This window comes from Apium graveolens, chromosome 1 (genome assembly GCF_009905375.1).
Source record: "Apium graveolens cultivar Ventura chromosome 1, ASM990537v1, whole genome shotgun sequence".
Classification (NCBI taxonomy): Eukaryota; Viridiplantae; Streptophyta; class Magnoliopsida; order Apiales; family Apiaceae; genus Apium; species Apium graveolens.
The window spans coordinates 5,301,950-5,374,038 of NC_133647.1; the positions used below are offsets into that span (position 1 = coordinate 5,301,950).

Sequence of the window (72,089 nt, forward strand, 5' to 3'; positions counted from 1 at the left end):
ATCCATATTCTGATGCTCACCTAAAATCTGATCTTTAGTATCTAGATGCAGAGAAGGTGTTGTAGGCAATTCTGGATTTAAATCAGCATCAGGAATTGGTGTTGTTGGTGGAGTGACTTGAGTTGGTGGAGCTTCTAGATACAAAACCTGAGGCACTTCCAAGTTATGAATGTCAATTTCATCACTTGGCCCCTGGGTATCAGCATTTACTGGAGATACTGGAGGTGTAGGAATGTGAGTAGTTTCTGGCTCATGTAGTGGAGAGTGATGAGTGGCATGAGAGTCTGGATCAGCACTAGGAGAATTGTGAGCTTCAACAGGGTCTTGTGAGATCAGAGATTCCTGATCCCCTTCCTTAGCTGCTGCTTCCATCCCTTTACCAGAATCTTCAGGCCTTTTTGCCAATGTTTGAATCTTTTAGATTTTAAGTGACTTTAGGAGTTGTATCATCAGAATTATGCTTTCTAAGCCTTTTTAGGGGCCTAGAACTCCCAATATCAACATCCTCCTGAGAAGAGACCTTCTCAGCTTCTCGAACAACAGGTTCTGATACAGGAACCTGTTCCTTAACATCTGATTCATCTCGCAGAATGAATCTTCTTTTCTTCTGTTGTGTCTGAGGTACTTTCTTAGTCCTTTTAAGTTTGGAAGATGAAGGCTGCACTGTAGGATCTGAAGGTTGAGGTTGAGAAGTTTGTGGTGGTTGAGTAGAGGTGGTAGGTGCTGATGGATGAGGTTCAGATGGTTGAACATCAGGATATAGTGCAGTGTACTTAACAGGATCATAGGTTATTAAGGTTTGTTTTATGAAAGATCTCTTCAACTGGCCCAGCTTTGCCAATGTCCTCTCATATCCCAGACTGGCCATCATGTTTTGAAGAACTGGATCTTCAATAGTAGAATAGACATAGTTCTCAGGTAGCTACAGTGCTTGTCGAACCATAGACAATGTCACAACATACTCATCCTCCCCTGATGAAAAAATAATACTTGGGACCCTTGAGCACCACCATCATCATATACACCGCTTCTCCAGAACTCCAGTACTTGAGTACCAGAGACTGCTTCGGGTTCAGTCAGAGCATACCCAATATCAGAACTAGCAAGAAAGTCCTGAATGAAGTGAAGTTCAGAGAGTGCTTCTGACTTGCTAAGAATAGCAGAGAAGTTATTAGGAACAAACGTAGCTCCATCAAAAATTATGTCCTTGGGTTCCATGAGAATTCGTGAGAAAGAAGATTGCCTGTAAGGTGTTTGAGAAAATGTCTGTATGGAAAATCGTCAGTAGATGAGAGAGAATAAAAGTAAAAAGACAGAGATAAAATATGAAAGTATATAAAAGATTTTACAATCATTTCTCTCTTTTACTTATACACGGTAGAAAAAGTAATCGTTGAGACACCTATCAGACATGCAGCAGTAAAAGATAATTAATGGGCACGGGTTTCAGTAATCATTACTTATCACATACAGTTTTTCAAGGAAAAACCGTTCCACTTACCAAGTAATCCCATTAATCAAGGTAGTTCAGTTTTATTTTAAATTTTAAAAACTGTTCCCACTTAATAAATTTTTTATTACGCCTTACCAATATTCTGTAAAATTATGACCAATGAGAAAATGACCATTAATAAACCAAGTAAACAAATACTGCCACATCAGAATCAGAACTTGATTTGTGTCAGAGCTAAAAAGATCATCAAAATATGGTTAGTATCAGGATTTAAAATGTTATCAGAATATCAAACGACTCAGAGACAAAATCTTGCATAAATATAAAATTTCATTAATATATTGAGCAAATACATTTCATGAAATTTAAATTACATTCTTAAAAGTACAAGATTGTCCTAAGCTACAAACCCTAACATCAACAGCTTTAGTCCTAAGCTAAGAAGCCAGACAAAGCTGACGGTGAAGAGAAACAGATAGCTGCAATTATTTCTTCTTCCTACTCTCAACAAAAAGAACAGCGAGACGAATGATTCGCTCCTGCTTTCGGAGAGCTTCTCTCCTTTCTTCTTCCAGACGCTCAAGATGGCGATGATAGTCCATATAGAAGAACAAGAGGTCTGTGAGGACCTCTTGGGGAACTGAGTCCCAGATTTCATCAGGAATGGCAGTGACATGCCATTCCTGCTGTCATTCAGTACACCGCAAATTGATAGTGAAAGTGTCATAGTTCAGAACTAAGTTGAAATGAACTATGTTTGTGATGAGAGAAAAGAATGAGTTTGAGAGAAAATGAGAGATGTGTTGGCTGGAATGAGGTGTTGGTTTATATAACCAATAGAATATGAAGAGATGCAAGGAAAATTGAATGGTTATAGGTAGAAATAATTATACCTCATCTCCCTAGACTGATAAGAATAATAACAGCCATTGGAAGTTTAAAACAGGATTTAATGTGCACACAAAACAAGTAAAAATTACTGTGCATAGACGAGTACCACTAACCCAAATTATGTTGACTGTTAATATCTTACCCAAACATATTCTGATTTTAAATAAGACTGTTTCATATTTTAACCACAAATAAGTCAAGTAAAGAATCAGAATTTAATATCAGAACTTAGTCTTATATCAGAACGTAACAGTCATCAGAACATGATTTCTTAACTCGAAAAGGGAATGCCTATTTCTGTAATTCTTCACACAAATTCTGATTTTGTTTCTTCAGAACTTAATCATTAGAACTTTCATCAGAACTTGTCCTCAGAATTTATGCAACTGACACTTAAACTGTTCATCTAAAAGAACATTTATCACCACAGTAATTTTTATCATTCATATGGAGTGTATGTGTGTGCAATAAGCTTAATATCAGATAAAGATTAAAGTCTGATTCACTTCAGTACATCTTAGTAATAAGGCATAACTAAGAACTTTGCTCAAAATCTGTCATGATTCTGAAGTCTACTTTAGAATGAGTTCATGCATGAGTTCACCTCAACTATTTTGTGCTCATTTTATGCATCTTTTGAAATTCCATTTTACAGTGGCTTCTCAGTGTAAGTGAGTCACGACTGCTTATCAGAATTTATGCTATTATCAGAGCATTTCTCCAGTAATCATAGATTGTGAAAAGTCACCAAGAAAATAATTATTTTGCTTTTCTGATGCATATTACTTAATACCAGCAATGCACTTGGGTCATTCCTTCCACATTTTTACTCTAGATCTCAAAGGAGTACCTGATTTTAATTTATTTTTCTTTTTCTTTTGATAAGTGAGGTTTATCAGCACTTAGTACATCCATCAGATTTACTAACATCAGAACTTAACAGATAAGAAGCACTATTCCAGTTTGTGACTTAGTAATGAGATACACAAAGTAAACTTCAACTAAGCTCAGTATCAGAATTTGCTTGTGTTAAGAGATTTCCACATAAATAATTACTTCAAACATGGGATCTTTAGTATATTAAAGACTACTAGTTCGGCATCTAGCATAGTTATCCTCATTGGATTGAATAATCACAGAAACATTCATATCACTATCAGAGTTTAGAAATTCACATCAGACAACAATCAGTACTTAAGCAATTTTCAATTAAGCACAGAATACACAAAGATAGTAATATCTGTAAATACTGATCATAAAGTCTGATGCATCAGAACAAAAACTAAGCAGATTTAGAGAAAGAACCTGAAACCATTCCAAGTTTATTTACCAATCTTGTAAAAGTAGCTTCACACAGTGGTTTTGTGAAGATATCTGCTAGTTGTTGATATATTGGAACAAAGTGCAATTCCACTGTACCTTCATCCACATGTTCCCTTATGAAATGGTACCTAATGCTGATGTGCTTTGTCATTGAATGTTGAACTGGATTTCCTGTCATAGCAATAGCACTTTGATTATCACAGTAAATAGGGATTTTAAAATATGTTAACCCATAATCCAGTAACTGATTCTTCATCCAAAGAATCTGTGCACAACAACTTCCTGCAGCAATGTACTCTGCTTCTGCAGTTGATGTGAAATTGACTTTTGTTTCTTGCTAAACCAAGAAACCAATCTGCCTCCAAGAAATTGGCAGCTTCCACTTGTGATTTTCCTGTCAATTTTGCAGCCTGCAAAATCTGCATATGAGTAACCTATTAGTTTAAAATTTGATTATATGGAATATCACAATCCCAGATCAGTTGTTCCCTTAAGATACTTGAAAATTCTTTTCACAGCTGTTAGGTAAGGTTCTCTTGGATCTGCTTGAAATCTTGCACAAAGACAGGTAGCATACATGATATCAGGTCTACTAGCAGTTAGATAGAGTAGTGAGCCAATCATACTTCTGTAATCAGTAACATCTACTGATATACCAGTATCCTTATCCAATTTTGTTGCAGTGGCCATGAGAGTGGATGCACTTGAACAATCTTGCATTCCAAATTTCTTCAGCAAATTTCTGGTATACTTGGATTGACAAATAAAAGTACCTTCTTCATTCTGCTTGACTTGAAGGCCCAGAAAATAGCTAAGTTCCCCCATCATACTCATTTGATATCTTGACTGCATCAGTTTGGCAAACTTCTTGCAAAGTTTGTCATTTGTAGAACCAAAAATGATATCATCAACATATATCTGTACCAAAAGTAATTCCTTTCCATGGTTGAGGTAGAACAGAGTTTTATCAATAGTTCCTCTGGTAAATCCACTTTCCAGAAGAAACTGAGCTAAAGTCTCATACCATGCTCTTGGAGCTTGCTTAAGGCCATAAAGTGCTTTATCAAGCCTGTAGACATGATTTGGAAATTTTGAATCTACAAAGCCTGGAGGTTGTTCAATATATACTTCCTCTTCCAATTCTCCATTGAGAAAAGCATTTTTCACATCCATTTGAAAGACAGTAAACTTCTTGTGAGCAGCATAAGCCAAAAATATCCTTATGGCTTCCAATCTAGCAACTAGTGCAAATGTTTCATCACAATCAATTCCCTTCTATTGAGAATATCCTTTTGCAACCAGCCTTGCTTTATTCCTTGTAATTATGCCATCACGATCAGTTTTGTTTCTGAACACCCACTTTGTACCAACAACATATTTGTTCTTTGGTCTTGGCACTAGGGTCTAGACTTTGTTTCTTTCAAATTCATTTAACTATTCCTGCATTGCTTGCACCCAATCAGCATCTTGAAGAGCTTCTTCCACTATCTTTGGTTCAGTCTGAGAAAGAAAAGACTATAGAGAGATTCACTTGAAGTAGTTGTTCTAGTTCTGACACCTACATCAGGAATTCCAATTATTAAATCAGGTGTATGTAATTTAGTCCACTTCCTTGCAGATGGAAGGTTTTCTCTAGAACTGGATGCTCCCCCATGATTCATGCTATCTTTATCAACATTTTCTGATGCTCCCCCTGAAATTATGCTCTCTGAGTTGGATCCTTCAGAATTTAAGTTATCAGAACTTGGCTTATCAGAACTTGATGAATCAGAACTTGAAGAGCCAGTTGTATGTTCTGATGCTTCTTGAGATGTGGTTGTATCTTCAGTATGCTCCCCCTGCACAGGTGCATCTTCCTTTGGCGTAGTCACCACAGTTTCAATAACATCAGAGTTTAATCCATCAGAGTTTGCAGTATCGGGATTTAGACTGTCAAGATTTTCAGTATCAGAATTTAAGCCTTCATTTTCAAATCTCAGCTGATCATGATCATTAAAATCTTCAAGTCCAGTAATCTTTTTATCATCAAAGGAGACATTGATAGATTCCATGACAACCCTTGTTCTTAAATTGTAGACTCTGAAGGCTTTTATGGAAAGTGGATATCCAACAAAAAATTCCTTCATCGGCTTTTAAATCAAATTTGGATAGCTGTTCAGGGTGAGTCTTAACAACAAAACACTTGCATCTAAATACATGAAAATACTTCAGATTTGGCTTCTTTTTCTTCACCATCTCATATGGTGTCTTTCCATGCTTGTTAATGAGTGTTGCATTCTGAGTAAAACAAGCAGTCTGCATAGCTTCAACCCAAAATTAGGTTGGTAGTTTTGCTTCATCAAGCATAGTTCGTGCAACTTCAATAAGAGTTATATTCTTTCTTTCAACAACTCCATTTTGCTGTGGAGTTCTAGGAGCAGAAAATTCCTGCTTGATTCCATGGTCTTTGCAGAACTCTTTCATGATCAAATTCTTGAACTCAGTGCCATTATCACTTCTTATGATCTTCACAGAATCTTTGACCAATTTATCCAGTTGCTTGACATGATCAATCAAGATAGATGCAGTTTCACTTTTTCTGTGCAAGAAATACACCCATGTGTATCTGGTGAACTCATCCACTATGACCATAACATATTTCTTCTTTGCAATAGACATGACATTCACTGGACCAAATAGATCTACATGTAGTAGGTGATAAGGCTCAAGAATTGATGATTCAGTCTTGCTCTTGAATGAAGATTTTCTTTGTTTTGCCTTCTCACATGAATCACAAAGGTAATCAGGAGCAAATACTGAGTTTGGCAGTCCTCACACAAGATCTTTCTTGACTAGTTCATTTATATTGTTGAAATTTAAATGAGAGAGTTTCTTGTGCCAATCCCAGCTTTCTTCAATTAATTCTCTACTCAACAGACAGATTGCAGAACCATCAGTACTTGTTGAAAGCTTGCCTTCATAAATGTTACCATGCATGTATCCTTTCAGAACAACTTTGCATGTAGATTTGCTTACAACTTCACAGTGTTCTTCAAAGAAATCCACATGATAACCTTTGTCACAGATTTGACTAACACTCAGCAGATTGTGTTTAAGTCCTGAGACCAGAGCTACTTCTTTAATGATGACATTCCCAAGATTGATATTGCCATATCCCAGTATTTTTCCAATGTTGCCATCTCCATAAGAAACACTTGGGCCAGCTTTCTCCACAAAGTCTGATAGCAGGGCTTTATTTCCAGTCATATGTCCTGAACATCCACTGTCCAGAACTAGGATGTTTTTCCTATTGCCCTGCAATCACAAAGACCACTAATGATTAGTTTTAAGGACCCAAACTTGCTTGGATCCTTTGGCCTTATTAAGTTTGTTAACATTTGCAGTGGATTTAGCATCAGAGTTTTTGTTAACATTTTTCTTATCAGCATTTACACTATCAGACTTTGTATCAGAACTTACACTAGAAGGAACAATGCTAACTTTCTTTAAAAAGGTTTTATTTGATAATAATCATAGTACAAACTATGATATTCCTTACAAGTATAAATAGAATGCCATAAACTACCACAATGAAAACAAGGATTTTGTGGCCTATATCTAACAGACTGACTCTTAACTCCTGACTTTGAAGGTAAGGAGTTTATGTTCTTATTCTTCCTGCAAAAAGAAGCCAGATGGTTAGAACTTCCACAGTAATGACATGTTTTTCTAGGAGCATTAGGAACAGGCTTATAATCATTGCTTTTATTCACACCTTCCTTTTCATTCCTATTTTTCCTAGGTGACTTTACCTTGTTTACATTCTTAACATCTTTCAGCTTATGCTTAAGCTGCTTCTTTGTCATTAAGCCTACGTTTACTTCAGTTGTCTTTTCCTATTTTAGTTTGTTAGAAGTTAATTCCTCTTTAACTTCTGATTTCTCAGTATCAGACTTTACAGCTACAAACTTAACAGGTTTTAGCTTTGGCTTTTGTTTAACAACTATAGGCTTAATTTCTACAGTTCCTTTATCATTCTTATCATCTCCATAACCTAAGCCCTCTTTCCAGTTTCCACTACTTAACAAATTCTGAGTTGTTCTGCCAGAGTTAGTCCAAGTCCTGATAATCTCTCTTTCCTTTTCTAACTCAGTTTTTAGAGATTCATTCATTTTAAGTACTTCATCCCTAACATAGAAAGCATCATCTCTATCTTTTTTAGTTTGATGGAACATGACTAACTCTTTTTCTAAATAATCATTCCTCTTTTTACAAGCAAGATTTTCAGAAGTTAATCTTTCACATGTTAAAGTTGGATCTCTATAACTAATGAACATGGTTTTAAGATATCTTCTCAACTCATTAATGTCATCAGTTTGAAAGGCATAAGTAGTTTGAGGTACCTTTAACTCAGCAGCTTCAGAACTGCTATCAGCATTTGCCATCAAGGCATAGTTCACCTCACTTTCAGAATCTGAAGTGTCTGTCCAGCTTTTCTTCTTTGTGACAAGAGCCTTGCCTTTGTTATTCTTCACTTTCTTGCAATCAGGAGATATGTGGCCTTTCTCACCACAGTTGTAGCATTTGACATTTGTGTAATCTCCTCTGTCAGACTTCCCTCCTTTGCCTTCAGATTTTCTGAAACTCTTTTTATCAGAACTTGCACCTTTCCTGGAAAACTTCTTTCCCTTCCTGAATTTTCTGTATGCAATCCTTGTGATTCCTTTCACCATAAGAGCACACAGCTTCATCATCTCTTCATCAGCATCCATCTCAGGCAAGCTTTCAGTTTCTGAGTCATCATCACTATCAGAACTTGATGACTCAGTGTCAGACTTTGTGATGAGCGCTTTTCCCTTGCCTTTCCTTGAGGTAGCTGCTTTTGGGGATTCTTCCTCAGCCTTAAGAGCAACTGTCCTTGACTTTCCTCTTTTCCTCTTGCTTCTTTGTTCCATCTCAAGTTCATGAGTCTTGAGCATCCCATAAATTTTATCAAGAGTTGTTTCTTCAAGATTATAGTTGTCTCTTATAATTGTGGCCTTTAAATCCCAACTTTCAAGAAGGGCTAACAGGAATTTAAGGTTTGAATCTTCAAGATCATACTCCTTATCAACTAGTGACAAATCATTCAAGAGTTTGACAGATCTGTCATATAAATCAGTCAATGACTCATTAGGCTTTGAGTCCAAGTGTTCATACTCTTGAGTGAGTATAGTCTTCCTGTTCTTCTTAATCGAATCAGTTCACTGGCATCTTGTCTCCAAGGCATCCCATATCTCCTTTGCAGTCTTCCAGTTAATTACCCTGTTTGACATTACGTTATCAATGGCACTATGCAGCAAGTGTCGTACCTTAGCATCCTTAGCAATTGATGCGATATCTTCAGCAGTGTAATCACTCTTCTCCTTTGGTACAGATTTTGCTGCTTCACCTGCAAATACAACAACGAGCTTTGTTGGCTTGTGAGGTCCTTCATTGATTCTATCAAGATATTCTGGATCTGCAGCTTCCAGAAACATAGTCATCCTCACCTTCCATATGGGATATTCAGATGGTTTCAGTATGGGAACTCTAATAGCCTCATATCGACTATGGATTTGAGTCTTTGGAGGTTCTTCAGTTTTGGTGGGCTTAGTTGGAGTTTCTGCTTCATACATGATTGTTTTTGGATCTTAAACTGTTTGTGTGTTAACAGATAGGCTCTGATACCACTTGTTAGGTCACACACACTGTAGAAGGGGGTTGAATACAGTGTATAGCACAATCAAATCGAATTTAAAGAACACAAGTAACAGAAAACAAACTTTATTAAACTCTGTTACAATGTAGAACTGTCCTCTCTCAGTGATGAACAAATATCACGAGAGTTGCTAGGGTTATAATGAATAATATTCTCGATAATGATAACACTTATAGTGTAAACCCTATGTCTTTGTTTATATATTACACAGTTACAAGATAATCGCTAATTGATATGGAATATAATTATGCTTCCTAAAATATATCAACCAGTTATATTTTCTTCCAAGTATTGTATTCTTCATAGAATTCCTTCTTCATGCATATCTCTTCTTGCGTTTGTCTTGATCTTCTTTCCTTTCAATCAGCTGCCTTCCTTATCTGAAAGTTTCCTTTAAGTCCTGATACTATCTCCTGATAAATATCTCCTGAACCTTAAGTACTGATAACTTAAGTTCTGACTTCAGTATAAGTGCTAATTTCCAGTTAAGTATTGATTTGTCCAGTTTAAGTAAGATCTGAAAACTAAACACAAATCATATTAGACATGACATTATCAAATATATCTAACAGGTCTCGACTTAAAAAAACATTCCAGTTATTCATATCACGAAGCCTGCTATTGAAAGATTGGTTCATGACATGGAAGTGTTGGCTCTTGATCAACATGATGACAAAACCAATGAAGACATGGATAGCTAGATTCGAACATACAAAGCTTACTTGCAAATTGGTGTTAAACCAAACAGCAACGATGAAGCTAGGATCCTTGGGATGAAAGCTTCAAGGTTTACACCATATGACGAGTTGTTTAAGAAATCTTCTACGGGGCTGCTTCAAAAATGCTTGAAAAAACATGAGGCTGACTTGGTATTAAGAGATGCACATGAAGGGAGTGTGGAAATCATACCAATGGAAGAAATATGTCATTTAAGATTCTACGCTTGGGTTATTAATGGTCGACGCTAAGACAGAATGCTCTAGATTACACAAAGAGATGTGACGCCTGCCAGAGACATGCACCTGTCATACACCAACCGTCTGAATACCTTAACATGTCTATTCCCTCTTGGCCTTTCATGAAATGGGGGGTGGACATTGTGGGGAAGATGTCACCTACACCCGGACAAAAGGTGTTCATGCTAGCCATGACAAATTACTTTTCAAAATGGATCGAGGCAGAAGCGTTCAAACAGGTCACGTTAAAAGAAGTGATATCGTTTATCAAGATAAACATTTTTTTGAAGTTTGGTGTTCCATCTGAAATTGTTTGTGACAATGGGTCACAATTCATAAGCAACAAGACAGAAGCATTTTGTAAATGTTGGAACATCAACTTGATTAAGTCGACACTAAGATATCCTCAAGCCAATGGACAGGCTGAATCAACCAACAAGATCATAATCAATAATCTTAAAAGGCGACTGATGTCATGCAAAGGGAAGTGGGCTGAAGAATTTCCTTAAGTGTTGTAGTCGGACAGGATGACTCATAAGACGTCAACAGGACAAACGCCATACAGCTTAGTCTATGGCACTGAAGCTATCTTATCAACAGAGATCATGATGCCAACAGCCAGATACAGACTATTGACGACTGACATGAACAATATAGAATTGGCACATGACCAGGATACTATGGACGAGCTTTGAGAGATTGCGAGGATTTGTATGGTTTCATACCAACAAAGGGTGGCCAACACATATAACAAACATGTCCATATGAGAACTTTCTGTGTTGGTGACTTGGTACTAAGGAAGACGTTCCAAAACACTATGGATGTGACGGCAGGCAAATTCGCTGACACTTGGGAAGGACCTTACTTTATTGACACAGTCATTGGACGTGGGGCTTATCAACTGTCAAGTTTAGACGGCACACAAGTACCGAGAAGTTGGAATGCTTTACACTTGAAGCTTTGTCATGTGTAAAGTTTTCTAACTCATCTTTTTAATTCAGTTTTTAAGGAATCTTTGATTAATAAGTCGTTAGGACATATTTAAATCTCGTTGTTTGTTTATGCTCGGTATGACGCTTTGTTTGATGAAATTTGATTCTATGTTTATGCTTCCAGTTCCTTATGTTTCACATCATAAATTACATTGTTATGCAAGTTGTTTCTATCAATTATGCTTACCTTTTAGATTCATTGATATTCTCGTAAGTTTACTTTACTAAAATCATTTTGACAATGTTAGTATATTCTATTACACGACAAATAGAACATATCAATTACGAATATCAGGGCTGATCACCCAACTACATTCATTATTCTAAGTAAGAATGCTATAAGCATCCAACAGTTGACATAAGAATTTTACTGAAGTTATCATAATGACGAATGATCTCTATACACCTCTACATTATACTAATAGTTGACATAATAATTGGTGAGTTTCAAGAGGGCTCTACGAGTGCATGCACCAACGTATATTGACGAATCCAACAAAACGGATTGACAACTATAATTACATATGAAACAAAAAGTAAATCACTACGATATAAGATGAGAATAAGGCAAAAGTAGGCTTTACGAAATCACGTAAGTGACCTATTTATCAATTAATTTGCCTAAACAATTTCACTTCATGGTAGTCATGATTCGAAAGTTCTTACATTAGGAGTAGAATGATTTTGCAAACACTTACAACAAAGTAAGAAGTGTTGCATATATGACATCTCGTAAAGACGATAATTACAAACAACATGATGGAAGGAAATCAGAATACATTCAAGATACATAAACAAAGGCGCAAAATATGATAATGACATGAATTTGATTCATAAGCGACAAACATTACGTCAAAAGTTCAACTTAAATACCAGCATAAACAAAACCATAACCCCCCGCTTAAAAGCAAAATAAGGGTTTAACGTAGCAAACCAAAGGCGAAGTACGAAATAAAAAACAAATTCACAACAAAAGCAAAAACAAACATAAAACTACTCTTCATCGGGGTTGTCGTCCTTAGCTGACTTTGTCTTATCCGAGACAAAATCCGATCCGCGATACCTGGATCACGCGAGGTCATGAAATCCGCTTTTTGCCGGTTTTATTCAATATCATTTCTCTTCTTTCTTTTTGCACCGGGGACACCAACTCATTACAGCCTTAAGTGTTGTTTCTTAAGTAGTACATATTTGCCTTCTCTTTCAAGTTTGTAATATTTTGAAAGCTATCTGCTATAATTAAGTCAAAAAGAGCTATAGATTAGCCTCTATCGTTCATATACCATTTCTTACGTAACCTATAAATGTATACTCACTCGCTTTGAGAGCATACCTCGTAAGAGTCTATAGTTATCTTATAGAGTAGTAGAACCTATATTGCTATATACTCAAGTAGCTATTCTTGTAAAGTAGCTATCTAGTATATATTCAAGTATAACTAGCAGCTCTATATAGCTTATATATGCAATCAGTTGGGGCATTGAACTCATCGAGATGGAAAGCGTCATCAGGAAACTCTTTGTTATAGATCTTCACGGTTTCCAACACATCCCAAGTCTTCCACTCTCCTCTGTAATATTCTATCATAGTGTCAAATCTGGTCCTCATGATCTGCTGATTAACAACCTTTTCTGCTTCGTCACGCATGTCCTTCTCTAGGGACTGGACTTTAGAAGCGAACTCTTCCAACTCGTTTTGGACATCCTTCATTGCTTTGAGGTTATTAAAATCCAACTCCTCAACAGCTTGAATCTTAGAGGCAAATTTCGTATGTTCATCTTCTAACTCATTGAGCTTCTTCATGTCATGATTGTACACCTCACGAGCAACCATGATGCTTTAAAGAGTCTTAAAAACAAAGAAATAAATATTATAAGTGGGAGAAAAACTAGTAGAACTACACATAAAGATTTTATGATAACACTTACGTGGAATGAGTACCCAGTAGCATCACTCATGATGGAATCAACAGACTTTGCAGAGAGACCCTCAATGGACTGGGGGAGTAACATATCACCTAGAATATGAGCAAATGTTGAAGGGTCGGCTTTGACATCATAATTTTGAATGGCCAGGGGGTAAACAATTCAGGCTTGATAGCTGAAGGGTCGACTCGCACTTTCTTCATAGCAGGGGTGCTAACAGGGCTAAAGGCAAGGGCGCTTTTGAAGACTCGGTCTCGAATGATTGCATTTTCATACTATTAAATTTTACATAAGTTGATTTCTCATCACGAGTCCTCTTAAATAAATCATGACACGAAACAAATAGAGGCTTAATGACAGGTGGCTTAAACTATACAATAATGAAGAAGGGTTCAATCCAAGTCAAAATAAAGGTTGAGAAGCAAAATGTGAAAAAGAAATACGCCAATAATGAGAAAGTTTGACGTATACCTTTTGCATAAAGATGACCAGTACTCATCTCATTTCCCTTGATACTTTTTGGACTATCTTCCAATTCAGACGACAAGCTTTGGACAGATTGGGAAGACCTCGCGACAGGTGTAACAATTTGTTTGCTCCTGGTACGACTAGCAGCAGCTTTGATAATTCCCTTTTCTAGAAATACCTTCATCACACTTTCCAAGATTCTTTTTCATCTTTGAAACAAAGTCGTCCACGTCAACCATCTCAGCGTTATGAATGGGGCGACCAAGAGAATTGGTCCAAATCCTTTCACCAGGGGTTAAAGCACGAATCTTCTCTAAAATAACTTTGGCTGAAGTGTCGCTTGGATCCGGTTCAAAATCCAGGTCTAAACAAAGTATATAACAATTAATGACAAATTAAACTACGCAGAAATGGGAATGTGATGCTAAGAGGATGATAGCAATTGAGGGGATTAAAGAATTGAGACTAACATAAAATTAGTACTTACAAGCGTGGCCTAAATGTCAGATTGTGTGCATAATAAGTAAAATACATGCGTCAACAGATAACAACAACATGCGAAGGTAGAAAGCAATAATAAAAGCAAGAAAAGAGGTAATTGTTATACATGAGTCGTTTCAACGGTCCAAGAGATAACCAGCATCTTTGCCAAGCGACTTATTCTCCACAAAAAAGTAATCCTTCTTCCAGTTACGATCGTTAACTATTCAGAATCAAAGGGTCATCAGTGCTCTTATTGCTAAAACTAATTTGACACCCACTAAATTTCTTTAAGCAATAACAATGCTTCACAACCTCGACATTCACTCCTTAATGATGCTTTGAATCGATAGACAAGCCAGGGTTTCCATGCAAAGGGCATTAGTTTCCCAGGTAATACATTAACGGTTTTTAAAACTTCAGACACAAAATTGGAAAAGGGAAACGTAAGACCGACATCAAAAGGATAGTAATAAAAGGATACCCATCATGTCTTGTAGAAATCAGCACAAACATAGGGGTCAAGAACAATGGCGACGATGTTAGAATGGAACAACATATTTGCCTCTTCAAACTTTTCGGGTTTCATGAAGCTTTAGAGGCTATCTTTGGAATCAAGCAGACTAGTGGCAATCTAATCGGTGGTTTCAGCCTGAGTGTCAGTAGGGGCAGAACTACGAGAATTAGAACTTTTGACGTTTTTCTTTACCATCGGAGGGTTTCAGGAGGAGGATTTGGAGGGTTGGCTGTGGAGATGATTTGGAGAGATTAGAATGCAAAGGGCTAGATTGGAGGAGTGTATATAGAGAACAGGAGAAGTTATTGATAAGTCTTGGGAAGAGTTTCTTGATAAGTGAACAGCCTATGCATGTATATCATAAAGATGTTCACACATCTATCAAGAGAAGTTGAATGATCAACTTATACACGCTTATACACGCTACAATAACATGTATCTACACAACCGATTAATGACGTGGATGAAGATTTTATTAATTGATAAAATCTGGGGCTATTGTTATATCCGAATTTTCAGACGTGACATGATGTGTTTAAGGCATGGACGAAAAGGAGTGCAAGTGACAGGTCGAGAAAGGAGAGATGAGGAAGCGTCCTGAACAACATCAAGCATAAGGGTGGGCAAACAGAATCAGGACTTGATCTATTGCATGCCGGATTTGTAGGAGTATCAGTTGAGCTCCATGACGTTATCTGCAACCACAATTCAAAGATTGAGAAAAAAAGGGGGGGAGTAGGAGTAAAGATAGGAACTAACGAGAGGATAAAGCACAAGGGGGTGAGGCAAAACAAAAGAGGACACTCTTCAACCAAAACACAACAAAAGCATACATCACAGGGGAAAGAACGTAGCTTGCTTCGTCCAAACACAACACCATTCGAGAACACAGCTACATAAACATCTCGAAGGCATTAGAAATAGGTTGTTGACAAGATAAGGTACTATGAAAGACTCTTTGTAATCTCATTTAAATTCATTTGTAATCTCATTCAAATTCATAGTGGATCATATTTATGTTGAGTAATCAATACCACCCGCGGTTTTTTCCCATTTACGGGTTTTCCGCATCACCAATTCTTCGTGTCATTTCTATTCATATTGTTCTTAGTTTAGATACATTACTTAATCATCATAATCAACTAACCTTAGCATTTAATCCACAAATTTTGGTAAAAATAATATGAAAACCAACCATTTACGAAGTCTGTAATGCGTGTGTACAAAGAAACTAATAAACGAAAAACCGTAAACAAAACATAAAAAAAATACGATAATAGTGCGGAAACTGAACTGAACTGTGTCCTAACATTAAAATAATTTGTAATTAAATGGAATTAATTTTCGTAAAATCAGTTTTTAATTAAAAAAATATATTAAAAAAATTAGTTCATAATTATTCGACTTAATTTTTATTTTGTTCGTTTTGTTCGTGTTCACGAATTCGCTCAAAGCTTGCAAAACCTCGAAATTACCCTCGAATCTTTGTCCGCGTACGGGAAGGAACAACACTTAAGTAACCTCCCCGACAAATAAAACAATGGATAACCTCCCAAGTTTAAATTATGAGTTGTTTTAGGTACCCCAATCAGTTTAGTTTCCGCAACTTGTCCGAATGACGTGTGATATTTGTTTTAATTTAATTTATGAATGCATATAAATGCACGTGTGGTCTTATTTCATTATACGAAAATTATCAAGTATAAGTCTCCCACATCAGTATTTGAAAATATTTTTTAAAACCGTTTTCGGAACTCTAGCATTTTTCTAAAATTATATAAGTGTGTTTTGTTATTAAGTTTTGAAACCCACTTCATCATTTAAATATTTCAAAGTGGGACTTAAGATTCACATGCAAAAATTCATGTTTGCTCTTAAGCCATATCTTTGGACAGCCATATACTTTAATCATTTAACTAAATAAACATGTCTTGAAAAATTATTGAGAAAACATTACAAGCATTACTCATTATAAACACACAATAAAATCTTTATATTCTTTAACACTATCCACCGATCATACGATACATTTCGTTATAATTGATAACGATAAATACAATCAATACTAATATCAAAAACAAATACTTAAATATAATTACCGGGAGTGGGAGGACTCGAACCCGAGTCCCTCCCTAAACTGAGTTTTAATACCATTAAAATTAATCAATCACACTAAAATCTGAAGATGATAGAGACCGAAAAGGATATTACACTTTTTAACATAAAATATGTCAAAAAATAATTTAACAATATGAGGCTAAAAACAAATTTCAATTTACGGGGATATAAATATGATTTCACTTGATCCTTTTAGGGAACCTCTTGGTTCATGATTTTTTTATAATATATATCGTTGGATGTAACAAATTCGACATTTTATTATGCACATCAATCGTAAAAATTATAATAAGCATCACCGGTACTAGTATATAATAAGCATACCTCAACGTGGGTGTGAGACATGAAGCTTCCTATTATATAATCTGTTTGTTTCGATAAAAAAAATTTAACACTATTCAATTTGAACAATTTATTTATACATTCTTAACGATTTCTAAAATATTATAGTTTCCTTTATTACCAATAATAGGTGACAACAATTTACACACACTTTCTTACCTTTTTCAAATATTTTCATTTCTTCATATCTAACAAAAATATTAAGAAAATATGGAAACGGGAAGTAACAGCGATAAAAATAATTTCAAGCCAAAAAAACTCAAAAATAAGTAACGGGAAATATGGGCCAAGAAAAAGTGAGGGAGAAAAGCAAAGAAAAAGATAGTAGTGTTATGTTGATGTTGAGTGTGGTGGACGGATGTGTTTATTGTCTAGCGTCTACGGATGTTTGTTTTGTTAATCGGGTGTTATATAAGCCTTATTTATTATATTATTTTAGAATTTTTAAATTTATATTTTAACGATTTTTTACTTTTAGCTTATAGGGTTTTTGCTTTTCACGGTTATTTTCCGCGAAAATTAAAAAAATATCAAAAAATACTAATTTTTCTAAAAATATTTGCAATTTTACTATATTCTGAATTTTTTTTGTAAAATTACGTAATCAACCAAAATTAAGCATTTATGCAACTAGTTAAATGGAGTTTTTTGGTTGCATCTGAAATTGTATCAAGTTGCATGTAATTGTAGAAACTCGTCAAATGTTGCGTCCAGTTGATTCCAGTTGCCAAAAACTGTATTTTTGTAAAATATATTAAAAAATACTCCCTCCGTCCCTCTCAAATGTTTACATTTGGGTTGGGGACGGAGTTTAAAAAAAATGATAAAATAGTGGAGAAAAGTTAAAAAAGTGAGTAAACTAGTGAGACCGATTAATATTATATGCATAAAGTGAGTATAGTGGAGAGAAGTGGTGGATGTAGTTATTTTAAAAATTATAAAAACTTTACAATATTTAAAAAAATTGAAATGTAAATAATTGGGAGGGACATCCCAAAAATAAAAGTGTAAACAAATGGGAGGCACAGAGGGAGTAGTATTTTTAAAAATTTAAAAAATATTTAGGCAAATTTTTTAAAGAAATGACGATATTTTAATAAAAATATTTTTAGATTTGGGTAATTTTTCAAAAAAGCTCTAAGAAAAACCTTGTCCATTAAGAAATATCAAAAAAAATGTTTGAATTTGAACCAGCTAAATGAAACTTGTGTGTGGTTTGTGTATGTATGTGAGTGCCACAAAAGTTCAAAGGTTGTCATCAACACACACTTTTTATTTTCACTTTTAAACCTTTAAAAGATGCTTAGCCACCAATGTATCCACCCTCTAATCCTCTTTAAGTTTGAGTCATTGTTTTTTTTGTTTTTCCCCTTTCGATTCAAATTTCTTTGTCAGCTTAGAAACAACGCTTTCTTCCCCACTCATAGATATACCAAAATTCCAAAAGTAAGCACTCATTCTTGTCAAAAGCTACTTGGTTGTAGGGTCCTCCTTTTAGACACACACAAAAACACAACCCCTATCTATTGGGTTTTCTTCCTTAGTTTCTTTACATGTCTTTCTAACATTTGGTTGGACAGATCTTCATCTTCATGTGTTCGGCTCTACAAGTTGGCTTCTTTTTTTCTTGTTTTTACCCAACTATTTGGTAATTCGCAGTAGTACTCCTTATTTTCAAGCACAAGGGTCAAGCATTTAAGAAAAACTTGTCTCTTTATATAGATCAATTTTGAATTATTTAAGAATGTGTAAATCGATTTTACCGATATTTATTTTAAAATATCGAAAAAATTAAGTCCATTTTATTCTGATAATTCATTAAAATGGGACAGAATAAGTAATTAAGTATGTGCCTCTCCTCGTAAAAATATTATTCATAGTTTTTTACGATTATACCATCACACATTTATTTTTTATTATCAGAAATTGGATGTATATATATATATATATGTATATTTTTGTGTGGGCGCGAGCGCGGGGTTTATCAACAACTTGATTGCATCCACTCGTAATTAATAAAAATTTTAAAAAAATATATTTATATATTTTAACTGAAAAATAAATTTGAAATATTTTATAATAATGCAGTTGACAAATTTTTGTTGTAGAAAATTGTTAGTGGCCCTTGCGGAAAATTTTGCACTATCAATATATGTCACAGTCCATAGTGGGTGACCTTAAGTAATGGTCACAACTCGCAACATGCAGATGTGAGGATAGAAATAAATAGACCGACCAAAAATAAATATGAAACCAATTAAGAAAAGGACTTGCAAAACAAAATAGACAAATCTATGCAAAAAGTAGAGGCTATGCGCCTCTTTGTTTAGAGCTTGTCACGTTCTATTTTCACGTATTTATGTTAAATCTAATTATTAGTATAAAATATTTGGTATAATTATTACTTCCAAGTCAATTGTCTTAAAAATAATATGGCCCACTGTCACGGGTGATAATATAATTCGATCCGACGAATACTCGATCCGAAATTGAATATTTTGAATACACCGATCTCGAAATTTTGAATTTGAATTTGGATTTCAACCGATACAGGATCCGAAATCTGAAACTCAATCTAGATCAGATCCGAAATCCAAAACCCGATTAAAATCCAATACATAAATAATATATTTTATGTATATTTTAGATTTAAGACATATTTTACATGTACCTATTGTATTATTTGAGTAGTAACATATTAATGTTAAAATTATCATCCCTTATTTAGTGAATTACAATGGTCAGGTTTCGAGATCAGTTTTCGATCAATTTTGTTAGTATTTTTTAAATTATGTGTTACGTGTATATATTTGATTAAATTTGGGCTAAGTGATGACATATTTGAAAGTATTATTCTGTCAGTCTCAATTTATCTGTCTTGTTTGACTTTTTACGGTCAAATTGAGCCAACTTTGACTGAAAATTTCACATAATGGATTATCGAAAGTATTTATAAAAATTATATCATTTGAAAGGATGTTTAACGTCCTTTAATATGTATTTTTCAGTTTTTCAAAATAATTAAAAAATAAATTTTTATTTACGGTCAAAGTTCGGTCAATTTGACCATCAAGAATCAAACAAGACATGTGTTATAGTATACATATTGCTGTATATATGTTTTGTCGAGACGATATTTTTGAATTTTTGATTTATACCCTGTTTTGTGAAAATATCGAATAAAATTTAGGATCAAGTCACCGGATTGTAGTGACATTTTTTATAAAAATTAGGACCGTTATCGGTGGGTTGTAGTGGTCGTGACATGAATCATGAGTTTTAAATTATTGTTGTTATGTGATATATGATCGTATGTTTCGAATAAAAATAAGAATAAGAATATGTATCAAAAGTGATTATTTCACATTTTATTATCATATCGTAAAAATTTTGTATTTTGTTATATGTATGTTGTTTGGCCTAATAGTCGGATTGATTGATTTGTTGCTGGCTGTATAACTCATTATTTACAATTTCAGGTTCAAATATTCGAGCTGGATATCATTTAAGTTCGAGTATTTAGTATTGGAGTTTATTGACTTTTGGACCTCCGTTAAGTGCGCTTTGTAATAAACACCTTTGTAATAGATTTTTGGATTAATAAATGTATTGTAAGTCCTTATCTAATTTTAACTTGTTTTATTCTACTATTAATATCATTCTTAAAAAATAAGGGATATTTATCTCAAATATCTTTCCCAAATTTTTACAAAATGACGTTACTGACACATGACTTATTTTGATTCGTGGATGATATGAATGCATGTGGAGTCTCATATTATTATTAAAAAGATTGCCAAATTTTACGTGACACATTAAATTTGGGAAATTTTTTGGGATACAAATTTGTGGTTTCTAGCATTTTTCATAATTTAAACTCGTTGGATGTCTTATATTATAGTGAAATTTCAGTTAATCGGATTGAAACGATCCGTTTTTGAACACTTTCACAAGACTTACTTTTCAAAGAAACATATGAATACTGCAAAAAATAATGCAGGTGAAAAAAAAGGACACAAAACATTACACATGAAATTTCTTTTAATATCTTGCAGACTAAACAAAACAAGTTTCAATATTAAAATGTTGAGACTTTTTTTAGCAAAGTTGGATGCATGTGACAGAGAAGAGTAATAAAATGAGATGTTTTTGTTTGTCTGAAACCATGCATTTTTATAATTTTAGACGGCACAAATAGTTGAGAAACTTACAATAATTGGGGTCAAAAAATCAAGGTTTTAATGGGTTATGATTAGTTGGTGTGTTTTGTGTGTCTCTTTTCTTAACCTGTCATCATGCTTTTGTTAACTGCTTCAAGTCAAGTATCCCTTTCAATCACCAAAAGCTACAAACTTTTACTATTAGCTTTTAAAATAAGTATTCTTACTCGAAAAAATAATATATAATAAAAATTATCTGAATCGAGAAAAATGCTCATAAGTACATAATAAGTATTCGATTTTAAACTCTTTTACTATGGGAATAAATGATTATAGAAATAACATTTCTAAAAGTAAAACTATAAATACATGATAAGTTCTATTTTATGATTATAAAAGTATTTATGTATTTGAGATAAAAATAAGTACAAATTTAAAGATATTTTTGTTTTGAAGGGTAAGGCTAAATAGGGCTTTTATTTCCTTGGTGTCTTAATATTTGACAAGTTGGAAACTTTGGTTGGAGGCAACTGGCAAGTACTTTACCATCTTTTCTGTTTTGTTCTTGTACTTTCTTTTTATAGATTGCTAATGGGTTTTTCTTGAACACTTGATTATGATTGTTTAGGACTTTAGTTTGTGATTTTGATTGGCTGCAACATTAGCTCAGAGCTCTGCAATCTTTCCTCACTTTTATATATACATTTAGATATAATAATAACTTGTATTAGTTGTTGGTTTTCTTCAAGATTTGATTTTTATTGGTTAGTGTTTGCTTAAAGAGGTTCAAGAGCAGGAGAGAGAGATTTGTATAAAGGAGTTTCAAGAACTAGGAGAGAGAGAGAGAGAGAGAGAGAGAGAGATTTGTATAAAGGAGTTTCAAGAACAGAGAGAGAGAGTTAACTGGATGGTTTTGTTTAGATGAAGGATATGCACTTGCCCTTTGATTTTCAGGGGAAGAGGGGGTTTGATTCTTTAGTTTTTAAAGATTTAAGTCCATCTTGTTTATCAGATCCATATTTTTACAAGAACCAATTCACTCAAACTACACTTGTTGAGCCTACTAGTGTTTTAGACAATATAAGTAGTCCAAATCCTCCTACTTCAACTTCAACCCTGTCTTCATCTTTAGGCAGTGGTAGGGCTGGTGGTGGTGGTGGGGGTTGTTCTACCGACACGGCTGCGGTGGCGGCAGTTTCAGGCAAACCATCTTCAAACTGGGCTCAAAATGAAGCCAACAGCTCCATCAATGTAGTTGGTCAACAAATTCAGGAGGTCTCTGGTGGTGGGGATAGGCACCGGAGTATAGAGAAATGTGGGCTGGGAATGGAAGATTGGGAGAGTGTGTTGTCGGAATCTGCTGCAGCCTCACCTAGTCAAGAACAATCCGTTCTTGGTTGGATCATGGGGGATGTTGAAGATCCTTCTTTAGGGCTTAACAAAGTGCTTCAAATTGGCGGTGGTGATTACGATTTTAATGTTGGTTTTGGTGGGATGAATCAAGGTTTTGGATTGGAAAATAGTAATACAATTGGTTCAAGTTCTGCACATTTGATGCCAACAAGTTATCCTCAGAAAGTCACCACCGATTTTACTAATGCTCAAAATCCTATGTTTTCGCTGTTGGAAAATAATGTTGGGTCTACTGTGAATCAACCGCAGCAAATTTACAATCCCCAAATGTTGATTAACCAGAATCAAGCACTACAAAATCAAAATCCATCATTTTTCTTGCCAGTTTCATATAATGATACTCAACAAGATGAACAACTTTTTGTGCCTCCTCATCCCAAGAGGCACAATTCTGGTAACCTTGAATCCACCTCTCCGGTGCCAAAAGGCCCATTTCTTGATTCGGGCCAAGAGGTTTTCAGTGGAAGACAGCAACAACATCAGCAAAATTCATTTCCAGGTGTTCAAAATATTTCTCAACAAAGGTCATCAGTGGTAGCTAGGCCTAAATTTGTTCGGGATGATATTGGACAACAACAGTTGCAACAACAGGCGATAATTGATCAACTTTTTAAGGCATCTGAATTGCTTTTGTCAGGAAATGTTATACTTTTGCAAGGGATATTGGCGCGGCTCAATCACCAGCTATCTCCAATTGGTAAGCCTTTTTTAAGGTCTGCCTATTACTGTAAGGAAGCTTTACAACTGCTCCTTCAGACAAACAACAACATGAATCCCTTGTCGACAAGTAATTCTTCACCTTTTAATCTTATCTTCAAGATTGGTGCTTATAAATCATTTTCTGAAATTTCACCTGTACTGCAATTTGCCAATTTTACTTGCAACCAAGCTCTTCTTGAAGCAACGGATGGGTTTGATCGAATTCATATAATTGATTTCGATATTGGGTATGGTGGACAATGGGCATCTTTTATGCAAGAACTTGCCTTAAAGAATGATGGTGTGCCTTTGCTTAAGATCACTGCGTTCGCCTCTCCATCCACACCCCATGACCAGCTTGAGCTTGGCCTCACAAGAGAGAATTTGAATCATTTTGCTAATGAAATAAATATGGGATTTGAGTTTGAGATTGTTAGCCTTGATGCTTTGGCTTCTACGTTGTGGTCATTGCCTCTTCATGTTTCAGAGAGTGATGCAGTTGCAGTTAATCTCCCTGCTGGTTCCTTTTTCAATCAACAAGTATCTCTCCCTATGGTTTTGCGATTTATAAAGCAACTCTCTCCTAAAATCGTAGTTTCTGCTGATAGGGGCTGTGATAGAACTGACCTCCCATTTCCTAACCATGTCATTCATGTTGTGCAGTCCTATACAAACTTGCTCGAATCTTTAGATGCTGTAAACTTGAACCATGATGCACTGAATAAAATCGAGAGGTTCTTGCTGCAACCGGGCATTGAGAAAATTGTAATGAATCGTTATCGTTCTCCAGAAAAATCTCAGCATTGGAGGACTCTCTTTTTGTCTTCAGGTTTCTCTCCACTAGGTTTCAGCAACTTCACAGAGTCCCAAGCTGAATGTGTGGTGAAGAGGACTCCTGTCCAGGGATATCACGTAGAAAAGAGACAGTCTTCGCTTGTTCTCTGTTGGCAACGAAGGGAGCTCATCTCAGTTTCGGCTTGGAGATGCTGAGCCATTGGCATTATCTTATATTAAGATTCATCAATTCAACTTAATTTAAAGGTGCCTCTTAACTGTCTGATTTAAGTCTATAATCTTCTAATGTACCTTGCTATGATTTTAAATTTGCTAATTTTGTATGTGAACTGTGAAGCTATGTAGCTATTAGGCTTGCTAAATTTGATAGCTTTTGGGTCTTCTAATTAATGCATATTTTTAAGTTTCATATCTACATTTCGTCTTCGAATGTTACACTAGTAGAGTCATAGTCATCAACTGTAAGCGAGATATACCGAGTATATTTGGTTTGGTTCCGATAGGCACTCCATAAATCTACTTGCATATGCAGAAAAGTTCAAGAGGGGACATGATATCTTGATATCTAGTTTTATTGGCATATTAAAAATATAAAAGATAAATCAATTGTCAATGCTATATAAAACAATTATTTTGGCCTTTATTAAGAAGTAGATTTGTGAGAAGCTACTTTTGTTAATATTTCTCGCACGTTAGAACAAGACCTAGACAATCAGACAAACAACTGGACATATGAGCTTGCAGAAACCCCACAATCTCCTCCTCAGAGAACATGACAACTGTTGAAGTGAGCTTGATATTATGTGTACTACACTATGTTCCATGCACTGGGATCAGAAGTATGCGTGATTTATCAAGGTAAACGGAATAGGTGAGATTGTTCGGATTGATTCTCAACCCGGGGAGCATCTAGTAAGGGGCCGGGGAACACCGGCATACTAATCCAAGAAATGAGGAGTGACATGTTAGATGTGATAATATTATAAATCAGATTTCTAGATTCAATATTGATGATGTTTTAACATAGTGACGAAAATTGACCTTTTGTATAAAAGATCATAGATGGTCACGTTTCATATATACTAGCCTATAAACCTATAAACCATCCAATACACGGACTAATTATTATAATATTTGTAATTTTATTACTTTATATGAAAATAAATTAAAAAAAAATATTAAGTATATATTATTGAGATTAATGAAATTAAAATATTTACCTATTATTTTGTATATATTATATTATTGAAGTATTCAAAATTTAGATAGTAAAAATCTTAATAAGTCCTCTTAATATGGCCTCTCTAGATCGCTTCGCTGTGCGGATGCAAAGTGGCAGTCTTGAATAGAATAGCAGTAGTGTATTTGAATGATTTTGTATTGTTTTTCTTAATATTGATTTTTTAATTTTTCCTTGATTTATTAATTATTTTGTTATATAAAAAGGAAGGTGTTAACTAACCGAACAAACGAAACCATGTTTCGCTTATAATAGTATAGTATAGATTACTCCCTCCGTCTGTCTAGATTATATACATCTAGTACTGATGTAGTACTTGCACGCATTTCGAGACTTTTATAAAATATAGTTTCGTATTCCTTTACGGGGTGTCAGGAGTTCGACTTTCGGTGTGTGTAATCAATTAAAAAAAAATATATAGTTTCGTAACTTTTTTAATTTTTTTTGAATAAAAGTTTAAATATAAAACTTTTATTCTTAAAAAAAAATTAAAAAAATATTATGGAGTTATGCTTTAAAATAGTATTGAAAAACGTGCCAAAAAGTAATGTATAAAATTTAATATAATAGAGGGGTATTAGAAATGTATAATAAAGAAATAATAATTTTGGACTAGTTCGTGTGTAATTAATTAGCGAAAAAACAACAATAGTTTCGTCCGTAAAAACGGATACTTTACTTTCAAATGTCATTACTTTAAATTCTTACAAAAAATTTCTGATTATCACAAATATTCATACTAACCGAAGAAAAAGTACGAATTAATAAATTATGAATCAGTTAATTAACAATGTGTAATTTTATAACTAAGATTGGACTGCAACCTATGTCCAAGCCCATGTCTTGAAAGCACAGTAAAAATCCAATTATCTTACATAATCCAAAAGGGATTAGCATAATTTGTACATAAAATCATCTAATATCACAATAACAATGAAGTTTCAACTTTCATACATTGAACTCTAGAGATTTTAACTGGAAACCACACTATTTGCTCAACAGATGTCTCTTTCGAAATCGAAAATTCAACACCTCCTAGTTAGGATTTTCTGTAATAGATATAGTAACAACATTCAAAGCTCTTCATCTTGTAGCAATTTTAAAATTCCTATAACTACAAATTTTCGTATTCATCTAAACTATGGCTATGGGAGAATGCAGCTGAAATGATGAGAAGAAGTCCGAGTCCGGAAGTTTCAGAGGCGGCAGAGAAAAATGACCATAAGTAGAGCTGCCTTTTCTCAGTTCTTGCATAGTTTGCAGAGCTGCAACTGTATTTCTGAAAACTAACCCTCCGGTTACAACAATCGCTTCTTCTTCTTCTTCTCTCTTTCGTTTCTTCTTTGAGGCCGCGACAGGGAACATTGCATCGATACTGCTTTCACATTCTTTGATGAGCTTGGAAATGGGATCAGTTATGAAGAATGGCTGCTCTAAAATCATCTGAATAAATGGCAAACGCAGCAGCCCTCCTGTTCTTTTGTCGTACTTCTTTAATATCTTCGCTAAACCTATACGAAGCCTGAAATCAGTATCGTCCATATGTGTGTGCACGCAGAGGTCAATGCAAGTTCATTTATTTACAATTTATATGGTAATTTTCTAATTACAGATTGTCAATTCATAAAATTTTGATCTGGAAAGGATCAAGAAATCCGCTGCTAAATTAGAGATTGTCTAATTGATGATTCGGAACTTAATAAGTGTCTGTCTGGATCATGGGATTCCTACCCGGTTAACAGGAATGAGATTTCAGTACAAAAATGTACTAGAACGTCATTCCCATTCCCGTTAACCGGCTTGAATTCCCATGATCCAAAACAGAAAGTAATGCAGAACTGATGTATGTTCTTTTCACAGGATCCAAATATCAAATTAATAGAATATGAATTTAGGTTAAAATGATGAATACCTGTGTAATTAATATTACTATAGTTCATTAGAAGCACCATTTCTCCATGAAAATCAACTACATCTTTCCTAATCCTTGCCATTTCATCTTTATAATCTATATCAGATTCTTGATCTCCCATTGGCCCCCATTTGTCGATCATCTTGCCCAGTCTCTGCTGCAGCTCCTGCACCATATTACGTAAACACGTTCTCGTTCAAATATAAACTAATTTAGCTTCAACATTCGATACTTAAACCAAAGTATCTCGACCTATAAATGTATTAGAAAGACCATACTAATATTCGTAGACCAAAATATCTCGACCTACTAAAAAGACCTTAATAAAATATTACCTTGTTGCGGATAATAAAATCTTCTTCTTGTTCCATGAAAAATGCATTAAACTTCTCAATCTCACAATTCAACAAGCACACAAACTCTTCCTCCGATTTCCCACACTCATTCGATCCATCCGACAACGACGGAATAATTTGTTTTAAATTTTTGTACGATAAAAACTTGTCACGCCAGTCCGGGAACGTTTCTTGAATGTGTTGCTTCAACCTCTTCCCGAACTTCATTGTATTTTAAGATGAAGAGTGGATATGAATTGGTGGGGTGATTTATATATAGAAGTTGGAATATTTAGAGAGCATATGCCTGGCGTGATAGAGTGGCAGTTACGAAAGTTAATGAAAGAGGCATTGGAAGTAAAATAATTCTCGGCATATTCGGTTGTGAAGTCCAGAGTCATGCCTCGTGACTAAAGAGTAGTAACTAGCAATGTTCTAAAATACGGGAATCGAATTTAGTAACTATTAATTGATAATTAATTAGATTATCAATCAGATGCGACTATAATGATATCAATTTATTAAACTTGATATGTTAGTTAAGAAAATTATGTATGATTAATCGGATTTTAAAAAATTAAATCGGTAGAGTATTTTATAACAAATAACCGAATGATTAAACGGTAAAATCGGTCATTTTTTTTTTACTAATATGACCTATAATCTTATAATTAAATATTTGGTCTAAGAAATTCTTAGAATAAATCAAAGTCGAATCCGGTAACTCGGACAACAAAAAATAAACTCTAAACTATCTAATAGTACTCATAAAATCGATAATTTTTAGAACCGACAATTTACTTAATCGTGCAGACTAAATCACTTACCATGGGTCAATGTTAGTTGGTATGATGGCATGAGTGTAAGAAAAATCTGTGTAAATGAGTATATAGGAATGATTCCTTGGAATCTTCCATGGTATCTTTTAGTGCCAAGGAAATTCTGGATTTTGGACCGGTAGAAAAATATATTTTCCACACTTAACACAGGAATATGTCAATCTTATACCCGCATCATAGTCAAAATTGATTTTGTAAAATTTAGTATCGAAACTTTGTTGTCAAAAATTATTGTATTGTTAGAAAATATAGATAAATTATGTTTGTTCATTTGTTAATATTTTTCATTTTTGTACGGTTTTAGGTCTAATTAAAGAAAATAATGTTTCAATGAGCTTTGATATTAAAATCTTTAGCTACTTCTTTAAAAACTGAAAATGAACTTTTTGAGTTTAAAAGCGTAAAAATATATAAAAAAAAATATATATATAAGTTTAAGAATTATAAGAAAATATAAGACAGTACATCATTAATGTATTGAGATCATTCATAGCACTACCCAATACCTAAATCAGGCTTCAAACATGTTTAGCTTATACAAGTTTCAACTGTAAAGTCTATAAAAAATCGCAAAAATTAATACATCTAAACAATAATTCAGCACAGCTGAACAATTTAATAAAGAGAAGAATGGTGTTGATGCAGAAACAAGAAAGAGTATCCAATTAATTAGGATACCAAACCAAAAACATTCAGTAATAAAAGTCGAAATTTCAAAAGTATGAAAAAGTTTTACTTCAACCAGAGTTGGGAGAGAGATTTTCCATCTCTGCATGTCTTCGCACAATCTAATACACTGCCCCTCATCTGCTCCTCGACATCTTCTACAGAAAGGTTAGCATCAATTATCTGCAGTAATTATCAACAGGTCAGTGCATAATTAAAGAAAGGGTTCTACTTCCGATATCATATGCCAACAACCAACCACCAAAATCTAACTGAGATGCTGCCCATGGTTATATAGTCCAATTTAAAAGGAAATGATCTTTACTTGTACTTTTTTAAAACATATATAGTATACTACAACAGAATGGAAAAGAGAGAAAAAAGTCTACATTTAATAATAAAATACAGTCTATAGACATAAGAATCAGAGCAGCTAATCCCTAGAACTAATTACCTTCCATGAGGCATCGCGAAGAACCTGGTATGCGTTGGCAACTTTCTTTTGGAACTCAAGCTGCTCGTATCTCTCACCACCATAGCCACCTCTTTCAGAAGCTTTCTGATCATTTCAATTAGCTTATAGGAGTTAGCAAAGCAGTGAGACGGGTTGAACTATAGAATAAGAGCAAGGAGACACACAAGGGCACTCTATTAAACTAGCACATCCTAGAATGCTGAATGTTGTTGTGCCAACAATCTCATCCTAGAATAAACATGTTATTTACCTTCAATTAGTCTACAATTTCTGCAAATTACAATTGGCTATTTTCACAGAATGCTATTATATATTCTTCTTCTCATACCAGAAAGGTTCATACCGAAGCAAAGCCCTATTGAAACATACAGCTACTGTGCAAGCCTGTATCATATGCACTTGTATACTCACTTATAACTTAAACTAATCAGAACAAAACTTGTAAGTGCATCAGGAAAACCTACCAAGCAGCAATTATAAAAAAAATCACATTCTGGATTTTCCCAATACTTTATAGACATTACAGTAGTACCTCTGGAGATATGTCAAGGTACAGCACCAAATCAGGAGCTACCAATCCCATGTCTGGAGCCTGCACAAGACGTCAGTGTTTTGTGATACACAACAAAAAAATGAACCTCATTCTGACAACATACAAAATGGTTATCACCTTGCACCATTCAATATCAAGTCCTTTCGCTGCTGAAAATGCCACCCCTGAGTATGCATAGCGATCAACAATAAGAGTTATTCCACTCTGCAACTTAGATTCCATAAGTGATCTGCAAAAAATGTCCAGAATAAGGTACTCTTCTGGCCGCCACAACTAAGAGCTCAAATTAATCTCTACTTTATTAAATCATCAACTATCCAAAACATGAAATATGAAATTCCAAATGCAAGGTAACACGATGAATATAGTACTGTGTAAGTTAAAAGAGTTTGTACTGAATATTTGGGGATTTCCCACAAGCCAAGCCGAAATGATCGGTCATATTAGCAATCAGTGAACAAATTCGACAACAAATGTTATCTAGATGAATTTTTCTGGATAATGACATACATTTATTCTGTTTATGTCTTAAATGGATATACCCAGGAACTATTACTATACTAAATAATTGAGCATCAAATAAAGTGAGTTTAGCAAACACTGTTCAGTTGGGAACAAGCTCTTCCATAAATCTCAATCATGAATTTCTTAAAACACATAAAACAACCCTACCAATATCCAGTTTTTACATATGAATTCGGTCAAGGAAAATATATAAAAGATAAAAAATTATGTGAAACATAATACAAAAACACACCTCTTCTCCCAGCGGTTTGCACTAAAAAGTAGATGAACAGTATGATCATCCAACTGAGAATCACTGTTGAGATATGACGAGATCATCCTGCCAATAACAGTATTTCTATCGGGAAACCTGAACAATTCAGCTGGATACCCTAACTCATCCAATTTCTTGACAAGTCTGGTGGACTGTGAAGTCTTACCACAACGATCTAAACCTTCCAAAACAACCAAGGCGCCCCTTGAGCCGCTTCTACACTTATCCTCCATATGAATATGCCTTAATGAGCACCGTAATTTCGTATTCAAATGTGAACTAAATGACCACCGTGCTATTGCTACTGTGCCAAATTTACTAGAAGGAACAGACAGAAAGAAAATGAAGCACCAGGTTATGAATTTGGAAATAACCCTAAATTACAGATAGCACTCCCTATGTGTGATGGCGGTCAAGATCAATTTTTTTTTAAAAGAGCCATTTATTAAATAATGGATGCCGAATTGAAAACAGTGAATTGTTATGAAATTAGAAAAGCGTGTTTCAAAATTTAAACTTTGTAACTTTCACAAACTTACATGAACTTCAAAATTAAGGAGCCGTCAAGCATTTGATAATGTCCGGGGCAACACCTAAGAATATAATTGATAATCAGCTGCTGATATGTGTGTTTGTTTCACTACAACAGAATTTAACTCTTGCAAAGCGCTCATTGCTTAACTTGCATTATGTAAGTTCAGTTAGTTTGCATAGTGTTTTTCTAGGCTTACATCACTTATATGGCGTGATTTTTGATGTGCTATAGAAGTCGATCCAAGTGCAAAACTTCAATAGCACTTCTAGAAACTCTATGTAAATGTAAGGAGTATGTGTATCATAAAATATAACTTTTGTAGCATTTATAATAGCACCATCAAATTTGTACTTTAAAAAAAATCCAAATTTAATAGATTTTCTGCCATTTTTTACCTGTAACATTCCAGAAAAAAATCACAAAAAAAGTTAAATAGAGAATGCCAAATACAAATTAAAAAAAAAAAAAAAATAGACTAGCAACTCATGCTAATTGACTATAATTGAAATCAATTCCAAAAATTAAGAACTTATATAAACCTTAAATGGATCACTACATAAAAAATAAAAAATAAAAAATAGTTGTTCCAATAGCTATTTCTATTAGTTCTTTTTAAAATCACGTGCACTAGAAGATCAATATTTGACACCTTTACGCTAATCAAATGTTGAACCTTGTTTCCTATGTACTTATTATGATAAGGATAGTTATCATATTTAATAGTGCTGTCCAAACTCTGATTTGTTAGTAAATGATTTGTTTTGGAAAAAATGTGTTGTTAAGTTCTAATCAACTCACGACATGCTACGCATACATAGATATAGAGAAAAATTAAGCAAAAGCAATACACAAATACTGGGGTCTAATCTTTAAGCGATTGAGATCAAAATGAACAAAATGGTTTCTTAACTCTTTTAACAAACGTAATACACCGAAGTAAAATAATGTAATGGAGCTCAGGACTAGCTGCACTTCTTCCCTGTAATATAAACACGTCAATCAAGATACAGTAAAAATAGAGAATGCCAAATACAAATTCCAAAAAAAACTAGACTAGCAACTCATACCAATTCACTATAATTGAAATCAATTCCAAATATTAACAACTTTCATAAACCTTATAAAGGATCACTACATAAAAGCCAAATCTTCCAAACTGATCCATACAATGGATAATAAAACTACTGTATAAAAATAACCGATTACAACAAAACATAAAAAACTACTTCATTAACAATTAGTACTTCGGTTGTACAAGTATCCTGAGAAATTTTTGTTGAAGCCTATCAAAGAGATAGAACTTCAGCAGAGAACAAATGAATGGCAAGAAGAATACCTAATTCGTAGTTTCAGCAAGTGAAGACACGAACTGCCCTAATTTGCCACTGAAAAAATGATGTAAATATGTTGATGTGAGGTTTGAGGCTGACGGGCTAAAATCTTACCCCTTCTCCTCCCGAGCAAACAACCGTAACTTACGTAAAATACTAGTATTATTTTCACTATTCCCGAGTTTTAAAAAATAATGAAAATAAGTGACGATTAATGTAAATTTGGCATAATTTCACTTCGTAATTTTCACTTAAAAAAAGAGATAAAAAAAAAAAAATTACTTTCTAATCCGTTCTTCTTTCTTTATAAAACTCAGCACAGTCTTAGTACTAATTGTAACCAGTTTACTCAGAAAGTATGTGGACAACTTGAAGCCTTTAATCAGGATTGATTCGTAACTCCCCAGTCCCCAAAATTAGATAAGCTAAGCAGCAACATTCCACTTTACCAACTACAAAAAGACTAAATCGAATAAAAAGAAAAGAAAATATTAACAGCTAGTTAGTTAACAACTCGTTACTAATAAACAGGCCATATTGAAACCTAAAAATTAAGCCAAGTCATTTCGATTAAAATTCAGACAACATTCAGAGAATCAGAAAGTTAACAGAAAATCAACTACTAGAAGTGCATCACTCAAACCTTCACTACATGACAAAAAAATGATCAGAATAATAGTACCTAATTCGTAGTTTCAGCAAGTGAGGACACAAACTGCCCTAATTTGCAACACAAAAAATGAGTAAATATGTTCGAGGTTTCGCAGCCCCTTCTAAAATAATGTTCAGACTTTTTTCCTTTTTAAATTTTAAATTTTTTATTTGATTATTGTTATTATGAAATTATGAATAATAAATATATATACTAAATCAAAAAGTTTAAAAAACTATTATCTCGTTAAACATATTTACTCCAATGAGTCGCTCTCTCATTATTCACAAATATTAATATCATAATATTATATTATTTATTAGTCAATAATAAATGTAATATTTTTTTATTTAAAAATATAAAAATTTGAGAAAATTACAAAAATATATATGAGAGGTGCCATCTCACCGCCCTCATCTTCTTTTATACTATAATATATATGTATACAATATATAAATAAAGATATAACGATTTTAAAAAATATTGAGAAAACATATTTATAGATACTTGTCACTATAATATTTCATAGGCTAAAAATTAAAAGAAAAATTTCAGGAAAATATAATATATTAAGTTCATCTTAAGAAGAAAAAGAGGAGAAATGATATTAAAAAGGAAATTTAGAAAAATATGAAGATGGTAAGTTGATTTAAAAAAAAAAGTAAAAGTTTAAGAAGAATATTATGATGACAACGTTGATTTTAAAAATCTTAATGGAAAATTTTGTATAAACATTAGGAGTATATTATGGATGATGATAAATATTAATAAATCTCCTTTTTTTAATATTTCATAGGCTAAAAAAATATAATATAGTAAGTTGATTTTAGAAGAAAGAGGAGAAATTGTAGTAAAACAAAATTTATGAGAATATCAAGATGGTAAGTTGATTTAAATAAAAAGTAGAAGTTTTAGAAGAATATAATGGTAAGTTAATTTTAAAAATCTTAATGGAAGATTTTATAAAAAAAATTAAGAGAATATTACGAACGATTATAATATAGTTAGGAGAATATATGGTGTTAGGTCACACTTTCACTGTAGAGGGGGTGAATACAGTGTTTATTACAATCAAATCAAACTTCAAGAACTTATGTAACAGAAAACAAACTTTATTTAAACAATAAACTCTGTTACAATCTGGAACTGTTATCTCTCAGTGATGAACAAAATATCACGAGAGCTGCTAGAGTTATATTAAATAATATTCTCGATAATGATAACACTTATAGTGTAAACCCTATGTCTGTGTTTATATACTACACAGTTACAAGATATTCGCTAATTGATATGGAATATAATTCTGCTTCCTAAAATATATCAATCAGATATCTTCTATTCCAAGTATTCCATTCTTCACGGAATTCCTTCTTCATGCATATCTCTTCTTATGTTTATCTTGATCTTCTTAACTTTAATCAGCTACTGTCCTTATCTGATCGTCCTTCAGCACTTAAGTTCTGATATCTATCTCCTGATAACATAAGTACTGATATCCCTTAAGTTCTGACTTCCAGTATAAGTACTGATCAGTTAAGTACTGATTTGTTCTGTTCAAATAAGATCTGAAATCTAAACATAAAACATATTAGCCATGACATTATCAAATATATCTAACAATCTCCCCCAACTTGTAAATTAACAAAATATACAAGTTTAACAGATATTTGATGATGTCAAAAACATTAAGTACAAATGCATGAGAAATAGACAAGATAACTACAACTTACAGTCCTTAAAGTTTTTACCAATTCAACTTCTGATAACAACTTCAATCTGTATAAATATCAGAATTTAAGCAGTTGTAGATCTTCGACTTGGCTTCATCATTTTCTGATCTCTCTGATGTCAGGAGTTGTTCTGAGATAATTCTTCAACAAACATTTCTCAGCATATCTGAGTTCATCAATCATTCTCCGTTTGACATCTTTAAGCTCTGCAGTATCTTCACCAGTTTGAAATATTGCAGCTCTGAGATCATTAATCTTTGCTTTTCTCAACTCCCGATCTAGTCTTATGACATAAGCTTTATTAGACTCTAGATTGAATTCAAGCCCCTTAATACCAAGATATGTTCTGATCTGTGCAGTATTAGGCTTCATATCAACAATATCACCATTGTGATTTCTGTACTTTGGAACATATCTGCTGTCAGACTTAACAGAATAAAGTCTTTTCTGTCTCTGAATCTGTTCCTTTAAGTAGTTTGCAGCAGTCTCTGTTATTCTGTCATCCACTTGAAGTAAGAACAATACATGCTCCAATTCTTCAAAATACTTCAACGGAATGACATTTTGTCTTATATGATAAACCCTACCATCTGTCATGAAATACAACATGATGTATTCTTTCAAGTAGGTATGGTAAACCATCTGTACAGATTCTAGTTGATTCAATCTCTCAGGAGTTGCTCCAATACCTGGTTCACTCAAGGAAGTTGGATCATCGGTAGTGTTGTGTACTCTTCTTTCATCAGCACTTCCCAATCCAGTTTTATCTCTAGCTTCCTTTCCAGTAACTACTCTTGCTTCAAAACCACTTGAAGTAGTCTTCAAAGATTGAGTCTGTTTTGCTTTAGTGAATCCTGGTAGGAGTGTTTTAGATTTATTTTCTGATATCAAGTTAACTTGAGCACTGTCAGAGGTTACTTGCTTCTTCTGAATATCAGAACTTACAATTTCTTGACTCTGAACAACTTGAGCCATGTCAGAGGTTGTTTTAAGAACTTTTCTTGAAGTCAGAGCAAGATTATCTTTTCCATCAGTAATTTCTTCTTCCTCAGGAGGTACATAAGGCTTGATAGGTTCACCAACCTTTTCTTTACCTTTGGATCTTGGATCTATCTGTGGTTGTGATCTAGCCAAAGTTTCTTCAGTATGTATCCTTTCTTTGATCACAATGCCTTTAGGTTTTGGAAGTAACTTTTTACCAGAAGCTTCAGATTTAGATGTGACTTTCTCTGATTTAAGTCTGGCTTCTTCTTCCTTTAAACTTTCCAAGTCCATCCCTGGATTTTCTTGAAGAAATAACTGTCTTGACATTTCCTCATCAAGATCTAGAAATTCATCAGAACTTATCCTTTTACCAGCAGCAGAACTTATTCTTTTCCCAGTATCAGAACTTGTTCTGTGACTAGCTTGTCTTGATGTAAACCTTCTACCTTGACTATGACCACTACCCATTCCAGAGTTTCCTTGGTCATCTTTTCCATCATCCTTTCCTTGCAGTGACTTGTTGGTTTTGCATTTGGACTTAATTACCTTCTCCCCCTTTTTGGCATCAGCAGGTAATAAAAGAGAGATAAGTAGTTCCACTGAGGTCTGGATTTCAGTAAGTTGCGATTGCTGAGAAGCTTGATTTGTCAGAATTTGATCAATCTGAGCTTGTTGCTTCTCTTGAGTTTTCTCAATATAAGCAACCCTGTCAATGGTAGGTTGGAAGAACTTTTTCTTATCAAGTTTCCAAACTTGTTCCTGTTTAATAAAGTTCTCCTGAATCTTGTGTAGCTCTGCATGAGTGTTGGAATGAAGACCTTGTAGATGTTTAGTACTCAATGCAGTGACTCTAAGCTGAATTTTAAAATCATCAGAATGTAACATTTCATTAGCTTTAGTCAAGTGCTCAGCAAGATGTAAAGCATTTGGAACACATGAAACTGAGTTCCATTCCTTAGTCCACTCCTGACCTGCAGGAGTTTCACTCCAAGGTACTGGTGTATCCCTGATAACAAACTCCTTTAGCAGTTCAGACTTAGGAAGAGTCAGTGGAGGAGTATGTCCTGAAGGACCTGCTGCATCAGCATCTACAGTTGTAGCAGCTTCACCAGTATCTCCAACATTTGCAGCATCAGAACTTAAAGAATCAGTATCTTCTGATAAGACAACTGTATGAGTAGCAATGGAGGCTTCAACATCCTCTAATTGCTGATCTGATACTAAGTTCTGATCAACAGCCATATCCTGATGCTCACCTAAAATCTGATCATCATCTTGATGCAGAGAAGGTGTTAGTGATAACTCAGGAGTTTGAACAGCATCAGTAACAGGTGTTGTGGAAGGATTATTTGCTGTTGGAGCTTCTAAGAAAAGTATTTCAGGCACAACCAAGTTCTGAATATCAATTTCAGCACTTGTGCCTGGATCAACAAGAGATATAGAAGGTGAATTAGCCTTGTCAGATACAGGTTCCTGAGATGGAGTTGATGGAGAAGAAGTGACTGGAGCAAATTCCTTGTCTTGTGAGATCAGAGATTCCTGATCCCCTTCCTTAGCTGCTTCCTCCTCATCATCTGAAACTGGCCTCTGTGCCCTCTGTTTCTTGTACTTTCTTGTTGATTTGGATTCCTTGGGAGTTGCAGGAACCGTCATACGTCGAAGCCTCTTGAGAAGCCTAGAACCCCCAATTGCAGAATCCTTCTGAGAAGTTGCCTTCTCAGCTTCATCAGTCATAGGTTCTGAAGATGGAATCTGATCCTCAGAATCTGATTCATCTCTCAAAGTAATCCTCCTCTTCTTCTGAGATGTTTGAGGAACAGTCTTTGTTCTCTTTGGCTTAGAGGATGTAGGCTTCACAGTAGGTGCTGAAGAAGAAGGTTGAGCATTCTGTGAAGTAGAGAGATAGGATTTGAGATAAGTTCTGAGGGTAGGTTGAGTAGAATGAGAGGTAGGGACTGAGGTTGATGGATTTTGGTTATGGTGAGTTGGTTTAACATTTGAGTAAACAGATTTGTAAGTAGCTGGTTCAGCATTTACCAGAATCTGTTTCACAGACTGAGGAATCTGTAATTGTCTCACCATTGATTTCTTTGTGTCAGCATTTATCAGGTCGTTAAAGTACCTTTTTGCAACCTTAAAAGGTGGGGTTTGAGTGCTGACTAACTGGGGTTCAGCAGTACAATACGTATAAATAAGTTGACAGAATCTAGCAAAATAAACAACATCTCGATCCTCTGTCATCCTATCCCCAATAAAACCAATTATTCCAGTTGCAAAATCAAAATGAGTTTGATGGATAATAGCATACCCGATGTGCTGACTCAGAATTGGGATGGCATCAAAATTTGAACACTTGTTGCCAAAAGCCTTGGTGATGCAATCGAAGAAGAAACTCCATTCTCTTCTGATATTAGCCCGTTTCAACTGTCCAAGTTTCGTCAGACTCTTTTCATATCCCAAATCAGTCATTAACCCCCGAAGTTCTGATTCCTCTGGTATAGAGAAAGTACAATCTTCTGGAAGATGTAATGCTCTTCGTACTGTACCAGGAGTGACTACATAGGAAGAATCACCCACTTGGAAGATAATACTGGGAGTTCCTCGTTTACCACCATCATCATAAACTCCAGTCCTCCAGAACCGCAGAACTTGTTGACTTGAAAATAATTCAGGCTGAGTTAAGGCGTACCCAACCTCACTATGTGCAAGAAGATCTTGCACAAAATGCAATTCAGATGGAGCTTCAGCATGATCAAGAATTGCAGCATAGTTGTTTGGAACAAACTTTGCTCCATCAATGATTAAATCCTTTGGTGCCATGTGAAAAAATATTGAAATTCAAGTATGCCTGTTAGGTGTTTGAGATAATGTCTGTATGAAAAACCAACGTGAGAAAGAATGAGAAAGAGAGTAAAAGTAAGAAGAGAGATAAAGTATAAAGAAAATAAAAGATTAAGGAAATCTTCTCTCTGTTGTTCTTATACTCTGAAAAAAAATGTTACCGTTGGACACCTGTCAGACATGCAGTAATAACGGATAGTTACTGGGCTCGAGAAAACAGGAATGATTACTTACCCAGTTGCCTTGTTTCAAGGAAAAACCATTTCAGTTATCAAGAGACACAGTTTTAATTCAAAATTAAAACCGTTAGCACTGATTGAATTATTTTTCACTGCAACATTAATATTCTGAAAATGAATCATGTTAAAAATGACCTAGATAATTTCGATGAATAAGTGCTGACAAAGAATCAGAACTTAAATAAAGACAAAATTTAAATGGTCATCAGAATATCAAGCAGGATTTAACAACACAGATAAAATAACTCAGAGACAAAATCTTGAAGTAAAAACAGTTTTCATTAATATATCAAGTCAATACATATATGAAATAGAAATTACATCAATACAAGATTTTCCCTAAGCTTCTAATCCTAACGTCAACAGCTTTAGTCCTAAGAAGCCTGACAAAGCTGAGGATGAAGAAGAACAGGAAGAAGACGAGATTAAGTCATCCTCCTCTTCCTATCTTCGACAAACAAGATAGCGAGTCGAATGATTCGCTCTTGCTGACGGATAGCTTCCCGCCTTTCCTCCTCCAGGCGCTCCAGATGGCGATGATAATCCATCTCGAAGAATAGAAGGTGAGCCAGCACCTCCTGTGGGACAGAGTCCCAGATCTCCTCAGGAATGGCTGTTATATGCCACTCCTGCTGCCACCAGATCACGTTTGATAACCTCTGGAAATTGAATCCAGAGATTGTGAGGGATGTTGGTGATAGGGTAGGGAGTTGAAATTCCATTCAAAAAGACATGCACAGTCTCATCACCGTAATTGTAGAACCAGCCAAATTCAGCCATTTGTGATAGTAAATGAAAAACAAGACTGAATTTGTGATACAAGTGTGATGAGAAGACTAATGTGAAGTGGCTGCATATATAGGCAAGAGAATGCCAAGAGACACAAAGATATTTAATGCTGACAGGTAGAATTAATTCTACCTCGTCTCCCTAGACCTTGAAAAAGAATAACAGTCATTGGAAAAGGAATGGGCACATATAACAAGAGTGAACTGTTCAAGGACGAGTGCCATTATGTTTTAACCATAGACTATTAATCTTCCACTTCAACATTTCGAAATTAATCTGAGACTGTTACCAAATTTTACTCATAAATAAGTCAAGTAAAGGGTTAGACTGAAAAATCAGAACTTAGACCTATACCAGAACTTAACAGTCATCAGAACATAATGTCTTAACTCGAACAAGGAATATCTATCTTAGTAAATACTCATACAAGTTCTTAGTTATGAACGTCAGAACTTAATCATCAGAACGTGTAACTAGAACTTGTCCTCAGAATTTGTGCAGAAGTGACACAATGACTGTTTATCTAAAATAACATAGACCACCACAGAAATTTCATCATTCATATGGAGTGATGTGTGTGTGCATTAAGCTAAATAACAGACAAAGAGTAAAGTCTGATCTACTTCAGTACATCTTAGAGATAAGTCATAATTAAAATTTTGCTAAAAAACTGTCATTATCCTGAAACCTACTGATAAATGAGTTCATGCATGAGTCCACCTCAACTGTTTTTGTGCTAATTTTATGCATCTTTTGAAATTCTATTTTACAGAGGCTTCTCAGTGTAAGTGAGTCACGACTGTTTATCAGAATTTATGCTATTATCAGAGTATTTCTCCAGTAATCATAGAGTGTGAAAAGTCACCAAGAAAATATTTGCTTTTCTAATGCATATTTACTTAATACCAGCAATGCACTTGGGTCGTCCCTTTCACATTTTTACTCTAGATCTCAAAGGAGTACCTGATATTATTCTTTGATTCTTTTCTTTTTCTTTTGATAAGTGAGGTTTATCAGCACTTAGTACATTCAGCAGTTTTACTAGAATCAGAACTTAAACAGATGAGTAGCATTATTCTAATTTGGGACTTAGTAGTAAGATATACAAAGTAAACTTAACTAAGCTCAGTTATCAGAATTTGCTTGTGTCATAAGATTTCCACAGAAATAATTACTTCTTTCATGGGATCATTTGTTTATTGAAGACTAGTAGGTCAGTATCTAGCACAGTTATCCTCATAGGATAGAATAGTTACTGAAACAGACATATCACTTATCAGAGTTTAGAAACATATATCAGACAACAGTCAGTACTTAAAGACATTTATCAATTAATGCACAGAATATACAAAGAGATTAATTCTGTAAATACTGATCATAAAGTCTGATAACATAGAACAAGTTTAAGCAGATTTAGAGAAAGAACCTGAAATCATTCCAAGTTCATTTACCAATTTTGAAAAGGTAGCTTCACACAGTGGTTTTGTGAAGATATCTGCTACTTGTTGATCTGTGGGAACAAAATGCAATTCCACTGTACCTTCATCCACATGTTCCCTGATGAAATGGTACCTGATGCTGATGTGCTTTGTCATAGAGTGTTGAACTGGATTACCTGTCATAGCAATAGCACTTTGATTATCACAGTAAATAGGGATTTTGAAATACGTTAACCCATAATCTAGTAACTGATTCTTCATCCAGAGAATCTGTGCACAGCAGCTTCCTGCAGCAATATACTCTGCTTCTGCAGTTGATGTGGAAATTGACTTTTGTTTCTTGCTATACCAAGAAACCAACCTGCCTCCAAGAAATTGGCAGCTACCACTTGTGCTTTTCCTGTCAATTTTGCAACCTGCAAAATCTGCATCTGAGTAACCTATTAATTTAAAATCTGATTCTCTAGGATACCATAATCCTAGATCAGCTGTTCCTTTAAGATACTTAAAGATTCTTTTTACAGCTGTTAAGTGAGGTTCTCTTGGATCTGCTTGAAATCTTGCACAAAGACAGGTAGCAAACATGATATCTGGTCTACTAGCAGTTAGATAGAGAAGTGAGCCAATCATACCTCTGTAATCAGTAATATCTACTGAATTACCAGTATCCTTATCCAGTTTTGTTGTAGTGGCCATGGGAGTGGATGCACTTGAACAGTCTTGCATTCCAAATTTCTTCAGCAAGTTTCTGGTGTACTTAGATTGACAAATAAAAGTTCCTTCTTCACTCTGCTTGACTTGAAGGCCCAGAAAATAACTAAGTTCTCCCATCATACTCATCTGATATCTTGACTGCATTAGGTTGGCAAACTTTTTGCAAAGTTTGTCATTTGGAGACCCAAAAATAATATCATCAACATAAATCTGGATCAGAAGTAAGTCCTTGCCATGGTTGAGATAGAACAATGTTTTGTCAATAGTTCCTCTGTTGAATCCACTTTCCAGAAGAAACTGAGCTAAAGTTTTATACCATGCTCTAGGAGCTTGCTTAAGTCCATAAAGTGCTTTATCAAGCCTGTAGACATAATCTGGATGTTTGGAATCTACAAAGCCTGGAGGTTGTTCAACATATACTTCCTCTTCCAATTCTCCATTGAGAAAAGCACTTTTCACATCCATTTGAAAGACAGTAAACTTTTTGTGAGCAGCATAAGCCATGAATATCCTTATGGCTTCTAACCTAGCAACTGGAGCAAATGTTTCATCATAGTCAATTCCCTCCTGTTGAGAATATCCTTTTGCAACCAGCCTTGCCTTGTTCCTTACAATTATGCCATCACTGTCAGTTTTGTTTCTGAATACCCACTTTGTACCAACAACCGATCTATTCTTGGGTCTTGGCACTAAGGTCCAGACTTTGTTTCTTTCAAATTCATTCAACTCTTCCTGCATTGCTTGCACCCAATCAGCATCTTGAAGAGCTTCTTCCACTTTCTTTGGCTCAGACTGAGAGAGAAAAGAATTGTAAAGACATTCATTAGAAGTACCTGTTCTAGTTCTGACACCTGCCTCAGGATTTCCAATTATTAAATCAGGTGTATGTGATTTTGTCCACTTCCTTGCAGATGGAAGATTTTCTCTAGAACTGGATGCTCCCCCATGATTCATGCTGTCTTCGGTTTCATTTTCTGATGCTCCCCCTGAAACTATGCTCTCTGAGTTGGATCCTTCAGTATTTAGATTTTCAGCACTGTCAGTACTTGGCTTATCAGAACTTGACGAATCAGAATTTGAAGAGCCAGATGTATGTTCTGATGCTTCTTGAGATGTGATAATATCTTGAGTATGCTCCCCCTGCATTGGTGCATCTTCCTTTGACGTAGTCACCACAGTTTCAATAACATCAGAGTTTAATCCATCAGAATTTACAGTATCAGGACTTAGACTGTCAGGACTTGAGATATCAGAATATGAATCTTCATTTTCAAATCTCAGCTTATCATGATCAATGCAATCTTCAAGTCCAGTGATCTTCTTGTCATCAAAAGAGACATTGATAGATTCCATGACCACTTTTGTTCTCAAATTATAGACTCTGAAGGCTTTTGTAGAAAGTGGATATCCTACAAAGATTCCCTCATCAGCTTTTAGATCAAACTTGGATAGCTGTTCAGGATGAGTCTTGAGAACAAAACACTTACATCCAAATACATGAAAGTATTTGAGATTTGGCTTCTTGTTCTTCACCATCTCATATGGTGTTTTTCCATGCTTGTTAATGAGTGTTGCATTTTGAGTAAAACAAGCAGTCTGCACAGCTTCAGCCCAGAAATAGGTTGGAAGCTTTGCTTCTTCAAGCATTGTTCGTGCAGCTTCAATTAGAGTTCTATTCTTCCTTTCAACAACTCCATTTTGCTGTGGAGTTCCAGGAGCAGAAAATTCCTGCTTTATTCCATGATTTTTGCAGAACTCTTCCATTATCAAATTCTTGAATTCAGTGCCATTATCACTCCTCAAAATTTTCACAGAATCTTTGATCAATTTATCCAGATGTTTGACATGATCAATCAGGATAGATGCAGTTTCACTTTTTGTGTGCAAGAAATACACCCATGTGTATCTGGTGAACTCATCTACTATGACCAACGCATATTTCTTCTTTGCAATAGACATGACATTCACTGGACCAAATAGATCAACATGAAGCAGATAATAAGGCTCAAGAATTGATGATTCAGTCTTGCTCTTGAACGAAGATTTTCTTTGTTTAGCCTTCTGACATGAGTCACAAAGACCATCAGGAACAAATACTGATTTTGGCAGTCCTCTCACAAGATCTTTCTTGATCAGTTCATTTATCTTGTTGAAGTTTAAATGAGAGAGTTTCTTGTGCCAATTCCAGCTTTCTTCAGTTGAGGCTCTACTCACTAAACAGATTGCAGAACCATCAGAACTTGTTGAAAGCTTATCTTCATAAATGTTACCACGCCTGAATCCCTTCAGAACAATTTTTCCTTTAGATTTACTAACTATTTCACAATGTTCTGCAAAGAAATCAACATGATAACCTCTGTCACAGATTTGACTTATACTCAGTAAGTTGTGTTTAAGTCCTGAGACCAGAGCTACATCTTTAATAATGACATTCCCAAGATTGATATTGCCATATCCCAAAGTTTTTCCAATGTTGCCATCTCCATAAGAAACACTTGGGCCAGCTTTCTCCACAAAGTCTGATAGCAGGGCCTTATTTCCAGTCATATGTCCTGAACATCCACTGTCCAGAACTAAAATATTTTTCCTGTTGCCCTGCAATCAAAAAGACCACTAATTATTAGTTTTAAGGACCCAGACTTGCTTGGATCCTTTGGCCTTTTTAGGTTTGTTAACATTTGCAGCGGATTTAACATCAGATTTTATGTTAACAGTTTTCTTATCAGAACTTATACTAGAAGGAACAACATAAACTTTCTTTAAAGAAGGTTTTATTTGATAATAATCATAGTACAAACTATGATATTCCTTACAAGTATAAATGGAATGCCATAAACTACCACAATGAAAACAAGGATTTTGTGGTTTGTATCTAACAGACTGACTCTTAACTCCTGACTTTGTAGATAAGGAGTTAATATTCTTATTCTTCCTGCAAAAAGAAGCCAGATGGTTAGAACTTCCACAGTTATGACATGCTTTCCTAGGAGCATCAGGAACAGATTTATAGTTATTGCTTTTATTCACACCTTCCTTTCCATTCCTGTTTTTCTTAGGTGATTTTACCTTGTTTGCATTCTTAACATCTTTCAGCTTATGCTTAAGCTGCTTCTTTGTCATTAAGCCTATGTTAACTTCAGCTGTCTTTTCCTGTTTTAGTTTGTCAGAAGCTAATTTCTTTTTAACTTCTGATTTCTCATTTTCGGATTTTTCAGTTACAAACTTAACAGGTTTTAACTTCGGCTTTTGCTTATCAACAGGCTTAATTTCTACAGTTCCTTTTTTATTTTCTCCATAGCCTAAGCCCTCTTTCCAGTTTTCACTGCTTAGCAAATTTTGAGTTGTTTTGCCAGAGTTAGTCCAAGTTCTGATAATCTCTCTCTCCTTTTCTAACTCAGTTTTTAGAGATTCATTCATTTTTAGCACTTCATCCCTAACATAATAAGCATCATCTCTATCCTGCTGAGTTTGATGAAGCATGACTAACTCTTTTTCTAAGAAATTATTTCTTTTCCTAAAAGCAAGATTTTCAGAAGTTAATCTTTCACATGTTAAAGTTTGATCTCTATAACTAACAAACATGGTTTTAAGATATCTTCTCAACTCATTAATATCATCAGTATGAAAAGCATAAGTAGTCTGAGGTACCTTTGTTTCAGCAGCTTCAGAACTGCTCTCAGAACTTGATTTATCAGCATTTGCCATCAATGCATAGTTCTTCTCACTTTCAGAGTCTGAGGTGTCTGTCCAGCTTTTCTGCTTTGTGACAAGAGCTTTGCCTTTGTCATTCTTAGTCTTCTTGCAATCAGGAGATATGTGGCCTTTCTCACCACAATTATAACATTTAACATTAGCGTAATCTCCTCTGTCAGACTTTCCTCCTCTTCCTTCAGATCTTCTGAAATTCTTCTTATCAGAACTTATGCCTTTCCTGGAAAACTTCTTTCCCTTCCTGAACTTCCTGTATGCAATCTTTGTGATTCCTTTCACCATAAGAGCACACAGCTTCATCATCTCCTCATCAGCATCAGTTTCAGGCAAGCTTTCAGAATCTGAGTCATCATCACTCTCAGAACTTGATGACTCAGTATCAGATTTTATGATAAGAGCTTTACCCTTATCTTTCTTTGAGGAAGGTGGTTTGGGGGATTCATCTTCAACCTTGAGAGCAACTGTCCTTGACTTTCCTCCTTTCCTCTTGCTTCTTTGTTCCATCTCAAGTTCATGAGTCTTGAGCATTCCATAGATTTCATCAAGAGTTGTTTCATCAAGATTGTAGTTGTCTCTTATTGTTGTTGCCTTCAAATCCCAACATTCAGGAAGAGCTAACAGGAATTTGAGGTTTGTATCTTCAAGATCATACTCCTTATTTACTAATGACAAGTCATTCAAGAGTTTGACAAATCTATCATATACATCAGTCAATGACTCATTAGTCCTAGAGTCAAAGTGTTCATACTCTTGAGTGAGTATTGTCTTCCTGTTCTTCTTAACTGTTTCAGTTCCTTGACACCTTGTCTCCAGTGCATCCCATATCTCCTTAGCAGTCTTGCAGTTGATTACCCTGTTTGACATTACATTATCAATGGCACTATGCAATAAGTGACGTACCTTGGCATCCTTAGCAATAGATGCTATATCTTCAGCAGTGTAATCATTCTTTTCCTTTGGTACGGTCATTGCTGCTTCACCTGCAACTACAACAGCGAGCTTGGTAGGTTTGTGAGGCCCTTCCTTGATTCTATCAAGGTATTCTGGATCTGTTGCTTCCAGAAACATGGTCATCCTTACCTTCCATATGGGATATTCAGATGGTCTCAATATGGGAACTCTGATAGTCTCATATCGACTCTGAGTTGATGTCTTTGATGATTCCTCAGTTTTGGTAGGCTTAGTTGGAGTTTCTGTGTCAGACATGATTGTGTTTGGATCTTTAACTGTATGTGTGTTAACAGATAGCTCTGATACCACTTGTTAGGTCACACTTTCACTGTAGAGGGGGTGAATACAGTGTTTATTACAATCAAATCAAACTTCAAGAACTTATGTAACAGAAAACAAACTTTATTTAAACAATAAACTCTGTTACAATCTGGAACTGTTATCTCTCAGTGATGAACAAAATATCACGAGAGCTGCTAGAGTTATATTAAATAATATTCTCGATAATGATAACACTTATAGTGTAAACCCTATGTCTGTGTTTATATACTACACAGTTACAAGATATTCGCTAATTGATATGGAATATAATTCTGCTTCCTAAAATATATCAATCAGATATCTTCTATTCCAAGTATTCCATTCTTCACGGAATTCCTTCTTCATGCATATCTCTTCTTATGTTTATCTTGATCTTCTTAACTTTAATCAGCTACTGTCCTTATCTGATCGTCCTTCAGCACTTAAGTTCTGATATCTATCTCCTGATAACATAAGTACTGATATCCCTTAAGTTCTGACTTCCAGTATAAGTACTGATCAATTAAGTACTGATTTGTTCTGTTCAAATAAGATCTGAAATCTAAACATAAAACATATTAGCCATGACATTATCAAATATATCTAACATATGGTAATTGTAATTTTTGATATTTATTAACTCAAAAATTGAGAAAATTAGAAAAATAGAATAAGACGATTTGATGGTCGCGTCTTCTCCTTTATATAAGTATATTGATTGATTGATATATATTTATCATTACTTGCTTTCGTTACTTTTAAAAATTCTGGAGCACGATTAAAATGAAAATCAAACTATTTTAATTACATTCCACTTTTTTTCTACCCTTTTTAAAACTCGGGAGAAAGGGGTAAAATCCTAGTAATAATTCTATTTGTATCTCTAACATGTTAATTTTGGGTAAAATTGCATCGTATTTTTTATATGGGGGTCGGGGATAGGAATGAAAAAATGCCCGTAATATCACAATTTTAGAAAAAATGGTCAAAACCCGCCTATTCAGAACTCTATTTTTTTGATAAATATAAATGAAAGTAACAAATGGTAAAAAAATAAAGAAAATATAATTGGGAATTTTATATGCTAAACAATCTCAACACACAATGAAGAAGGAAGAAAATAACTGTCATGTACACTCACAACATCGTCCTTAATCTTCTTGTGTCTAATTGTAGTACTTCAGATCTTAGGGCTTCATTTTATTTTATATTGGTTATCTATATTTGTACTATCCCTTATAACCCGTTCCTCATTCACATATTAATTCAAAAAAGTTAAAAATTAAGAATTTAAAACAGAACTTCATGTTTTCATTTTTTTCGCGTATAAATTGGGTTTATGGTCGGACATTGTTAGGAAATGAATAACACGCAGAGGGGGTGAATGTGTTTTACTGTTTTTGGGCTTTTCTTGAATGTTTATGGTTGAACAAAGTAAATTAAATCTTGTGGTAAAATGTGTTCATGCAGAAATTAAACTTGCAGAAAATAAAGAACACAAATCTTCAAAACTCACTTAACCTTATATTAAAATTAAGACTGTTTTGCTACAAAATTTCTAGGATCTTTGTTGATAAAGAGCTTAGCTTCTCCTTGAAAGTGTTACAAGAAATTTGATCTAAATTGTTACAAATGACTGAACGACCAGTGTTAACTTTATAATTCAGTTAACTGATGGTTTACACAGTGTACAATAAGACATGCTATTAGTTTTTCTAAACTGCCACTTGTCATTTATACTTATAGAAAAGTAGATCTTCCATTTCTGGCTTAGTAGATCTTTAGCATCCTGTGATAATTTTAATCTTCCTCTATTTCAGTTAATCTTCACCATTGATCTTGCTCATTCTTCAAGCTGCTTTTTGTAGACTTGTCAATCCAGCTGGTTGGATTGTTTGTTGATTGTTAATCTTGAATATTGAACTGGTCTGTGATTCTGTACTTTGAGAATTTTACTCGAGATCTCCAATTAGGCATATAGAGACCTTGACATCCCGATAAGTATAATGACTTAACGAGATCTCTAATGCTCTAGTGAATTTGACTTAGAGAGGTCTCTGAGTTCTCGAATGAAACTTTAGCTTGTCGAGATCTCTCAGCATCATGTCTTCACTTTGTCTTGTCGACAACTTAGAGTTCTCTAGTGAATTTTGACTTATCGATATCTCTGAGTTTTTTAGTGGACTTTGACTAATCGATAACTCAGAGTTCTCTAATGTATGTAGACTTGTCGATAACTCTGAGTTCTCTAGTGAAGACATGACTTGTTGATATCTCCAACCTTCATGTCTTCTTGACTTGTCGATATCTCTCTGAGTTCTCTAGTATCTTTCCTAACTTCTCGATAAGTCATTTGGAGTTCTCGAATGACTTCTCTATAATACTAAATCTGTGACTTGTAGAGATCCTGACTTGGAGTATTTTTATCCAAACAGATTTATTCAACTCCAAACTTCTTCAAAATTCTTCTAAGGCATGATCTTCTTGATCTTCTTCCAGATAGAATCCTTAGGCTTGATACTGTTTCAGGAAAAAGACTCCAGTCTGCTCCTTTGCATTTTTACAGACTTTAAATGTTACAATTACAAAATACAAACTAAGATAACAATACAACATACTTAGGGTTGACAAATTGTCTTAGTCTTGTTGAGATACAGGCATGTCTTGCACAACAATCTCCCCCAATTTGTGAGAATAATGCTTAACACATATTCATGCCTGCTAACAAGACTAACCCCAAGCTTAACAGATTATGAAAAGTAACAGTTCATTATTCTCCTTAGATCAGATGTCCATTTGGCTTTGCTTCACACTTTGATCAGGGACACTAATGATATTATTATCTTTAGTAATTTTTGACATCATCACTTATATATTACAATATCCCCCAACTTTTTCACTATGAAATTATGCACAAGTTCTGATTGATGATGTCAAAACTCTAACTAAATGCACAAGTCAATCTCCCCAATTTGTCTTCTTTTGAGTTTAACAAACTTTACTTCTATACATGTCTTCAATATTATCTACATCAACATTGCCCTTGTAAAGTTTGTACCACCACTGCATTTAGATTTACTCTTCTCTCCCCCTATCAAGAAGGGAGTATTATTGTCTTGAAACATCCAACAGCTGTTTTTGCATTTAGATATATTCTCCCCTTTTTTGACATTATCTCTAGGTGAAAAGATTTAGCTAGATGCACATTATTCAAGCTTTTGCCATTGTCCATTTAGAACAATATCTGTAGCTTCAAGCTTCAGTAATTTTTGTAGTGATGAATTCATCAAGTAGAATAGGAGACTTTACTTAGACCTGCAGAAAAAGTCTTTCAGTAACAAAGTCCTAAACTCTCTATTCTTTTTAATAAGCAGTCTCACTACTTCTCACTGCACTAGTCTCATGACTTTTAATAGTCAGAGTTTCCTCACAAGGATTACTAAATCCAGACGCTCATCTACCTCTCCTTTTGCCAGGAAGGATTCTGCCTCTCTTATTTTCTGTTTCTCTCTCAATCTTTTCTCTCATTCTCACATGAAAGGATCAAATGTTGTTTGACCTACAAAAATAAGAGGTGGCTGAGAAGAGTTGTATGTGATCATATGATTAGGGGTGATCCATATAGGTCTAATCATACTCATTTCACTAGAAGAGTGAGCATGCATTTCATACCTTGTGAGATTCTGAAAAATCAGTTGATTGATTTAACATCAATATGTAGCTGCATCTTTCATCAGGTACAACTGTTCTCACAGTGTTCTCGGTGATTCTGCCTTCATCGCCATTTTGGGGTAATGGTTCTTGTGTGGTTGGAGATTCAAGAGTTGCTGGATAAATTTGACATCCAGGTTCTTGTGTACTCTACTCAACTGTCTGAATTCTGAGCTTCTGTTAACATTATTTGCTATGCAGTTGTGTCATGTTTATCAAGAGATTTTTTCTTGTCTGCTATACAATGTGAAATATAGGTTCTTGTGAAACATGGATCAGGAAATGATGGTGCTGTTATGCCCCATTAAGACATAGGTTCTTGTGTGCATGATCCAGGAAGTAAAAATCTTTTGATAGTCTCATCTATATGTCCAAAAGTAATCTCCTTTACTCTCTTTTAGTTTTGCTGTTGTAGGAACTTCTGACAGTTTTCCTTAGCAAATCTTCCTTAAGTCTGACATAACAGGGTTGATGAGCTTCTGTGAAGACCAGTATTAGATGAAATTCTGGTACTTTCTTTGGAGATGAATCAGAATAGCCTTTGTAAGCATTTTAGACATAAAAGGTTGTTCTAGTCATGTAGCAGTTCTGATTTAGTAAGCACAAGTATCCCCTTCATGAATTCTGAAGGTTTTAAATAAGCATGAGGATCTTGGCTTATTACATCCTTCTCTTCTCAAACAACAAAACAAAGGAAGAACATTTTGTGAGGTTTCTGTCCTTTTATAAAATAGGTTCCTTTCGAGAGTCACCTGAGTGGGTTTGTGTTTGACAGTTTGAGTTTGTGTTTGTGTTGTTGTGCTTGGGTGAACTACAGTTGGGTTGTGAAAGATGTATTATCTGCAACTTAGCACAAATGCCTGTTGAGTGATCCATATATCTCAGAAATCTTGTAATTAACACGTTTCTTGCAATTATAGGCAAATTCAGAGAATTTTGCAAAAAAATGATTTTCAAAGATGTTTACATACAAAAGTTAAGAAATTTAAACCAAAATCAAGAATGATTTTGTGTAATATTCTACTTTACTTATCCGTTGATATGTCTGATGCATCAGTTGAAACCAAATATGTTATCCATGCTTCGAGTGATTGTCTGAATTTCCTTTTGTTATCTTGAAGAGATTGTGTTTAACCTGTACTACATTGAACACATGTAACTTTATGATGTTTAGTTTGACATATGCAGTGTAAGATTTACAGTAGCATGCAGTATTACAGGAAAGATGATAATCAGTTAAATTATAAACATATAGCAAACAAGGCACAAACAGTTTTGAAATAGAGAAGATGAAAGATTTTCATTCATATAGAAACAGAGTACATGATGATTTAGATTCGAACAATTAGACCCTAATCCTAACTGCTCTAATTTCTGCTTCTTCTCTGCTTCAATCCTCTTCGCCCTGCGTTGGTACGCTCCAGACATGGAGTGTGTAAGAGAAATGATTCTCTCTTGCAGCTCCAGAGCAGCAAGACGTTCCCGCTCAGCCTCCAAAGCACGTCTCTCCTGTTCGAACGAGACTTCACCCTCGAAAAATAGAAAATTTATTTGATCATCCCAAGAAAGTTCATCAAAAACTTCAAGGGGAACATTAAAAGGACTGCAAACTATCCCTTTGATGGGACACGAAGCTCAACAGGGTCATAGTAGACCTTGTTATCAGTCAAATGAAGGGATGGTAGATAAATGCCATTGTTTAACTTGTAGAATACAGGAGCAGCCATTTGAGAGACTTGAACAAGATGAGGGTTTGGAGTTAGGATGTTTGTTGAGAGAAAAAGTAATGATTTGTATTTATAGAAGGAGAAAAGAAACCAAAGAGACACTTGAATTGCCTGGTTAATAAGTGTGCCCGGTTAATAAGAGTTGTAATCACACAAACACACTTTACGCGTATCTAGGTAGTTAAAGTGACTTAACTCTCTAGGATAACTATTCCCCATGCAAGTATTAAAGAATCCTAGTTAACTTTCTAGGTTAACTATTCCCCATGCAAGTACACAAGAATCCTTACACCAAAAGTAACCCTTCCTAGCAGCAAAATATATTCCACTAGCTCACTAATCAAATCAAATACTCCGTATTGAGAAAGATTAATTTTGAATAAATTCAAAACACATAATTAGCACATAGTCAAATAAATTTAACTGTTATCAGTATTCTCAAAACATCACATATAATATACTAGTCTACTTACATTAGACTAACATATTTCACATTTGATCAAAAATATGCACATAAGCACGTAAATGTGTCAATAAGTCTGAGTAATTATAGACAAAGCAAATAACTTAATGAAAATTATGAAATACGCATTGGGATTTATTCGAGAAGTCATTTTGAACATTGTACGCATATACGAGAAGTTATTTTAGGTTCTTAATTAGAGAAGTAAAATAAGCTTATCGACATGTCTTACAAATACTCAGTTTGTCCAAAAAGGACTGAAATAATTCCAACTTTTATTTGAATAAATTCAAAATAAAATTAGAATAACTTTTCCCAAAAGTATTTTACTAAAATAATTTATTAAATTAAATTATTTCAGTTCTGAGTTATTGATAAGTCAAAAAAATGTACTTGTAGAGAATTCTGTGAAATAACACTACTAGAGAACTCTACAAGGACTTATCGATAAATCATTTTTAAGCCCATCGAGAAGTCACTCGAGAAGTCAGTAAATTGACTTGTCGAGAACTCACTTGAGAAGTCCTAAAATTACTTGTCGAGAAGTCACTTAGACTTATCGAGAACTCAGTTCTCTAAATACTTTTGATTATCTGCAATTCTTCCTTGTGTTAATTTTACATATTAAGAATATAAATTAACAACTGAGCAGTTTACTTAGAATTTGAAAAATTCTAAGGTGAATTTGAATTTAAAAAATAAATATGCAGAGATTTCTGAAATATTTATAACTCATATTTCAGTTAATTTCTAATTAAATCAAATTACCTTTGATTTACTGGAGATTAATGTTAGGTATGAATACAACACAGAGGGGGGGGGTGAATGTGTTTTGGCTTAAATGTTTACCTTTTGATCGACTTTGGCTCTAGCAGTTGGTTGTTATCAATGATTTAGTAGAATAGATGTTAAGCATAAATAACAATGCAAATATGTAAAACAAAGATCTTCAAAACTCACTTAATTTTATATTAAAAATTAAGCAGTGTTTTGCTACATAATCTCTAAGTTCTTGTTTTAGAACTTAGCTCCTTTCTTGAGAGAGAATACAAGATTTTCTATCTAGATTGTTACTACTGACTAGAGGACCAGTGTTAACTTTATAACTCAGTTAACTGCTGGTTTACACAGAGGATAATAAACATGCTATTAGCTTTTCTAAACTGTCACTTGTTATTTCTATTTATAGAAAAGCAAATCTTCCATTTCTGGCTTAGCATATCTTTAGCATCCCGTGTTTACTTTAATCTCCTCTGTCAGTTAATCTTTGCCATTGATCTTGCACATCTCTCAAGCTGCTTTTTGTAGACTTGTCAATCCAGCTATGTGAACTGTTTGTTGATTTGCAACCTTGGATATTGAACTGTTCTGCACTTCTGTACTTAGAGAAATTTCTTCACTTCGAGATCTCCAATTAAGCTGTAGAGAACTCGACATTTCGATATACATGTTGGCTTGTCGATATCTCTGAAACTTCATTGTTGACTTGACTTATCGACAACTCTGAGTTCTCTAGTGAATTTTGGTTTATCGATAACTCAGATTTCTCTAATGGACTTTGGCTTATCGATAACTCAGAGTTCTCTAATGAATGTATACTTGTCGATATCTCTGAGTTCTCGAATGGGTATCTGACTTATCGATATCTCCAATAGCATTTCCTGAGTTCTCGATAGACAATTCCTGAGTTCTCGATAGGTCTTTCTGAGTTCTTGATAGGTCTTTCTGAGTTCTCGAATGACTTCTCTATAAAACTAATTCTGTGACTTGTAGAGATCTTGACTTAGGATGTTTTTCACCAAACAGATTTATTCAACTCCAAGCTTCTTCATAACTCTTCTGAGGCATGACCTTCTTGATCTTCTTCCAGATAGAATTCTTAGGCTTGACACTGTTTAGAGAAAAATGCTCCAGTCTGCTCCATTTACATTTTACAGACATTAAGTGTTACAAGTATGAATTACAGATTAAGGTTACAATACAACTAATCTTAGGGTTGTCAGAATGACTTAGTATTGTTATGATATAGGCAGGTTGTAATAACCCCAAAAATTTTGAACTTTTTGTAACCCTTATGAATAGTGATTTTGCTGATTATGCTGAATAAGAAAACTTTCCATGTCTCACTTTGTAGAGGTTCTTTTATTGTTATTCTGAGATCTTATTTGTACTCTATATGGTATATAAGTGTATGTAAAGATCGTTAGAATCCAAATTCGAACACTTTGATTTTTCCCGAAACCCACCAGATACAGAAATAATTAAGTATAAGGTAACATGATTAAAAGGATTTTATTTCAAGGATTATAAGAGAGGATCATAAAAGGAATATAATGTATTAAGAAAGGTTAAGGGAACCCAAGTAATAAGATCCCGGGTATGATCCCTCAAACGATAAACGAAAATGAAAGTTAAGCGAACCGTATAACAGATCAGCGATCATTAGCCAAGTAATTAGGAGTTAATCAAAGAGGTTAGTGATGATGATGTCATCACACCAACAAGAAGAAGACAAGTGTGGGAAGATGACAGAACTGGATGACATAAGCATGACCAAATGGGAAGGATTTGTTGGTTGATTATAAGCCACACAATTTTTACCATGATAATAATTTAATTAAACAAAACAAAAGGAAGCAACCAAGCCAACAATAATCATTACACAAAATCACATTTGAGAAGTTGACCTTGCATTTCTAACAAGAAGCTCTCGGCCTCTTTTCTTTTTCAAAGAAAAGAAAATCCAAATTCAAGTTCCAAGCTTTGTTAATTAGTGAGGTAATTATCCAAGGTTCCTTGTACATAGATATAGATATCCTATGAATCTAAGCTTCCATTTCCTTCACAATCTCTTCCAATAATTCATGGAAGAAGAGAGTGAATAGTGTTTTCAAGAACTTGAAATTTTGATCTTGTGTTTTTGTTTAGATAAAGCTTTAGTAAGGATTTTCCAAGGTTGTTTCAAGCTCATTAGTTACTCCTAATCTCAAGGAAGGTATAATCTCTTAACCTAGCCTTATTATTGAATGTTAAGAGCTTGTTATGAGTAGTATAGTTCATGAGAATCATGGTTATTGTATATTTAGAGTTGGGTTGGTTTTGTAATGTTTTTTGAAGTAATAAATCTTGATTATTGGTTAATGAACTTAAGTATAGCTTTTAGTTCATGATTGAGAGTAGTATAAATTGGAAATCTTGAGATGTTGGGGCTGTTGTAGTAAAGTATGGATGTATTTTGGTTGTATTAATGATTGTGGGTTGATTGTGGATTGATTTGGAGTAGTATAAATTTTGGTAATCGCATAAACATATCGTCGTAATGCCCGATTTACCTTAGACTGCTTTTGTTCTTAACATCAGAACCTGTGAACTCACTGTTAGGTTTTTACCATTGCCATGATTAGATAGTTCATGTTACGAGTTTCGTTTTGATATGTGGCTCGCTTGAATCCGATGTACGGTTTAGGAGAAACGACCGTTTTAAGTAACGGTGTTTCGTGAACGAACCATTACCCCTCGCCTTACTTTGGAACCTTGGTTAAGGACCTTAAATGACTAATTGGAGTATGAAACAATTATGTAAAGTGGGTTAGTCAGTTGGTAGGGTACTCGCGAAAGAATCGCCTTAAAATTCTTAATGGTTAATTTATTAAAAATGGTGGAGCCGAGGGTACTCGAGCGACTTAAGTGAATCATTAAGCGCAAAAGCGAACATTAGGGTCTAATTGGTTAAAGTATAGATTCTTAAGCGACTTTGGTTTAATTCCAACTTATATGATGTTTAGAGGTTACCAGACTTGTCCCAGGCCTTTATCACCCCAGTCGTCCAGGCAAGTTTTCTACCCGTTATACTGTTGTTGTGATGTATATATGTATATGCATTATCTTGTGATAAGTGCATGATTGTTATTAGCAAATCTTGCGATATATTGGAGCATGCTGATATGGTATATATGCATGCCTGTTTCATAATCTTGATATCTAATTGTTGATTCAAATGCTTATAAGTTCCATAATACCTATGCTAGAGATAAGCAGTAGTTGCGTATACCCTTAGTACAGGGGACCCAAAGGTGAACATTTTCTAAACCGGGAGTCGATTTTCCCGAGTATAATATATATATATATATATTTATATATATAGATAGATATAGTTTTCAAAACTATTAATCGAATAAAGTTTATTCCATAACTTTATTTTATTTAATGAATATTATTTTGAATAATCATTCGAGGACTTATGACTCTGCTTCTTTTATTAAATAATATTCTTTATTTTATTAAAGAATAATGTTTCGATAATCAAACTTATTTTCGATTATTCAAATAAAGATCGTACTTTCGTATAAGTATATCTTTGGTTATTTATTATTCATTTCAAGTATAAGTTTTAAAAATTCTACTTCAATTATTTTTATAAGGATTACTCTTCATGGGAATATTATTTAAATAATAATATTCAGATATATTCTAATATATCGGGACTGATTTATTTCATTAAATCAGCATTACTCCAAACATTCTTAAAAATGTTTTTGAGTCTTCAAAATGATTTTTAAAAGTTAGAGCGAATCCCAAAACTCATTTTTAAATTTAAGATCTTCCTTTCGAAGGGAATTTAAATACTCGCTCAAAACTTAAAGGATCCAACTCTATGGTGTATTTTATATTCGCAATGTGGTTGCTGTTTTGAGAAAACAATTTGATTACTTGCCCAATGTTCGGGAAGTAAGTCCATCTAATTGAGTCGGCATAAGCGACAGGCCGGGGTACGGTCTATCAAAGTGTAAGTGGCTGGGTGGCAGTCCATCAACGCGTAAGAGGCCGGGTGGTGGTCCAGCACAAGGTCCTAATGAGGCCAGGGTGATGACCGGTGGGGGATTCATCCATCTACTAGTAGAAAAGGTTACTTATTGGTATCTTTGTCTGATCAGCAAAATATCGGGTTTATGCCAAAATTCTTTTCTTTCCAAAATTCATTGGATATTGTAACTCTGTTCATACTTTACATGACAGAGGTTTTCAGGGAATGTATGAGAGATATATATGGATATATATATATATATATATATATATATATATATATCGGGACTTAATGAAGTATCTCATAACTTCATTTCATTCAATAATATTGCAAAGATCGAATCTATGCAAGTCTTATGTGGTAGTCCCACCTATGTGATGAACTTCAAAAACTTATTATACTTGGAACGGTGATAGTTCAATTAGTTTTACAAAAAGATATCAGTATAGTGAAGTAATTGGTAACTTCATCTTCCTTTAAGCTTATATCCAGTATGTAATTACCTTACACTTGATAAAGGTTTCTAGTAAGTTATCCATTTAGATACTTGCATTATTGTTTACAATATATATTATCTTGCGAGCTGTAATGCTCACTCTTGCTTTATTTCTTCATCACACAACAACAGTTAGGAAAGATGGCCAGATTCAAGCAGACCCAGCGCAAGCGCGTGGGAAGCGTCCCCCGTCTTCCCGTTGATATCGTAGCTGCTATAGCTGCAGAGGTAGATCTATTGTAGATCAGGCATTCTATTTTTTGGGAATCAATTATGTATAATTATAACTTGTGGCAGATAATGGCAATTAACTGTAGACTTATCAAGTAATCATTTTGGGTTGTAATAACTTTTAAATTGTGAATTCAAGGACTTGTACTTATTTCAATTTCATCTCTGAGACTATAACGTGTTATGGTGTGTGTTAGTGTGGGGTCACAGCATGAGGTTATTTATTATTAATTAAGTTAAGTGATATTGTGGAAAGAAAGACCGTGACGACCCGCGGATCTGGGGGTGTTACACAGGTCTTGCACAACAATCTCCCCCAATTTGTGAGAAGATTACTTATCACAAATTCATGCCTTTTAACAAGACTAACCCTAAGTTAAAGAATGAAAATAAAGCAATACAAAAGCTGATACAACACTTGTACATTGAACATTTGACTGTTTATAATAATTAAGTAAAGACTGAGCTTTCTGATCCTTTCTCAATTATGTTCTTAATCTGTACAAGTATTTCCAATTCTTCTAGGATGGGGGTGTCAGTTAGAGCCTCTATTAGTTTCATCAAATCTGGATTATGATAACTAGCTAACATCCCTATCCTGTATCTTGACAAAGAGCCAGCTTTTACATTCAGAAATTTTCCATCCTTTGATATTCTGCTCTTGCCTGCTGTTTTTAACTCTCTTGATCTTCTGATATACTCATTAATGTCATGCTCATACTTTCTCCTCTTTTCAGCTAGCAAATCTCTATGCTTATCTCTCATCTCCTCTCTATTAACCACAAACACTGCCAATACTGTTCTCCATGCTTTAGTGGATGAATCTTTACCATTCATCAAGCTTATCACCCTTTTCAGTTCAACAATTGAGAGATAATCCATTAGTCTATTTCCAAGCTTTTCAAAGGACCTATCACTGTAGTAGATTCTAACTTCTTTAATGTTAACAACCCAAACTCTGACAATTCTTTCAGCTAGCTGTTGGAAGTAATCTTTATCTGAATCTACAATATTTAGAGGTTGGAAATCATTTTGATCATATCTGTTCCAGATGGCATTTTCACCAAATTCATGATCATTGAGAAATTCAGCTGTCAGTTGTCTTCTTTGTCTTCTGAATCTTTTCTTAACGTTGGCTTCTTTTGGACTTATTCCAACTGTTTTGAAGTGTGTTTTATGGGGTGGCTTGAATGAAGGTACAGTTTTGAGTCTTTGTAGAGAAGTATGGCTGTGAGTGATTTGAGTTTTAAGGAGGGAGTTTGCAGTGAGCTTGTAGAAATATTTATGCTTAGAGGTTTGAGGTTGAGCAGTTTTTGATGAGGTTGAATGTGAAGGTTTAGCAATTGGTATTTGGATATTTAGGGTTTGGAGGGGTTGTGAGGTATCATTCTTTTGTCTCTGTCTCCTTCCACCCCTCCTTTGAGTCTCAGATCCACTTTTCTTCTCCTTCTCTTTCTCATTATCACCTTTTCCACCAATTGCCTTGCTAGATTGACTTGAGTTTGAGCCAGAAGGGTTTTGACCATCTTTCTTCTGCTCATCATCACCCAAGTCATCTGTGTTGATTTGAGTTTTAGGCAAATTGGTTTCAGGGTTATCAATGTATCTCCTCAGAATCTTGATCATAGCTTCATCTTCACTAGTCTTCAATTTCTTACTTTTCAGCTCAGACTTAAGCACCATTATCAGTCTTCTCTTGGCCATGACACAATTTTTGGGTACTTGGAAATATTTCAGTTGCTTGGTTGTAGAGCAGATATAGTGCACCCCTTTGCTTGGATGTAGATAAGCTTCTAGGAATGCAGCTTCTTAAGCCTTCTTCAACTCTGCTAGTAGCATTTTCTCTTCATTGTTGATTATCCTGACCTTGTTAATCAAAATATCCACCTCAGATGCTCTTCTGGAAATTAGATAATTGAAGTTGACTTGCATACATCTGTCTATACCAGAATTATTAAGATTGATCACTATCCTTTTCTCCAAAAACTGGTCCTTGACCGGGATCTGCAGCACCCTGATGAAATTGATAGTCTTTTCCAAGGTCTTTTTATAAGTGAAGAAGTTATTGTTGAGAGAGTTCCTTAGTCCAGTGAGCAAATTGTCAAACTCTTGTGTCATTCCTGGACCTTGGGCAGCCATAAGGAGCCTCTCTTGTTCTAGACCTTGTACTTGACTTTTGAGTTTTGATTGTGCTAGCCTTGCATCTATCTCCCCCTTAGTCTTGGTGACAGGCATGAGTAGGGGAGTAGGAATCTCAGGTCTGACAGCTTCAGGCAATGCTGGCAGTGGGATGTTGAGTTTTCCCATAATGGCTCCCAAAGCAACTGTATTCTGCATTTGTAAATGCTTATGGGATTCTACTAGGGCCTGAATATCATGCTGTTGACTCTCAACCAATGTGGTTAGAGCTCTGACTTGTGAAGATAAATCTGAGTTGGAAGCTTGAAGTGAAGAAATTTGATCTTGAAGTTCTTGTATTTGAGGAGTATAGCTTTTGGCTGAGAAGGACCCAAAGTGTTAATCAATAGCTTTTCTGACACCCTCCATGAGAAGAAATGAAGGCTCATACCTTGCAGTATACATTTGATTTAGCTTGACCCTGGTATCATTTGAATTTGTGATATGAGCTTGAACTTGATCAAACAGGGCCTTGAAAGAACTCTTCATATTTGACACTTCCTTTTCAATGGAGGCCAGATCCATCCTTGACATTTGCTCAGTGAAAGACTGAAATTGATTCTTGATGTCCTTTTGAGAAGGTACAATGTCATCCATCTTTTCCTTAATCAGCTTCCTGATTTTATCTTCATGGCCAGTCAATTTTACTTTAAGGGCCTTTCCAAAGAGATGGAAAGCCTTGAGTTGAGCTTTGTGCACATCTATGATGGCATCATAGACTTCAGGAGGAGTGAGAGATTTAGCATTGCTTCCCATGATAGTTATGTACTCCCTCCTGAATCTAGCCAAAACTTCATCCATTTGCCACATGGTCATCAGACAACCAGGCATCTATATTTCCATCTTCTTCAGCTTCATCTACTATCTTCTCCTTCTGTTGTTCAACCTCTTCATTGAAGCATAGCAGTATAGCTTGATAGTCTTGGTTCCCCATGTCTGAAGTGAGCAATTGCTGAGAGAGATTGGCCAAGCCTGATATTTGATCTACCAACATGTCATTAACTGTAGAAGGCTGAGCTTCCATATCTTGTAGCCATTGATCCATGACATGTGGTTGGCTGGATTGAGATGTGGATGGCTGCTGAGAAATGTCCAGATTACCACCTGTGACTGAAGCCACAGTTTGACTCATAGATAAATCTGTGGTTTTGACAGTTTATTGTTCACCACATGTAGTGGGAACCTCCATTGGAATTGGAGAGGATTTGGATGGGTTACTGTCATGTACACCAGCCTTAAACCTTTGTGCACCTTGCAGAGCACTGTCACATAAATGTGATGAACTTGCCTCTCCCATAACAGGGTCATTGGCAATTGTACTCCTAGCTTCAACTGTCAAGGTAATTTCAGCTATAGTTTTGAGGGGAGTTGTTCCTTCTAGAGGAACCTTCAATTGAATTGGAGAGGATTTAGATAGCTCTCCCTCAAGAGTACTACCCTCAAACCTATTCATCTGTGAAGATGATTGTGCACATGAAGGTGCAAGAGTGACCATGGAGTCTTCAGTAAAAACTGTTGAAACCCCCATGTTTGTGATGGTGTCATCAAGGTCTACCCCAGCTAGTAGCCTCTTACCATCTAGATGTTGCGTCTGGGTGGTGAGCACAGTTTCATGAACCATGTCACTTGAGTGTTGGTGCACTTGAGAATCAGATTCAAGTGCTCTATATGGTGAAGAAATTTGAGAGATTAGAGAAGTTTGCTCAATTATGAGTGTTGGAAGCTCCCCCTGAATGGATGAGGGAGCTTCAAGTGATGTGCCCTCACTATGTGTGCCATCCTTATTACTTCTACCATACACTCTAGGTGCAGGTTGTGCTGACTCAGTACAGGATGCATTGGGGTGAATGCTCTTTTCAATAGATACACCCTGTTGAGAGGATGCATCTAGTAACTGTTTACTCCCCATTTGTTCAACTGTGCCCTTTTGGAAGGACACAGAGGTGTTTTGAGTGGTCAACTCAGGTAACTTACTCTTCTTTGGTTTCTTGACCAAGGGTGACTCTAGTTCAGTTTGAATTGTTTCACTCTCATTTACAACAGCAAGGGTTGGTTCCTTTCTCTTCTTTTTACTCACTTCAGTCTTTTGAGAGACTAAAGTGGTTGGTTTTCTAACATCTAGTGGTTTAGAAGAAGGGGTTGCAGCTTTGGAAGGTCCATGTTGATGTGCCTGTGTTTGTACTTCCACAGGCTCAGGAACCATAGCTGAACTAGCAAATTTAGGAGCCCTCATGTCTGACATAGGGTAAGGATAGGTCCTGAATCTCTCCAACATAAATGGAGTGATTCTAAGACTTACACTCACCTTATTCTTTGAAGTAAGTGAGCCAAATATTATTTTGGACACTTGCTTACAATTTCCAATTCTAATACTATCAATACCAGCTAACAAATGTATGTCATTTACTTTATGAGCTAAAGTAGACATAATAAACCTTGGAAAAAAGATTTCTTTACCTCTATTCTTCAAAGGCATAGTAAGCCTGGTAGCCAGCTCCTCCAGAATTACAGCCCCAACATTCAGATGCTTGTTGTGAGCTATTGAGAACACCAGCTTCTGCACCACACTTGAGATGTTGTCAAAGCCATTTTTTCTGCAAGTGAAAGCCCTCACCACAGAATCAAACACAAAGGACCATTCCTTCCTAAGGTTTGTCCTGTTCAGGCTTGCCAAGTTGATTGAGCCACTGTAGTTGATGAAGTTCATGAATTCACTCAGCTCATCTGCAGTTGGCATCTCTCCATAAGTCTCAGTTGGCAATCCCAGGGCTGTATTCACATCAGCAGCTAAAAACTCAATTTCCTGGCCTCCAATTGTGCATGTTGAAGGGTTTTTAGCATATAAACGCAACGAAAACATAAATTTAAATCTTAAAAAAACCGAAACCCTCCGCAGGATCCATGCAAAAAATAATATTTAATTCATAGTTCAGTATGTTTACCTTAAGAAGCTTTACGTTAATGGAAAGATGGAGGTCTTTAATAAAGATCCAAGAATGATGAACGGAAATCCCTAGCAGCTGCTCCTCAAGTGTGAAGCACTCCACCGGTATCCACCAAGAGTACAATGTGATGGAGGAGGAAGAGGTTGAGAGAATTAGTTGCCTCCCTCTTGTTCTACTTTAGAATTAGGGTTAATTATTTGGGTTGAGGCAAATAGGGTTTATAATAGTATATTTATAGGCAAAATTTTCATCTGAAAATTTTCCATAAAATATTATTATTATTAATAATATCAGGTTCAATAGGCTTAGATGAGTCAAGCACATATTCCAGCTTCTCAACCCTGAGAACAATTCTCAAGCTTCGAAGCCAGTCAGCAAAATTAGGACCAGTCAACTTGTGAGCATCTAGTATACTCCGGAGTGATAGTGCAGAAGACATAACGAATATACTAAATCTGTAAATGATGAACACATAACAACACTTAGCAAATATTCAATTTCATTTCAAAACACTATATGAATCGGGTCTTTATTCATAAGTGGCTCCCACTAGTTTATCTAATTTATACAACCCCTAAGTGAAAATTAAGCATTCATAATATTAGTGGGAATAGGGATCCTACATTCCATCACACAACCTCGGCTGTAGCACGAAACGTCATGTGATGTTCAATAGGCAGACAACTCTTTTCAATTACATCTTATGTTATTCCCTAATAAAAATTTAGCCTCTTGAATAATTGAGTCACGGCTGTAGCACGACAAACTCAATATTCTAAGTCAAGTATAACCCAACATTTCGTACAATTGAATCAGTCTCCAACGGCCCACGGCTGTAGCACGTAACGACCTTTAGATTCTAATTCAATGTACACATCTTTATGTAATAGACAAGTATTTCTTATTTCGAAATTAAAGCCCTCGGCTATAGCACGAAACGATAATGATTTAAAAATAAGAACTACTTTCTACCATGTTGGAAGGCTATGACCAACACAAGCCCGTTGTGTCATTGGCCAATTACTACTTGATATTATTTAATTTTAGAGGGATTATATTATGTTACAATCATAATCATATTATAAAGAGATTCTTCCTTTTAAATTAAATATTTCAAATCAATAATCGATAATCAGATGATTCCCAGATCGGGGGAGCATTGTCAAGAGGCGTCACTTAATACCCCTTTCTTACAGATTTGATAGAATCATCCTTTCTCTCAATATTGAAAATTCATATTTAATTACGTGTTTCATAAACACAAGAATCTCATGATTGTATTCATAATATTATTGTTAAGGCAAAAAATGATTCCTATTCTAGATTTTCTAGAGCACGCCTTATATTGATTTAAGTTCACCTAAATCTATCATCGCATGGTAAACACAGGCATATATCTCATATATAAAATTAAATAAACAAGTAAATGTAAAGTGTAATAAAGTAAATGTGTTTGGTTATGGCCCCATCCTATGTGATCTTTATCAAGCTCATGATAAAGATCAACGTCAATCTAATATGGTGATGGAAATAAATACAACTACTTATTACATAAGTCTTCTTCTTTGTTTAGACTTCTTGTATGCCTCGTCTTCTTCTTTGTATCACCTCTATTGGATAGCCTTATTGAGTCTTCAATTACATTACATGATTGAAAGTAAAACTAATCTAATGAACTTACAAGAATAACTCGAGTTACATTCGAGATTTATGATTACAAAGATTGACGACATGCAAGTCGTATTTAAAACCAAAACCAAAACCATTACACTAAGGTCGAAAGGCCATAACCATCCACCATGCTCATACAACACATAAAAGCATGTTAAAACACATAATCTGATCTTAACATATCATATTATCCATGATCTAATCATAAAAAAAATATGACAAAAATCAGAATCAAATCAGAAAAACAAGAATCACTGTTTACGGGAAGTAAACTACGTCAAACGCCTTACGGACGAGTCGTTGATAGCTTTAGCTAACGGTTTTGTTCAGAAGCTCGTTTACCTATGGAATAGGGTATTCTTTTGCGTAAATCAGACACCAGACCCAGATTTCAGCAAATCTGCAGCAGTCAATTCAGAATCCGTATCTAATATGATTCTCATAGTTAGAACAAATATAAATTATGTATATATTAGTATATATACAGATTACATAATCATCTTATGATTATACAACTCACATGAATATAATATATTCAAAACCATACATATATAAGCATATTATATCAACATCAAATCATGGCGAATCACGTACATGCTCATATATCGAAAACAGTTAAACACATAAACGAATTAAAAACTTTTCACAAGTAGCTCTGATGCCATTGAAGGGTTTTTAGCATATAAACGCAACAAAAATGTAAATTTAAATCTTAAGAAAACCGAAACCCTCAGCAGGATCCATGCGATAAATAGTATTTAATTCGTAGTTCAGTATGTTTACGTTAAGAAGCTTTACGTTAATGGAAAGATGGAGGTCTTTAATAGCGATCCAAGAACGATGAACGGAAATTTCTAGCAGCTGCTCCTCAAGTGTGAAGCACTCCACCGGTATCCACCAAGAGTACAATGTGATGGAGGAGGAAGAGGTTGAGAGAATTAGTTGTCTCCCTCTTGTTCTACTTTAGAATTAGGGTTAATTATTTGGGTTGAGGCAAATAGGGTTTATAATAGTATATTTATAGGCAAAATTTTTAGCTGAAAATTTTCCATAAAATATTATTATTATTAACCCTTTAATTGATTATTCTTATTAACCAATTAACTAATAATTAAAATTCCTTTTAATCATTAATCCCTTTTTTAAACACTTTAGAAAAATAATTCTCTCACTTGATTCAATTTCTTAATTAATAATATTAAGAATTAATTAAATCTCATTTAATCAATTATTAAATCTGCTAATTAATTATTTATTTCACAAATAAATAATTACCAGCCATTATTAATTAATTCCTCCACCATTAAATCATTCTCTTTTATGGTGTGACCCTGTAGGTTCAATATTAAGCCGGTAGTAGAAATAAATAATAATAAAACTATTTTATCATTATTTATATAAATTCTCTAATTCATTAAATATGATTAATTGATAAATTAGTCATATTTATTCTACATCGTGAGGGATACTTCTCAGCATATCGCGACTATCCGGATAATACGAATTCACTGCTTAGAATACCAAGAACCTATTCAGTGAGTAGTTACTGTACAATCAATTCCTTCTACCCTGCAATGTCATGATTAAATACAAGGCATGGTACTTGTGTCAAGCCTATCTTATTTAATCATTTGCTTTCTCATTCACTATGCTTAGTTCTATTTAATATAAATTAGAAACTCCTTTCTAATTTCATTCACTCTGGCCAGAGATTCCTAAACTAGCACAAGTGGATCAACATTGAACATTCTCTTCCTTCACTGGAAGGGGTAGATCCTTTATTGATCATACACTATCTTTGTGTACAAATTCCTATACCCAGTAGAGCCCTTACAATTGTCCCTGGAGACTAAGAACTAAACCAAAGCATAGTTCAATGTACACAAGATGACTATGATGACCTCAAGTCTAAGGATACCTGTACAGCTATCACTATGTGAACAACTGCTGACACGTGAGTGAACTCCATCAGTTGTTCAGCTGTGTTAGTCATGTTCAGTGAACTTATTCTATAATAAGCATCTACATACTAGCTATAGTGTCACCACACAAATGTCTATGAGAACAGACATCCTTCATAATGAAGCAAGCATAGTTTGTACCGATCTTTGCGGATTACTAATTACCAGTTAGTAATCCTACGACCAGGAAATATTTAAGTTTAGAGTTATCATCTTTTAGGTCTCATTATTATGATCTCATCATAATCCATAAAAAGCTTTACTCTAAACTATGGTATATCTTATTTAAACACTTAAATAGATAAAGCCTGCAATAAAACCAAAACAAGTCTTTTATTAATATCAATGAAATCAAAATAGATTACATAAAAGTTATTCCTAAATCATCATACATGATTGGACTTAGGACACATCTCTTTCACATGTGACCACCATAGAAGTGACATTCTCTAGAACAACTGTCTTAGTTATATCTGATGTCCAAAATTCATGAAGAACGTCCAAATACAGCACATGACTTGCAGTTAAAGCACTTGCAATATAGGATTCAGAAAGAAACTTCACAAACCCCTTGAAACTATCAGGGGCTTGGTTAGCATCAAGAAAAGCAATAAAGTTAGTTCCCTTCTCTGGAATGGTAGCTCTAACAATGTTTTGTGCCATTTTAGTGTTTGGAAGTAGTGGGTAAGAAAAAGTTTTGAGAAAGGAGCAAAAATGAGAGAGAAATCGCCTTTTGTCTGAAATCTAGGTCACTTGAGATCTCGAGAAAGTGTAAGTACAGTGTATGTATCGAGAAGTCTGGGTATTTATAGAAAAAGTAAAATACTTATCGAGAAGTCAAAAATGACTTATCGAGAACTCTGATAAATGCCCAGTTTGTCCGAAAATGGACTAAAATAATTCTAATTTATTTGAATTGAATCAAATTAAAATCAGAATAAATTTTCCAAAAGTATTTGTCTAAAATAATTCATTGAATTAAATTATTTTAGTTCTGAGTTATTGATAAGTCTCTAAATATCCTTGCCGAGAACTCTGTGAATTAACACTATTAGAGAACTCTGCATGGTCTTATCGATAAGTCATAATAGAGCTTATCGAGAAGTCATTCGAAAAGTCTGTAAATAGCTTATCGAGGACTCACTCGAGAACTCTAAAATGACTTGTCGATAAGTCATTTTGACTTATCGAGAACTCAGTTCTCTATACCTTTGAGTACTGTTATTCTGCCTTGTGTTAATTTTACACATTTAAGATGTAAATTAACAACTAAGCAGTTTACTTAGAATTTGAAATATTCTAAGTTAATTTTTGAGTTTTTAAGAAAAATAAATATACAGAGATTCTGAAATATTTATAATTCATATTTCAGTTAATTTCCAATTAAATCAAACTAGGTTGATTTATTTAGAAATTAATCTGCTGCAACACATTAGCTGAGTTCTTGCCTTAGTATGAAGAATTGAGCATATCAATTTCACTCACAAGTCTAGTAAAGGTTGCTTCATTCAAAGGTTTAGTAAAAATGTCAGCTAATTGTTTCTCTATTGGAACAATAATGAGCTCATTGGTACCATTTGCAGCATGTTCCCTGATAAAATGGTACCTAACATCAATGTGCTTTGTTCTAGAATGATTAACTGGATTAGCTACTATAGATATGGCACTAGTATTGTCACACATAATAGGAATTTTGTGTAACACTAGACCATAGTCCATTAGCTGATTTTTAATCCAAAGAACCTGAGCACAACAACTTCCAGCAGCTATATATTCAGCTTCAGCTGTGGAAGTTGACACATATTGTTGTTTCTTACTATACCAGGATACAAGTCTTTAACCAAGAAATTGACAGCTTCCACTAAAACTTTTCCTATCAATCTTGCATCCAGCAAAATCTGCATCTGTGTATCCAACAGCTTCAAAACCAGTTCCCTTAGGATACCATAATCCTAAGTTTGGAGTTTTCTTTAAGTATCTGAGAATCCTTTTTACAACCATCAAATGTGATTCCTTTGGATTGGCTTGAAATCTGGCACATAGACAAGTAGCAAACATGATGTCTGGTCTACTAGCAGTCAAATAAAGCAATGATCCAATCATCCCTCTGTAGCTGGAAATATCCACACTCTTGCCTTTCTTGTCTTCATCCAACTTGGTTGCAGTAGACATTGGTGTAGATGCAGGTGAGCTATCCACCATACCAAATTTCTTCAATAAGTCATTCACATATTTGGTTTGGCTAATGAAAATACCATCACTTCTTTGACTAACTTGAAGGCCAAGGAAGTAACTCAATTCTCCCATCATGCTCATTTCATACACACTTTGCATTAGCCTAGAGAATCTTTGACAAAGCTTTTCATTTGTAGATCCAAAGATGATATCATCCACATAGATTTGAACTAGGATCATATCTTCACCATGATTCTTGTAGAAGAGAGTCTTATCAATAGTACCTCTAGTAAAACCATGTTTAAGTAGGAATTCTGACAATGTGTCATACCAGGCTCTAGGTGCCTGTTTCAATCCATATAGAGCCTTGAGTAATTTGTAAACAAAGTTAGGAAATTCTGGATTTTTAAAGCCAGGTGGCTGTTGCACATAAACTTCTTCTTCTAGTTCACCATTAAGAAAAGCACTCTTGACATCCATTTGATACACCTTAAAATTTGAGTGTGCAGCAAATGTCAAAAAAATTCTTATTGCTTCTAGTCTTGCAACAGGAGCAAAAGTCTCATCATAATCAATTCCCTCTTCTTGTGAGTAGCCTTTAGCAACCAGCCTTGCTTTGTTTCTAGTAACAATTTCATTTTCATCCATTTTGTTCCTGTACACCCACTTAGTTCCAATTATGCTTCTGTACTTTGGTGCAGGGACTAATTTCCAAATTTTGTTTCGCTCAAACTGATTTAGCTCCTCCTGCATAGCACATATCCAATCAGAATCCAATAGGGCTTCTTCAGTTTTCTTGGGCTCTACTTGAGATAGAGAATATGCATGTAGGCATTCATTAGCAGTTGCACTTCTAGTTCTCACACCAGCTGAGGGATCACCAATAATAGCTTCTACTGTATGACTCATATCCCACTTTCTAGTGTGTGTCTGTTGACTAGTGCCTTCATCATTTTCTCCAGTATTACCATGACTATCATTTCCATTCTCTTCTTCTCCCCCTGAGTTTGTGCCATCAAATTCTGGTGTCTGAAGAGAGCTTTCATTCCCATGATTTTGTTCATAGGTCTCTTCATTTGTCACTTGTTGTGCCACAACTTCATCTTCCTCATCAGAATCACTATCAATGGTTAGATTCTCAAATGCAAGGGCTTTAGCATCATTTACATCAAGGCATTCCAAGCCTGGACACTTGTCATCATCAAAAGTCACATATGTGTTTTCCATAATTTTCTTTTGATCAATCTCATAAACTTTGTAGGCTGTTCTTTCCAATGAATATCCCAGAAAAATTGCTTCAAAAACTTTAGAGTCAAATTTTCCCACATATTCAGAGTTGTCTTTTAGAATATAACACTTGCTTCCAATCACATGTAGATGCTTCACTGTAGGCTTCCTGTTAGACATGATTGAGTAAGGTGATTTTCCATGAGCTTTGTTGATGAGATATCTGTTTTGAGTGTAGCATGCAATATTAACAGCCTCTTCCCAACAACTAGTTGGCAACTGAGCATCTTGTAGCAAGGTTCTAGCAGCTTCAACCAATGTTCTATTTTTCCTCTCAACTACTCCATTCTGTTGAGGTGTTCTAGCTGCTGAAAATTCTTGAAAAATGCCTTTGCTTTTGCAGAATTCACTTAATGTTGAGTTTCTGAATTCTGTTCCATTATCACTCCTCAATCTTTTCATACTAACTTCTCCTTCAGCTTGCTTCTCAATTTTCTTGATGTGCTCAGTTATAATGTTTGGAGTTTCATCTTTAGAGTACATGAACTCAACCCAAGTGTATCTTGAAAAATCATCAACCATGACAAGGGCATATTTATTCCTTGAAATAGACAAGACATTTACTGGCCCAAACAAGTCCATGTGAATAAGTTGCAGAGGTGCACTTATAGAATTCACAGATTTTGACTTGTGACTTGATCTTTTCATTTTTTCTTTCTGACAAGCTTCACAAACTTCCAGTTGAGCAAATTCCAGATTGGGCATGTCTCTCACTAGCTCCTTTTTGACTAAGGTGTTGATTGCTTTGAGATTTAAGTGAGATAGCTTCTTATGCCATAATTTGCTTTGCTCTTCTGATGCCTTGGTGTAGAAATAACACACTCCATCCTTATTTGTTGAGTCTAAGTCTGCAACAAATAAGCTTCCCTTTCTTACTCCTTTAAGAGCAATTTCACCAGTCTTTTTGCTAATAAAAGTACAATCTTCTTTGTTGAAAACAACTTGAAAACCTCTGTCTGCAAATTGACTAACACTTAGAAGATTTACTTCTAATCCAGCAACTAATGCTACATCTTCAATGACAATATTTCCAGAAACAATCTTGCCATATCCCATTATGAATCATTTGTTGTTGTCTCCAAAGGTCACCAAGGGGCCAACCATCTCCTCAAATTGTGATAGTAGGGCCTTATCACCTGTCATATGCCTGGAACATCCACTATCAATGATCCAT

At 34.7% G+C, this 72,089-nt stretch overlaps 3 protein-coding genes across 6 annotated transcripts; 1 reads left to right on the forward strand and 2 right to left on the reverse strand.

Moving 5' to 3' along the window:
• The first annotated feature begins 21,834 nt into the window (after positions 1-21,834).
• On the forward strand, positions 21,835-24,661 carry LOC141660069 (scarecrow-like protein 6). Its single transcript, XM_074467031.1, has one exon. The coding sequence runs from the start codon at positions 22,267-22,269 to the stop codon at positions 24,445-24,447; it is 2,181 nt and encodes a 726-aa protein (XP_074323132.1). The 5' UTR covers positions 21,835-22,266; the 3' UTR covers positions 24,448-24,661.
• Positions 24,662-26,272: 1,611 nt separating this feature from the next.
• Positions 26,273-28,046, reverse strand: LOC141719034 (SPX domain-containing protein 3). The gene is made up of 3 exons (XM_074521420.1): positions 27,740-28,046; positions 27,405-27,570; positions 26,273-27,003 (listed from the first exon to the last, which is right to left on the reverse strand). Exons 1-3 carry the CDS (start codon positions 27,965-27,967, stop codon positions 26,627-26,629), a joined length of 771 nt encoding a protein of 256 aa, XP_074377521.1. The 5' UTR covers positions 27,968-28,046; the 3' UTR covers positions 26,273-26,626.
• A 998-nt stretch (positions 28,047-29,044) lies between these two features.
• On the reverse strand, positions 29,045-33,654 carry LOC141660075 (thymidylate kinase-like). Of its 4 annotated transcripts, none has more exons than XM_074467044.1 (8): positions 33,599-33,654; positions 32,496-32,564; positions 31,590-31,643; positions 31,030-31,368; positions 30,390-30,501; positions 30,252-30,311; positions 29,699-29,803; positions 29,045-29,427 (listed from the first exon to the last, which is right to left on the reverse strand). In XM_074467044.1, exons 3-8 carry the CDS (start codon positions 31,619-31,621, stop codon positions 29,311-29,313), a joined length of 765 nt encoding a protein of 254 aa, XP_074323145.1. In that variant the 5' UTR covers positions 31,622-31,643; positions 32,496-32,564; positions 33,599-33,654; the 3' UTR covers positions 29,045-29,310. The 4 variants fall into 4 exon arrangements, with proteins under 4 accessions (XP_074323145.1, XP_074323137.1, XP_074323141.1 ...); XM_074467036.1 differs by lacking the exon at positions 33,599-33,654 and adding an exon at positions 32,922-33,170; XM_074467040.1 differs by lacking the exons at positions 32,496-32,564; positions 33,599-33,654 and adding an exon at positions 32,922-33,170.
• Positions 33,655-72,089: the final 38,435 nt, after the last annotated feature.

Excerpts from the sequence above, each read along its gene's own strand:
- LOC141719034 (XM_074521420.1), bottom strand. The coding sequence starts at position 27,967 with ATGAAGTTCGGGAAGAGGTTGAAGCAACACATTCAAGAAACGTTCCCG. Across the intron at positions 27,571-27,739 it reads ATTTTATTATCCGCAACAAG|GAGCTGCAGCAGAGACTGGG; the intron begins GTAATATTTTAT and ends AATATGGTGCAG. Across the intron at positions 27,004-27,404 it reads TAGTAATATTAATTACACAG|GTTTAGCGAAGATATTAAAG; the intron begins GTATTCATCATT and ends GGCTTCGTATAG.
- LOC141660069 (XM_074467031.1), top strand. The coding sequence starts at position 22,267 with ATGAAGGATATGCACTTGCCCTTTGATTTTCAGGGGAAGAGGGGGTTT.
- LOC141660075 (XM_074467044.1), bottom strand. The coding sequence starts at position 31,621 with ATGCTTGACGGCTCCTTAATTTTGAAGTTCAT. Across the intron at positions 31,369-31,589 it reads TCCTTAATTTTGAAGTTCAT|TAAATTTGGCACAGTAGCAA; the intron begins GTAAGTTTGTGA and ends TGTTCCTTCTAG. Across the intron at positions 30,502-31,029 it reads GCAAACCGCTGGGAGAAGAG|ATCACTTATGGAATCTAAGT; the intron begins GTGTGTTTTTGT and ends CATTTTTTGCAG.